This window comes from Corvus kubaryi, unplaced genomic scaffold (genome assembly GCF_017639235.1).
Source record: "Corvus kubaryi isolate FWS band 111438036 unplaced genomic scaffold, C.kubaryi_AGA036_p1.0 37341, whole genome shotgun sequence".
Taxonomy (NCBI): domain Eukaryota; kingdom Metazoa; phylum Chordata; class Aves; order Passeriformes; family Corvidae; genus Corvus; species Corvus kubaryi.
The window spans coordinates 2,330,075-2,401,687 of record NW_024581112.1 but is presented as its reverse complement, the minus strand read 5'-3'; the positions used below and the strand labels follow the sequence as shown (position 1 = coordinate 2,401,687).

The 71,613-nt window shown below is 41.4% G+C and overlaps 3 protein-coding genes across 3 annotated transcripts in view; all 3 read right to left on the bottom strand.

The window, feature by feature from the left end:
• Positions 1–12,701, bottom strand: part of MYH15 (myosin heavy chain 15) — a 56,336-nt gene extending 43,635 nt beyond the window's left edge. The window contains exons 1-11 of the mRNA XM_042031583.1: positions 12,683–12,701; positions 9,677–9,825; positions 8,518–8,621; positions 7,846–7,989; positions 5,999–6,155; positions 4,563–4,590; positions 3,602–3,695; positions 2,280–2,297; positions 1,581–1,673; positions 205–268; positions 14–112 (exon numbers count right to left, since the gene is read on the bottom strand). Of these exons, the coding sequence (XP_041887517.1) occupies positions 14–112; positions 205–268; positions 1,581–1,673; positions 2,280–2,297; positions 3,602–3,695; positions 4,563–4,590; positions 5,999–6,155; positions 7,846–7,989; positions 8,518–8,621; positions 9,677–9,770 (895 nt within the window). The 5' untranslated portion in view covers positions 9,771–9,825; positions 12,683–12,701. The remainder of the gene's footprint in view (positions 1–13; positions 113–204; positions 269–1,580; positions 1,674–2,279; positions 2,298–3,601; positions 3,696–4,562; positions 4,591–5,998; positions 6,156–7,845; positions 7,990–8,517; positions 8,622–9,676; positions 9,826–12,682) is intronic.
• A 19,349-nt stretch (positions 12,702–32,050) lies between these two features.
• On the bottom strand, positions 32,051–56,901 carry CIP2A (cellular inhibitor of PP2A). Its single transcript, XM_042031581.1, has 21 exons — positions 56,706–56,901; positions 55,555–55,702; positions 54,182–54,294; positions 52,620–52,714; positions 51,887–51,983; positions 50,786–50,908; positions 50,495–50,637; positions 49,711–49,786; positions 48,399–48,626; positions 47,750–47,909; positions 46,754–46,895; positions 45,882–45,981; positions 44,881–44,999; positions 42,183–42,375; positions 39,905–39,979; positions 39,711–39,821; positions 38,815–39,011; positions 36,792–36,905; positions 34,871–34,953; positions 34,233–34,372; positions 32,051–33,186 (listed from the first exon to the last, which is right to left on the bottom strand). The coding sequence occupies exons 1-21, from the start codon at positions 56,805–56,807 to the stop codon at positions 33,016–33,018; spliced, it is 2,730 nt and encodes a 909-aa protein (XP_041887515.1). The 5' UTR covers positions 56,808–56,901; the 3' UTR covers positions 32,051–33,015.
• On the bottom strand, positions 55,617–69,152 carry SH2D1B (SH2 domain containing 1B). The gene is made up of 5 exons (XM_042031582.1): positions 68,813–69,152; positions 65,436–65,499; positions 62,986–63,154; positions 57,638–59,725; positions 55,617–55,702 (listed from the first exon to the last, which is right to left on the bottom strand). The coding sequence occupies exons 1-4, from the start codon at positions 68,950–68,952 to the stop codon at positions 59,685–59,687; spliced, it is 414 nt and encodes a 137-aa protein (XP_041887516.1). The 5' UTR covers positions 68,953–69,152; the 3' UTR covers positions 55,617–55,702; positions 57,638–59,684.
• Positions 69,153–71,613: the final 2,461 nt, after the last annotated feature.

Genomic DNA, 71,613 nt, shown 5'->3' with positions numbered 1-71,613 from the left:
ACACAATGCTTACCTAGTAACTCCGGTTTCTTTCCTGACAGGATTTGGTAGAAGATGTGATAGTCTCTTTCACCAGGTTGCTGGAAAATCACTCGGGATTTCTCCAATAAATCTACTCACACAAAGGAAAATTCAGTGAGAAAGGCTCTTGTGGCTTTCAGATGAGCAATTGTATTTTTTAAAAGGAGGGAGTTTGCTGCTTACAAATCTCAATATCAGCAGATGACAGCTTGCCTGTAGTTCCAAAATGGATTCGGATAAATTTGCCCTAATTGACACAGAAGAATATTCTAATTAGTGCATATAGTATACACAGAGGGAAACAAAGGATGATGCTTGAAGGAAATCATTTGGCCCAAAGAATTAGTTTATGCCAACTCCTTGGCTTTGCACAGGCATATTTTCAATGAAAAATATCGAACAATGATATTACTGTCTTCCAAGCCTAAATCTGTATACAGAGCTATGTAATCTGCTTGTGGAGAAAGGATAACAGTGTACTTATCTGCCAGGCTAAGGCATGGCAAAGCACATGGCTTCCAGTTGCATGAAGAAGGTTTACTGTAATGCAGTACTCAGAGCAATAAGCCTGGGCTTAAGACACACAGACTCCTTTTTTTGGCTTCTCCTCATTTGCAGTCCTAACTTACATGCAACTACTTATGTCAAAAGAGTGCTGTGATTTTACACAGCTTTGCCCATTAAATTTACATATCCATCCCTGCCAATTCATAAAAATTTTGTAGTTTTTATTTAGTTTCTTATATTCAAACACATGAACTTTTAAAAACAATTAATTTCCATTCTAGCTGACAAGCTCCTTATACAATTGTGTAGCTTTACAGATGCTTACAACCTTTGATCCTCTCCACCCCTTCCAATCTAATTTTTAACAGGATTTGTTAGGGAAGCATGGGCTCCAAACTCAGGCTTGTCATCCTCATGCCATTCCTTTCGGACCTCTGAGACAATGTCAACCAAATGTGGCAGAGGAAGAGCTCCCAAGAGGATTGCTCTCCTGCAAACCTAATGGAGAGGAGGAGAGCCCCAAGGTGAAGGCAGCACAGCAGGGACAGCTTACTGAGCCAAAAGGGCAAATGTAATGGCCCAAGGGTAGGAGTACTGCTGCAGGGCGGGTCTGCATAGGGGAGAATGTGGGAGGGAACAGGGACCGCGGTGGATTTCTGACTCTCAGTGGCTAAGTACAGCTACTATAGAAAGGGGGAAAGACAGGCTAGTGGAAAAAAGGGTAGGAAAACAATGCAGAGGCAGTTCTGGGGAAGACCTACCATTGCTGTTCAAAGGGCTTCCTAAAACTGGGCTTCTGTTCATTTTAAATAATTTAAACAGTTCAAATAATTATTCCTCAAGAAATAATTATTGATCTTGCTTTGTTTCTCTTTATTTTTTTATCATTTCAGTAGGGGTTTTTTTGTTAGATCCTACTATGTTATTCTTTCACTCCATGGAAATCCAATCATTTTAGTGGGCAAAATGCAGTTTATGAAGGGATTATGACACGGGTGTTATTAACTGGCCAGTTTTGAATAAGACATCACTAGATTATGCTGCAGACTTACAAAACGTGAGGAATTGTCGTTTCGCAGGGTTTTGGCATTTCCAAAAGCTTCTAGGGCTGGGTTTGCTTGAATGATTTGATCCTCCAAGGTTCCCTAGAAATCAAGGTTGAAATACTATTGAGAAACCTACAGGCCACAGATATCTTTCAGCTCTAACTCAGCCATGCATTCACTCACAGAATGGAGCCTCTGTAACAGAGTGATTTATTTAGCTTCAACCCAGGGGCGGCACAGTGTGAATGGCAGAACAGCGAGACCATCAGTCAATTATGAGCGCTTAAAAGGCCTCGAACATTCGGCTGCTCCCTACTGTTTGGCTTTGTAGATTTATATCTTGTGCCATCTGCATGAGAAAGAAATCACCGAGTGTACTGGGGAGCATGTGGGGACATCCGAGGAAGGAGCAGTGTGTGTAGGAGAAGGGCTACTGAAGACAGTGACAAGCACTAGAATGCACTTGATTTAAAAGCACTTGGAGCTTGTAACATTTGGGATTTTTGGAGATGAGAAAAGCTTTAACTGCTGCTCGCATAGAGTTCAGTTTGGGAAGTGCATGACTTTTCCTTCCGGGGCTCCGGGGGTCATTCATCATTCACCCGGGAACCACACCAAGTGAAATGCTGAGGCTCATGACCCATCTGTCAGAGCCCAACGCCAATTTTACGAGGAAAAAATAAAACAACAAAGCTCATAACTTACCCCAGTTTTGGTAGCTGGCTGTTGACAAAATAGGAACACAATGGAGAGAAAAAAGAGAGAGAATGTGAATACTAACACAAAGAACAATACAAACGATAACAATAAGCAAGGTTAGCTGCCTCATGGGCACCAACACACCAGAAGTGCTTTTTGAAGCCTTCAAAAAGCACGTGTGGCTGTTACTTTTTATTCTCCACACATCACAATGATGCAAAACAAGGTATTGCACCGGGAAGATGTTTCATGTAGTTTATCAGCTCAGGTTGCATTTCATTTTCATTGTCATCACCATTTTTTTCCCACCCAAATAATCCAAAAGTTCAAGTACAGCACAATCTTATTGCCTAGAACTTGTCTGTTTGCATTTACACTCTTTTATTCTTGCCACCTGGCAGCAATCTTTTTTCTCTGTTCAGTTAGTTGGTGTTTTGGTTCCTCATGGGACATTTCCAGAGCAAAACCAGGTAGATTTCTGCAGCAGAAGTTAAAACAACAAGCTAGGGGTAGGAGCACCATTATTGCATGAGCACACCAGGTTTTAGACACCATGATGAACACCAGCCTCATTGCATGCAGGAAGCTGGCTCTGGACAACTCAAGCATTTGTTAAGAAAGTTTTGGAGGCCTCAAGAGAATGTATATTAGATTTTGATGACGTGAGTTCTGTGCACAGACTTGAAGCACAGCTGAAATTCTGGCCTTAAAAATACAGTTCATAGGAATCAGTTAATTCACCACAAAAGAGCACTGAACCCTTCAAGTGCAATGAAGCTCGTAGCAAATAAGCTCATAGCAACACAAGATAAAAAGCAGCATGAATACAGTATTCACTGTAACCTTAGAGAGCACTTATAAGCAGAACAGCACTTATCCAAACAGAAATGCAGAAAAGCTGATTGAAAAAAAATCTTTTGTCAAAACAATCACTTTTTTGTGGACAGAAAAGCTTTCAATGAAACAGACATTTTGATGAGAAGTTATAATCCTCGTCCCTTTGAAGACTATTTTCCATTTGAAAAAATAATTTCTTATTCTTTCCAGTCTCCCCATCTTCTGACCAGCTTTAACACAATCAGAAGGATATTTATCACACACAAAAACTGAAACTCCTGGGGAAAAAAAAAATAAAAGTGGCAGCAACAAGCATCTGTCCAGAACCAGAAGTGGAGTTTCTGCTGCATCTGGAGCATGGCAAGTTCGTGTTTGCGTTGCCTTTCTCCCTTCAGAACAGCATGCTCTCAGCACTGCAGACTCGTGAGGTTAGTTGTACACAAGAGAGGAACCTCAGGAGTCTGAAATGAGTCAGCCACCAGCAGACTTACGTTCTTTTTCCCAGGTTCACCCAGGGCTGCCACTGTGGCAAAGTACTGGATGACTCGTTTTGTGTTGACAGTCTTGCCAGCACCAGATTCTCCGCTAGAGGAAGGGGGAAGAGAACATAGACATTGCTCAAACAGCTGCATCTCATCCTTTTAACCCCTGTCCTCCCCTCAAGGCTGTTCTCAGACTCACTGACTCCGGTATTTGCAGCCTGTTGCCCAGCCTTTTCTGTGGAAATCACATCAAATTGACTGAGTGAAGAGGTGCAGTTCTATGACAGCAGTAACTCGTTCTCCACACAACTGAGCTCAGAAGTCCCATACAAACCCACACCACACTGAGCTTCTTTCAGGGGCATGAAGTTTTATTACAAACCTCCAGCCTGACTATCTGGCATATACCTGTATACAGTTAATGACCTAGAAGAAGTAGAGAAAAGCTGCAGTAATTTGCAGCATTACTCAAGAGCACATGTAACTCAGTAGAGCCACCCAAGTCTCCATCTTTGTTCCATCTTTGCCAGTAAACGTCACACCTACTCCTTTCTACCTTGGTCATCTCCCTCTCTTTAGATGCATCTACACAACGCTCTGAAATATAACTTTCAGCAAGAGTAACCACACGAAACAGAAGGAGTCCTCTGTGTCCAAAGAGGACAGCCACAGAAATGCTAATACTGCAAGGAGCTGTTTTAATTGCCTGCTGAGTTGTTTTCATGCCTACATGGAATGTTCACCAGATGGGGATCAGAAATGGGTCAGGCTCCATCAAACCTTTAGCTACTCCTTTCTCATGGAGGTCAAGTTACCCATCAGATGGCCAAATTGACAGTTATTCAGCTTGAATCAAGTTCCAGGCAATTGAGCTGAGATTTTAAGAGTCAACTTGTATTTTATCAGGGTTTTTTCTTCAAAGTTTTTCACAGCAACAGAGTCTCAAATCAGTCAAAAAAGCAGCACTTACGTGATCAGCATAGACTGGTTCTCCCGATCTGTGAAAGGGGGGAAAAAAAGAGGCAAAATTAGTAGGGTGTACAAATCACTTATTATAACTGCAAAGGAGTGACAGAATCAGTCATGCAAGGACAGGAGAGAATCACATGAAGCAAAGGCAGAAAGACAGAAACTAGTATCATTCCGAATGATTTCCAGAAGTGCAAGTTCCAGCCCTGCTCTGAATCCTTCTCTTGTGTTTTGCTCAAATTGGTATTAAATACCTGTCAGTTGTACACGTTCATCTGTGTCTGGGAAACTATAATAAAGAAAGTAATTTCCTGTTCTCGAAATATTTATTCTCTTACTCCTGAGTGTGTCTTTGCTCACATCTGACCTTTCTGTTCCTGCAATACTAGACCAACCCAAGTAATTTTGCTCTTTTTTCACAAGCTGTTCCTTAAAATGCGTATGTACCCCTCCTCAGCTGGCCATGCTGCTGGAATAAAGAAGCCTATTGTCCACGCCTAATTGCCTGATCAGGAACAACCATTTATTAGAACACTCTGCAGCCCTAATATATTATTAATCAAGTTCAGCAAAAGCTAAATCATGGCAGCTTCCCAAGTCACTGAGCCTAAATTCCTCTTTCCTTTTTATAATTCCAGTCATCATGGCAGGCTACATATTGAGCAGCCTTATCTGATGAAAGAGCATTTCTTTGCAGCCACACACACATTCTCTCTGCCCGGTGCTTTTTGCCCCGTCACAGCTGAGGCACTTTCCATTTTACTAAAACCAAGGGACAGCGGGATGCGTTCTGGTCAAGTCTCTTTTGGATTTATCCTGCCTCGCAAGACCTAATGTGAGCACATCGCTGCTGCCCTCTGCTGATAAACTCGGTTTTTTCCCAGTAACTCGAGGATCAGGGTGACGAAATTTCCCAGGGAAATGTGGAGTTCTCTGCCACAGGATTGGTGCCGGGACGCACGGCAGTCGCTGCGACACTGCCACAGGTCAGGTTCACGCCAGCCGTGTGCTCACAGCAGCCCGCAGAGCTTGCCCTCGCTGGCGTTTGAATGCACGCCTCTTACCAGCGTCATGGTACCGACCATGAACTGTCTGCAGGCTTATTTCTGAATTTGGGAAAGCGCTAACAGACCCTGGGGACATGGCCCCGTTTCTGTTGAGAACTGATGGATTCACTCAGATCAGACAGCTAAATCTGTGCACCTTACAGACAGCTACCACAAGTACCACAGGAACAGGCAGGGCAGTTTAAAAACAAAATGAGTATACACATACACATACATATACATATATAAAATCATCACAGACTGCCCTGTTGCTTGCGGACTATTTTCCTGTTTGTTACATGCTGCAAAAGCTCTCATACACCTCCCTGCGGCACAGTGACACCAGCCCAATGAGGCGACAGGCGGTGCGAAGGCAGGCAGTGGCACTTACTGCGCAGCATGTCGTGGTACGCGTTGTCAGCAATGGAGAAGATGTGGGGAGGAGCCTCCGAGCGCCGCTTGCCTTTGTACGCAGCAACAACCTCCGATTTGTAGACTGGCAACCACTTGTAGGGATTTATGGTCACACAGAATAAACCGGAATATGTCTAGAGAGTGACACAAAACCAGAGTGAAAAAATTCACTCAAGCTATAAGGCAAGAAGTCTCGGTTAACCAAGCAGGATGTGGAATCGCCAGCTGCTGATTTGGGTTTGAATTCTGACTTGAATTTTAGACTTTCTGAATTTCAGAAGCTACTGGTCTGCTAAGTGACTTCCTAATTCATACCAAAACTACAGATATTGAACAGTTTTCAAAAGGAAAAAAAATGGTTTTGAGGTCTCAACCAGAAATGGAAACATCCCCTTCAGTAAAACAAAGGAGCAGCAAATAGTGTTGTGTCTGACTTTGTGCCTTCCTATTCCATGAGAGTTGTTTCCTCTTGAAAACAGACATTGCAATGGAAAGTTACAGCTTCCCTGTTTGAACTCTATTTTTAGAAAGAGAAACAACCTCCCATTATTAATTTAATGCAAGAACCTTGAGACAATTTCTGGTGGGCGTTCAAAGAGAAAACCACTTCACAGTGTTGTACCCCAAAGCTGTGGAACCTTCTTCAGCTTTTGGAGATGCCAGGTTGGTAAAAATCTCTTTATAGGTGCTTTTTGGATGATATACATCAGTTCACTGGGGCCTGGTCACTCTGAGGAAGAATCAGCTTTGAGTTGTAACCCCAGGCAATTGGTGTCAGCTGGTAATTTTTCATGTATTTAGCCCAGCTTGCAGCAAAATCTTCAAAGAAACCCAGTTATCATATGGGCACAATCACTAAATTCACATAGATTAATGAGCTCAATTAAAATTTAAAAGTTTCAGGTAAAATCCAGGTCCCTTCCCCTAAAAATAGCATTAGGTCATGCTCCCAAACAGCCTTGGCATGAATCTTCAGTCCTGTTTTCTACAAAGAATAAACCCCTACCAGTAAACAGATTAAGGCAAGATCCCAGTTTCATTTTCTACCTATACTGATCTGCAAACAAAGCTATGCTTTAGGCTCTACATGTCCATACAGGGGTTATTAGAGAAACACAGAAAATGTTTGACAGTCAGAATTTAAATGGGTAATGTTGGATTTGCTCTTCTGATGAACACCAAAAACCAGAGCAGGGATTGCTTGGAAAATCAATGGATTCCTTTGACTGATTTCAAACACAATTGAATGTAGCTAACTGAGAACAAAATTCGGGCCCTATAAAATTAAATGCTACTAATGCATGTTCTGGTGTTGACAGAAACCCATGATGTCATGGGGAAGATACAAAACAAGGGAAAAGGCCAGAGTGCAACAAGACAGATGTTAGCACTGAAAATGAAGGGAATATAACTACCGAACTAAGGGTCCTACTTTAAAGAACTTGTGTGTGTAAAGAACTCTGAGCTTGAGGCATTGTTTCTTAACAAAGAAATCCCTATGGCTGGTGTTGACATGGATTAGTGTTAGAAGATGAAAAATAAACTGGGTCTCCCCAACAACGTGACTGAAGAAAAATGTCCCGCACCATCCCTTTCCTAGGCAAGCAAGCAAAACCAAGGAGCCAGGCACCATCTTATTCACTCAGTTTTGTCTGTCTGTATTCAGCCAGCTCCAAGCAGCATCTTTCTTGAGGTGAAGAGCAAGACCCTCACTTTTGTGACTTATCAGAGTTGTAAAACGAACATGAAGAACACAACACGCTCAAACACGATGTCAGCACTTGAAATGCAGGTTGCTAAATGTACCCCTGCCGTGGCCCTTACATAGATCATCCAGTTGCTGTAGCGCTTCCTCAGGTTGTACAGCACGGACGCCTCGTTCAGGTGGGTCAGCATAGACATGTCCTCGATCATGTCGAATTTGGGAGGGTTCATTGTCTGCACGTCATCTTCTTTTATAGTCATGGTCTGCAAAGACAAGCAAATACAGCAACACTGGAAGACACTGGGATTTTCTGTTGCTTCATACACCTTATAGGAGAAAACATGCTTTTCCCCCAGCAGAGGGAAGTTCTCCAGGTCAGTCCCTGCCTATGTGCGCGATACCGTGTGTTTGCACAGGTATCAGAAGAACGGGGGAAGCCTGAGATGACAAAAGTAAGAAGCACGATGTTATGGCTGCAAAAGAAGTAATGAAATTTGGCTAGAGCCTGGGTTTTTAGCTCTGGGGACCAAATCAGAACTGGCTTGTTGCAAACCTCCAGTCACAGCTTGCCTCTGGCTGTGCGGTGGCTGATGCTCGCCCACCCATTGCTGCATTGCTGGTTTTCCCTTGGTGGTTTTTCGTGTGTTATCCTATCCTGAGCTGGCATCAGTAACTGAGGCTTTCCATTCACACCATTTCATGAAACAGGCAACTGAGCTGAAACCAGGGCAATTCTGTAGCTTGCAGCTCTGGCCTTGTTAGTCACAGATCAGACAAAACCAGTTTTGTACCCTTCCATCCGTTGTTTGCACGGTCACTTTGCCTTCGCTGGTTTCCGTAATTTCAGCTTCAACGTAAGCTTTCTTTTCATCAGGAACCCAGCATTTCTTCTTCCCTGTGAAATTAAGAAGACTTATATCAAACAGCAGCACCATGCCTAGCTAAGTGAGATTGCTGGATTACTTTTTCTGCAGAAGCGACACAAAACCTCTGGGATTGCAGCAGATTGGCAATGCTGGGAAGCTGCCTGATGAAGCAGAAGGCATAGGGCTCCCAAATGTTGTCTTCCTTTGAAACTACTGCTCAGCTTCCTCTAGATCCTTCCAGCAAAAGGTGTCAAAATATTTCACAAATGCTAGCTAAGCCTCAGCCTCCATGGGAAATCCATAATCATTATCACCAGTGTGCAGATGGAGGAACTGAGATCCAAGACCAAATTGAGGCGTTTGCTGAAAAGTCACACAGAGAATTTCAAACTGCTCAAGGAATCCAGCCCACATTATTTGACTGCCAGCTATCAGACTTAACCTTATTCCTTCACATTCTTCTGAGATTTATGTTAAAGAACAGCATTATTAATAACTCACACTGAGTTATGTATGTGCCTTTTTAGAGTTTGGAGCAGCTGCACGAGACTTTGGGCCTTTAGTTACAGCAACTGTTGCGAAGAGTGAAAGGCCGCAGTTATTGATGTATTCACACTTACTACTAAACCTCAGGGCTCATAGAAACCCATTTAAAGAAAATTAAATTATGAGAAACTAAAAGCTAGCATCACATTACCATACAGGCTGCAAAGCAAGTAAGACATTTAGTCAGGCCACAGAATCTCTCATTACAGAAACATCAATGTCTGTTGTTTTTCTCTAAAACTGACAGAGATGATCCCCCTTTTAGCAGAGCAGTACCAATACACCTTGCTTCTAAATCTAGATAAACACTTACTTGCCACAGATTATTTTTATTTTTTACTATCTGGGAGTTTTTAATAGCTTTGCAGAATAAAGGAACCCAAACTTGGTTGAACCAGCTACCTCCAACAGCAGCAGCACAGCAGTGACAACGGAGGCTTTGCATCCTGCTTTGCTCTGCATTTCTTTGACTACATCTGTGTGTGACCCTTATCCCTCTGAACCAGCTCCTGGCAGCACAAAGGGGGGCACAACTCACCATCGAAGGCAACAGTCTGAGCCATCATCAGCTCCTTCTCGCTCTTTCGGAGGTAGGGAGCAGCCTCCCCAAACTCTGTCATATCGACCATCATCTTGGCAAGAGTTCAAGGTGGCACAGCTCACAGAGGAAAAAGAAAGGCACCCAGTCTACCAAAGAAAGAGGGGCAAAAAACCAAAACAATTATCTATTTTGTGAACAATATCAGACAACTCAGCATAAAATGCACCTGCCATGGCAGGTGGCTGATCAAAGGGATGATTAATGTTGCACACAAATGCCTAACACAGATTTGGGACTATGCTGCACCTTTAGTTAAACCCTTCCTTGGCTCAGTTTATTAAAAGTCAGCCAGGTCTTGAAAGGTTCTACACCTCAACATTGGTCGCAGTTATCTCCACAGGAGGATTTTGTCTCTTCTTTTTGGCACAAATGGTGCCTAAGAGCAGGAGAGACCACTTGCAGCTGTGATTTTAAAAACCACTTAGCAGGAGCCTCTTCTGGCCCCTTTCAAAATCGTCTGGGGCAAAGGTATACTCTCCCACAGGTCTCCCTGGGGCTGTGCCACTCAGCCAGTTCAAGCACCATCTCAGGCAGGCATTTTCTGGGAAACAAGGAGCAAGACTTCACTGCTGCAAAGCTGCAGGGATGTATGCTCACACTCTCACTGCAGAAAGTCAGCACTAGAGCTGGAAACAGCTCTGCTCCCTGCAGTACACTTCTCTGATTCAGGAATTGGCATGTCAATAAAAACAGGACTGACATGGCTCTGGGAGGTCCTGTGCTGGTACAGCTTCCCAGGTTGCTGCTCCATCCAAATTCACCAGGCTAGGCATCCCCCTGCAGCAGGGCATGGCCAAGGGCAGGTGTATCTGCAGAATTGGTGCAAGGCCTTCATATGTTTTCAGATGGCTTTGAGTTTATTAGTCCAGCTTAATACCTGCACTTGTTTTTGCAAATGACAAGGGCACAGTGTTTAGGAGTCTTTTTTCATGAAAGAGAGGGCAGGGGACGTGGGTCTCAGTGAGATTAATTTGCTGCATTTGTGCTGCCAAGTAATTAATTTGTTTTGTACTCTCTAAAATGATCAAACAGATACGTCGGGGTTTTTTTGTTTTGTTTAGTTTTGGTGGTTTTTTACAGACATAAATACTTACACACACATATAAACTACTCAGGGTGCTGTCCGGAGGATGTCTAAAAAAAGTTCCATGCTACAAGGTACACGTACATGATTTTAGAATTTCAGGTATTTTTTTCTTTAAAGTCAGGACACCATTTGATTACTATTTAAAGCTGTGTAAGTGACCCTTAACTTCTTCCCGTGTTGTATTTACTGTGCAATATCCAGAGCAGCTGAATAAATTTTCAAGACCCCTATCAAGACAGACACTGTAGTCTTTCAAAATTTAATTCAATTTCTTTCTAACAAGATCCTGGTAGAGATAAAAACTCCTCATCAGCTAAGGCAGCTTTTTTTTCAACATGTTCCTCCTAGGGAACGTAAAGCCCTAAGACAGCAGAGTTGCCAAAGTGTTACATCCAGCCCTGTCCCACTGCTGCAGTAAAAGCTTGGTACCTTCTGTCTTGTTGCTGTAGAGAAAAAATTCTCTTTCTCAGAACTAGCCTTAATTTTTTCTAGATTTTTAAGTAATTTTTTACACCTTAATCTTTTTAAAGATTAAGCACCTACATAAGCACAAGTATCGCCAATTATTTTAACATCATCTGAACTGACCAAAATTCCCAGCTGGACATACAATTCAATGGAGGAGCCCCTCTCTCTCTAAGTGTGTCTCAGCTCTAGTGGAGCAATGAAATTACATCAGTTCATAATTTAAACAGAACAGCATTAGAGCACGTAAGTGTCATTTCACATTAAACGTGCAAATGCCAGAGGGGCCACTCCAGTGTTAATCTCTAGGACTCAGGGCAGGTTCTCACAAGTCCTAGAATACACTAAAGTACCCTGAATCACTTTTGTGACACCTGGCTCCATTTGCAGACCTCCTAGGGACAGTTCCTCAGCTATCACCTTCTTATCTCTTCCTTTTTCCCCCCCATATTCAGGGTGGACCACTATGGCAAGTATGTTATGGAGCAAAGCAGCATTCTGGCAGCTGGGAGAGAACCCCTATTCCTTCAGCAGCCTGGGTGTTTGGAGTTAGGGCAGAGGCTGGAGCCCAGGCAGACCACGCCTTGGGGGTGCAGAGAACTCAGTGAGGCAAATCCATCGGCAGATAAAAGAAGTGGAAAATTTTGTTTTGTTTATTTTTAAAATGCAGAATAGTCAGGAAAGACAAGGCTAAAGCTAAAGGTGTTCCCATTCAACCAGTTGTAGCTAACAACAAAAAGAGCCAGCCCTTGTGTATCAGCTGTGGGAGTTCCTTGAAAACGCCTGCTCCCTGTAGAAAGCCGATATTGTTACACAAAGTGAAGTGGCATGCCCAGGACCACCAACAGTTTGATGGTGCACTCAGACTTGGAAAGAAGGGACCTTGTCTGTCTTTGCTGGGGCTGTTGGAAGTGACTGTAGCACTGAGGGCAGGCAGGAATGTTGCAGTAGCACTGCCTGGCCTGGAAAGGCAGCCCAGTGATGCTCCAAGGGTTGTAACTCAGGCTGGATTAAAGAATGCCTCAGACCAATATGCTACTTAAAATTGTAAATTGCATAAGCCATCATCTCTTGCAGATGATAGAGAAGACAGAAAAGATGACTTGCAGGCACTGGCTAATCATTTCATCAGATGCATAATTACAAGGGACCTGACACTTCCCTAAGTAGTTATTCCAGCTGGTAAAATGAACGCACTGATGTTAGAGAAGAAATATTTACTTGCCATTCAAGCATTCAAGCAGCATCCTACAGTGACTACCACAGGCTAGATGTTTACTGATACTACTACTAAAACTTTAAGCCACATGAAAGCCTCAATCATATCAAACCCACGGTACAGTGTTAGAGCACAGCACCCACGCTTAAAAGTGAGAGAGGTTGGTACTCACCCTGGAGAGCACACAGAAAGTGTCACGACTCTGCCTGGTGCAAACTTTATATGCCCCTATCTCAAGGTCACTGCTGATAACTGTTTAAAGGCATCAGCAGTTTTCCCTCATGCCTATATTTGTCCGCTGGATCCCAGCTGAGGAGACAATGCCCAAGGAGGGGACACATGTGGCCGTGCCCTGACGAAGGGGGGCAGGAATGTCAGTGGGGAGTGGCGCACTTGGTCCCGGCCACCCCTCACCACACCATTCTTGCTCCATGACTTCATGGAAGAAGCCTTTCCTGCTTCTGTGTTTTCACTAGGGCAAGTATTGCTTTTCCAAGTGCTTCAGAACTTAATTACCATAGGCTTGCAGGGGTTGTGTGTGTGTAAATTAAGACTATTCAGACATAACTCTTCTGGAATATGAAATTCAAAGCTTTTTGCACCAGGGATGAGTGATTTTTAAGGGAATTTAGTTATGTGAGCCAAATTCCCTTCAAGCAACAAGGCTGGGATGTGGATTCTCACATCCCAGCCAAGAGCTTTAAATCCCTTTTTGGGCCCCAGGAGTCTTAAAGCCAAGACTATAGGCTCAGGTTTGGGATACACAGGTGTTCCCCAGTTCATGAACAAGGCAAGACAGGGAAGAAATCTAAGGATGTATTGATTCTGCCCAGAAAGTGAATCACAGATAAAGAACAAAGTAGGCATCAATTTTAGTGAGTCCTTTGCTTCAGGAAACTAATTTATGAGTCCCAATTTAGGCAATGTCTGGCCTTCTTATTGTAAACTCATTTTTCCTGTGAAACAAGCACCATGAGTAACTCAGGTCTCATTTCATTGCAACCCATAAATAACAAAACAATTGACACTGCCAGATTGATTTGCTTTTACCAGCATAGGTAGATACATAAGTTTCCTTTGGTTCCAGCATAAACTGAATATAAAAGCAGAAAGGAAAATAAATACTGTAGATAATGCTTGTTGGCCACAAGGGAAGACAATATACTAGTTCTTTACAAAACTCAATTCCAAGGAAGCAAGGAGGGAGCTTATCCACAACTTCATTGAATTCCTAGATACCCACAGGAACAAGTGGCTTGGTTTGTGACCAGGCAAGAAGGAAAATGTCTGCATACTGAATCTGCTATTTTTAAAGCTGTTATGCTGAAGACTGGACAGGGACAGGTTGTACAGACAAAGTTGGCTTGTAAGAAACAGGAATTTCTGGAAGTGATAGGCTCAAAGACAGGAGACTGATGTGGCAGCTCTGAGGATCTGAGTGCTTCAGTAACTTGGTATTTTTAGCATTTGGGGAATGCAGCCAAGAGGCAGAGAATCACTACTGCTGTGCTAGAGGCATGCTCACCTCCAGACAGACTGGAGAGGAGGGTGCTCTGGTAGAGCTAGGGATGAAGCTTGCCATCCTGGTCTGGATTCCTCTGTGAATTGAGCTGAACACGAGCAGCTTGTGTCACGTTCTAGGGTTGGACTGGCTGTCTCACTCACACCAGAATCTGCCCAGCCTGCTGCTTTAGAGGTGTTTGGTGCCTTGCAGCACAGATGTGTGTCAATGTCAGATCTAAATCACCATCTTTTTGCTTTATATCTGGCAAAAAAAAAGAAAAGAGAGTTGGTGATTTTGGCTGCTTAGGTGAACAGTGTGTGCTTGTGTAAACTCAAGCAGACGCTCCTGATCACATAGTTTAAAACAAGGTAAATCACAAGCATCACCAAGATTTTTGGAAATTGTTAATCTGCTGTGAAGGCTGAGAATATGATTATTTCAAGTCATGAGGATATAACACGCTGATACTCTCTCCCTCTTGCTCCTCTCTCACATTGCCAGGAGCTTTACTTCTAAACACAATATTCCCATTTACCACCGACAGTGCTTAGAAGAAGCCATCTTCTTACAAATATGCTGTTATCACTTACATCTTTTCTGTTCTGCAAATATTCAGCTTTCATCAGTCCTGCATGAACACTACAATCTTGCTCCCACGCATCCCTTTTCTTTTTTTGGGGTTGCAAACAACTGTTTCCATAGCTGATTCTAAAGCAATTTCAATGCTTGTGTCACTTAGAAAGGGACACAGCTAACTCTGGTTGAAACATGATCATCTGATTTTCCTTGGTAGCCTGATGTGAATGGATACTGCACGTTATTCCTGCGTTTCTGGAGTTTATTTGCTTTCTCTTAATATGAAACAGAAATTGCAGCACATTTTCCCTAGATTAAATTTGTAACAGGGACAACCAAAGACATTTGTCTCTTGCAGGGGCTACTTTTAGAAAGGTTAATGCTGGTCACTGTTTCTAGGGCAACAAGGGTCTTTGATAAGGAGCTCTTGTGACTAACTTATTTTTAATAACATTACATATTGGAAAGGAATGCAATAACATTTATCAGCTCTAGACAGAAGATAATGTCAATATTGTGGTCTAATATAGAAAAGTTGACATCTTGGATCTGTAAAAGCCCAGTTATGAACCCTCTCTATTTTCTTGGACAAAAAGATCACCCAGACAGCTGGGTTTTGACAAAAGCTGGCCTTTAGACTACTCTTAATAAAATGGGTACTGTAATAACCTGGCACTCCTGAAAAGCAAGATCAATGAGAGAGAAGGACACCAGTTCAAGACATAGATACTTGGAGAAAACATCTTTGGAGTCAGGATCCTCTGGGCTGCTCCATAAAAAAGCAGAAAGACTACTGCTCCACAAGATGCATCTAAAGACACTTAGAACCTATTATTTACCTCGGGGGCTTTTTTAGGCCACTGGTGCCTGCTGCTGTTGCAGTGTCTGTTTAAAAAACAAATGGGAGAGAACCAAAACGACTCAGTTGGATGAGAAAGTTCATCCATCTGGGAATAGTTTCAGCAGAAGAAAGGTGCTAACATAGTACCCTGGAGCAAAACCAGGCCCATTCTGTACAAGTGATGTATTTTGTCTTGTGAAGAATTATGGTTTAATTCTTCAAGCTGTTGATGGCCCAAAGAGAAATTGGAGGGGGAGAGAAACATAGATTTAAAAATAGTTGCACTCGGCTACATCTCTTAAGGATGAGAAAATTGGCACTGAACAGTGCATTGAAAGTGTGTTTATGACAGCTAGATTCCCATTATTAGGCCAGAGATTTTCAGGTCTCTGCCAGCCTTTGTGCTCCCCCTGCTGCAGTGCCTATGCTCGGCCGTGGACACACGTATCTGCAGCCTGAAGAGGTATTGGGAGCATCTCTTTACCTTCCTTTCATAATTTTACATTTACTTTCCCTCAATTAATTTTTTGCTGACAGCTACTGTGTGGTGTGACAGTAGAACGGAAATTTAAATCTCTCTATGGAAAGCATCTGCTTTCATACAAATATGCTTGCTGAAATAATTCCTAAGCCACCAAAAATGTTTTAAGTGCCTTTTAAGCCGCTGTAATCTGTGATTTATTGCTATCAGCATGCAGACCCCTGACACCTCTTCCCGTTTTGAACAGCCTGAGGTCAGCGGGGACTGCAGAGCATTAACCCTCTAAGCCACACGAGTGCAGCCGCCGATCTTCCCAGCTTGGCAGCGCCCATCCCTCAGCCTGTCATCCCATGCCAAGCACAGAGCTCCGGGATGCAGCGGCACGCTCCCTTCCTAGCCCGGCCTGGGACAGTAAACATTTCAGAGCTGTCACTGCTGCCTCTCCCCTGCTGACATTCAATCATTACGGTATCTTAAGAACGTTTAAATAGGTCAGGTTTTTAATGGGAGAGCTTGGCTTCTGGGAGTGAGACTGACAGCCTTTTGAGAGCAGATTAACAGCACTGATAACTCAATCTCAGACTGACTCACAGCCATAAGAAAAATAAGAAGATGAAAAGGGAGCCTAGTTGAATAAATGGTTTCAGCTCTTCAGCTCTGGAGATGTACCAGGGGAGGGAAAGAAGGCTTTTGTCATGTGCCTTGTCACTCTTCTTTCTCCAAATTTGACCACATCCCCCACTCCACCAATTCCCTCTGTGGAAAGTTTTGCATCTCCAATGATCTTGAGCATCCCGCCCTGCCCATCAGGTCAGAGATTAATGGCATGTTTTCAGAATTGCTGTGCATCCTTTTCCCAGCTATCACATAGCCTAATTGCCATTAGCGAATTTTGGGGGATTTTTTTCCCCCACCCTAAACTACTCTGCATTATCCATAACCACTGGGGGAAGGCAGGGCGTTAAAAGCACTAATGATGCATGTAGGCAGTTCAGGTTAACCTTTTGAGTATTCATTAAGGAAGCATTTGTTTGCACAGCTCGTCATTGGAATTGCCGTAGTCCCGCCACCAATTCCATTAAGCCCTTCTGAAGCTAATAGCAGAAGTATTTTAGTCTTGGTCAATGCAAAAGAAAAAAAGAAACCTAAGCGTCTCTCTAGGGTTTGTATTACGCAATCTGACTTCAAAGACAGGGCACTTCATTAGCCTACTTCAGCCTCTGACACTGATGCACTCTGCTCAAGCAGCCTGAAAACCATATTTCCATTTCAATAGGCAGCACTGTCCTAAAATACTCCTAGGTCTTCAGACACAACATATTCTAGCTTCTGGTGCCAAGCTCCTGCAAGACAACTTGCCTTTTTTTGCCTTTTTTATATTTCAGCTTCAAGGATTCAGAGCCTGCCCTTCAGGTACGGGTAGAGGTGGGTACAGCCCCTTCTGATCGCCTGGCTTTTTGGAAGCTTATTTTTCAGAGGAGCCGAGGGGGAAGGAAGTAAAATATTCATGCACTTTTAGACACAGGAGGTTTTGTGATTTTTAAATTTTTCATGACTTTCAGTCAAGGATTTTTTGCTATATTGTGTTTACCTTATGCCAACTGCAAACTACACTAAAACATTCAGAGACAGTTTAATTGGAGAAACAATTGTCATGGGGATACTTTATTAACATTGCAAGTGCTGATGGAATAAAACCAATATGATTGGCATTATGCTAAATAGCAGGGAAACACTGCAGGAAGGAGACACTGTGAGTTTTTCAGCACTTACATTCTGTAAGCAACAAAAAACATTATTTCTTTCCAAACACAGATACACTAGGCTGGTCACCTCTGCTGAAAATTCAGTCAGCAAAGCTTCTTGAAATATTAAGGCCAGTTTTTAAAGAAAATCTATTTCCGGGAGTATTACTTTCTGCCTGAAAAAACTCAAGTCTGTGCTTCTCACATGGCCTAATGACTTGATGCTTTTTGTCAGTTGAATTTAAACACCTCCAAAAGTGGACATGACATCCTTCTCTCCAACAGCAATATTCTGGAGTGACTGGCTGGTGTGTGCATATAAGTGTATATATAGGAGAGACACACACATATATTTATACCTCTCTGTGTGTATCTAAACATATATATATATATATATACTTATAAATGTGAAAAGAAGTTTATTTTCTATCCTCTCCTCTCCCCTCCCAGCTGTGATGCTTCACACCTACAGCTCAATTCCAGATAAAACAGATTTTCCCGTGGAGCCCTGCAGAGCTGCCCGTGCGAGTGCTGCTGTACCACAGCCGAGCCGTGGCAGACTCCACCCCTGCTGTGCTCCTCCGATGCTGGAGCCGAAATCCTGCCCCCAGCAAATTCCCCGAAGCGTTTCGGGCTCGGCCTCTCTTCTGCACAGGGCGTTCCTGTTCTGTGGGACGAGCACATCATGTCTAACCCCAGCGTGATGTCTGGAGAGGTGGGAAAGCGGTGAGCTGCAGCAAAGCCCCGCTGCTCCAGCACTGCCTGGGGAGGGCAGAGCCGGGAGTGATGAGATGACAGGAGTTACAGGAGAGAGGGCTGGCGAGAAAAGGCTGTGCTGGACAACCCAGAGGAACCTGTGGATCCCACTGGAGAAAGGTTGCACTACCTGCCTAGACCAAAGCACATGGAGAGACCACCACCGAGACCAGCCAGGCTTTGCCTTTGAGGAGGACAACCAAATTTATCCCAACAGTGAGCAGCAGCTGAGATTTCCAGTGAGGCTACAGGCACAACTCTCTTCAGTCACACTGGGTCCCCAGCAGCAGCTAGTCCAGTTGTAACAGAATTGACTTGAATTGATTAAAAATATCTTTCTCTTTTTCTTTTTTCTTTTTCTTTTTTAACTGAAATATACATTTTGTCTTTACAGGAAAAAAAATAATGAAGGAGGTGGAACAAAAAGATCAGATCATATACTTGAGGCTTCTTGCACAAAGGCAAAGTATCTGCTACATATGTAGTTTTAGGCACTTCAGTCTCACACAATGGTCTAGAAAAGAAAAGGGAAAGAAAATATTAACATCTCCAGTATGATGATGCAAATCTAGGTTGCTGTAAAAACACTGAGCAGGACGGAGCACACGCCCTGCCTCAGTGAGTGCCTCTGAAGCTGCACTTTAAGTACCAGTAGCTCAGCAGCATGAAAACACCAAAGAGCTCATTTGACAAGACCACCATCCCAGCTGAGTGACTCATTTTCACCAAAACTCACTCAACAGAAAACCTTGGATTTGGATCTATGCAGCCTTTCCCACCGTAACTTCTCACCAGCAGGTCCATCTATTTAAATCTCTTCACCAACAGAGCATTTCGGAGCAGCCTTGGCTGAAGGTCTATTTACCACCCTGTGGGTGCACACGGTTTATTCATCTCACCTTTTCAGATGCCATTCTGCAGGTCTGGTGGCTGTGCCTTGCTGCCGCTAGAGGAGAGAATGAGATCCTAATAATAACTCCTGTAGGGCAACAAAATAACATTTTTGTTTATAGCTATAGAAAAATGTATATAATGCTTTAAAAATCAACCTGATATTTTTCTGAGGGTCCAAATTTACAGCAGGAGGCTAACTACAAAATTTAACTCAGAACTTTGAGAAAAATATGGGCGATTTTTGGGTATGAAAATATGCTATATAAAAACAAAAGGAAAAAAGGAAAAGAAAAAGAAGCTGTATTTTTTAAGTTGAATTATTCTGCCTCTTGCCTGTCAAGCTATACTGGCCCTGGTAGAATCTCTGGTTCTTCTTGTACTGCAGTTGATGAACAGGGATTTTCCAGAGCAGAAAAATCTCCCCTGCTGTCATCACCCAAACGTGCACCATCATCACAGAGAAGGAACTGCAGATCTAAAGTCCAGGTGATTTCCATTGTACTGCCAGCATGGCCTGGATACATATTTTTATCCATTACTGACACACCTTCATATTTCAAGATATGCAAGGTATCCATGATCAGAAAGAAAATCAAATTAAATAAAGAGTGTGATGCCAGAATTACTGACACCTTTCTAGGAAAGGGAAACGGAGGCAAAGGTATGGGCTACATCCATATAAATAAGGAGGCATTTAATTCCCACTGCTTTCTCTGTGTGGTGTTACAAGCTGATTGTCTTCAAAGAAGAAGGACTAAGCAGTGTTTCCATGATCATGCTGTTGCACCAGGAGAAGCAGCCAGGAAATAGGGCTGTGAGAATTTGACAGTGCCCTTGGAGCAAGTTCCACCCTTTTCCATGGGCAGACAGGCTTCTCACCACACGGGTCATCTTTTTCACACTTACTTAGTTTTAAAAGTAGGAGTTTTACCTGAGTAAAAACTAATGGCAAGGTATTTCTTACCCAACCAGTTTATTCTGAATCGAGAATGAGAGGAGCAGATTTTAGGTGCTGCACGGGTAAGGAGTAATGCACTAATCGGCACTGTTGTTCACAAGAGGGTAGATAGATACATTCAAAGGCAATAGCAATGCCCATTATACTTCCAGTTACATTGAAGGAAGATTTAGCTCGCTCTTCACTGGACACACAGACCTGAGTTTTAACTATTTGCAACAATTGGAAAACTATCCTAAATATACCTGAACTGCTTACAGTTTTCTGTTGCCTCACAGGATATCTGTGCCTTGTCAGGTAAAAAGCATGCACAGTAAAGTATGAGACCAATTAGCAGAATTTATTTCAATGAGAGAACAAATCAGAAAGCAGATGTATAGATCCATTCCCCAGAAATAATAAACCAAATGGCATTTAAGACCAAGTCCAACAGTAGGCACCAATTCTATCCCATACTCATGCAATGCAGGCAGGTCGTACTGAATTTTTCATAGCATATGCAAAAAGTTCAAAGTTCAAACCCAAATACTTCCTTAACCAGAAAGGACACAGTCTTTCAGACTACAGATTCAAGATGTGTTTTAATGAGCGTTAAAAAAAAGTGTGAAGCTTACAGGAGGAGGTTCCAAAAGGAGAAATGAAACAGAAACTTCCACACTCTCCCTATTCCTGATACCACAGCCTGCTTGTTAGCAGTAACAACGTGTGACATGTCACACGGGGCTCTGCTGAGATGAGCTCCACACCCCTGACCCTGAATCACTGATAAAGTCATGGCATGGAAAAAAGGGCAGCCTGAGTGCCTTCACAGGAGCCAAGCTCTGGGACTCAGCAACGCCTGCCATAACCCTGCTATCTCCTTTAAGTGTCTCCTACCACCGTTATCAGAACCAGAAGTGAAGAGGTATTAGCGCTGGAAAGGTATTTTTGCAGTGTGCTCCCTCACTGGATGGGGCTCCTGTCTGTGTCCCACTGTCCAGCCCAGCAGCAATGAACCGAGCACGGGGAGCGTGTGTGTGCGAGGGCACGAGCAAGGGGGCCCAGCCACGACAGCTGCTCAGAGTGGGGGCATTCAAAGAGAATCCAGATCAGGCATTCAGCCATACCTGAACAAATTCAGAGCATTTGGGTTTCCTTAGCATCACCTGCTTTCTGTCCCTACCCTCAACTAAGGACAAGCTGGTCTAGGAGGTGACCCATGATCTCCCTTCACACCTTTCTCTTCTTGGACCCAGAAGAGAAAGAGTACATGGTGGAAAGAGAACACCAGCAGGCCTCATTGCTTGTGGCTCCACATTTACAAACCAAGACTACCAGATATGGGCAAGAAAGAATAACTAGCAGACATTTAGCAGAGATTTGTTTCAATCTTATTCCTCCTTTATTCATTAATGTCTTCAAAGATACCCCCTTCCTCCCCAGAATAAACCCCTCATTGAAACAGCAGTGTGGACACTGCACCTTGGTTGCTACTGCAACCTAACAAAAGGTATTAAGCACTGACATCATTCCCAAGATTCAGCACTTGTCACATTCAACAGTTTCTTTGGAGATCTCAAATATAAAAAAAAAGGAATCCAGTACTTGCTAAGAGAGTATCTTCCTAGCTGTAAAGGATTAGAGTCCCTAAATAAAAGAAAAGCTGAAAATTCTGTGTGAACTGATGATAAGAACAGATCATTAATATTAAAAATGCAAATACAGAGAGGATATATACCATCCTCCTACACCAACAGTATTTTTGATCAGCCAGCCTAAGTAAATCCAGCCCAGCCTTTATGTACTCAGCTTGAAGTAAAATATTAAGGACAGAATTACATTTAGGAATATGACAATGATGTTGCCAATAGCCTCCAACCAAGCATCACTAATCCAGGAAATTAAGAGATGAGATAAAAAGAAGCCCAACTGAACTGAAATAAGAAACATGCAGCTACAGTCTTCAAAAAGTCTTCATGTTGCGGCACAGTGAGGACAGATTATGACTAAGGCATCTGTTTGTATTCCTATGAGCCTTTTTAGAGCTGATTCCACCTTTCTGGATTCATTGAATGAGTAATCACTAGCATTCATTCATTTTATCAGGCTTTTTTTTTTCCCCCTCCCGTTCAGGAAGTTCCTATTTCAAAATGTCTGTGTGGAGACTGAAGGAGAGGCACCAGCTGGGGCTCCTGTGCAAGATTTCTGTCCTTCTGGAGGAGCAGAGTGCTATTTTAAGGGCAGAGCTACTGGAGAAGCATAAGACAACCAGCAGTCACCAACCCCTAAAGAGGCTTGCACCTGGTTTGCATGACTGAAACCTCACACAAAGCAGCTCATTCCACACAGGTTTAGCTTTTAATATGGGTTAGGGCTTTTTTTTTTTCTCTAAAGGGAGAACACATACAAAGAAATGCTGAAGGGATCCTACCAGCACCAAATGTCCTGTGTGGTTCTCCCTCATTCCCAGCAGCAGGCAAGGTTTCAGTGATATGGGGGGCATTTCAAGCAGAAACATGCAAACCATTCAACTATTCAACCATTTAACCTTTAAAGCTAAGTGACACAACTAATCCACCAGTGAAACTCTGTGTGTTCTCTGTCTCCCCCATAGGAGTCACGTTCTAGCCACTGTAAAAGTCTGATGGTAAGCTGCATTATTTCCAATTTCATGGTGAAACTAGTTAAAATTTTTTAGGCTATACTCTAGATGTAACATTAAATACAGCCACTGCTAATAACTTAGCTTAATTATTAGCTGATTTATTCATATACATGCAGGCAGAAGATTTTAATTATTTTTAATTATATGGAAAGCTCCAAGTGTCTGTTTTATTCCATTAAGATAATTCAAAACTCTGTAAAACCTGCAAGCGCTTAATTCTTTAAATGACAGTTTTTAATTAATTTGAACTCAGGCTAATTAACATATTTGTAGACTGCAACAACCTAATTCATTTTTAAAAGGCAAGCTTTTACATCTGCAGCAGATATGCTGTATTTTCCATTTGGATTAAAGATCCAGCCCCTGTTTGAAGTGCAAACCCCTCTTCAGGTTTTAACAGCGGAATTACAAGTGACAGCAGGTAATAGAAGTGCTCGATCAGCTTGGGCTGTATGCTACAAACCACCTCCTGAGCATACCCAAGTCCACTGCTCCCACTTGCATGAAAATCTGGTCACTGGAGACAGGAACAAGAGCTTTAGCGAGTCTTTGGTGGTAACAGCTTTGGCTTAACCCCTCACCTATCAAATGCTTACCTGTTTGTGCAGCACTGGGTAAAGGAGGAAACCAATGGCCACCAAGAGCCACCCTGCAACAAAATTTGCTAGGTACCCCACGGAACCTCTGGCTTCAGGGGGGAACTTCAAAAAGGGAAGAAAAAGGACTTTAAATTTGTAAGCAACAAAAAAAAGGCTGTGGTTGTGCTACAGATGTCTCACCACCCCCAGCTACTTTTATCTTCACTGATGATTTCTAATGTCATTTGACAAAGGGAAAGTGGCTCCATGACAGCCCAACAACTCAGTAGCTGGCGACATGCTGGACTATGAAGCCAACACAGGAGTTGTTTTTGTCATATTCTGTACCCCAGAGCTCAGGCTTGCTAGCACCTCCATAATTTCCAAGCCAGCACCACTAGATGCCATTCCCACCCCAGTGGAACAACCTCCCCAGGGACAGAGTAGAGACCCCATTGCTGGAGGGTTGTAGGATGTGATCGGACAAGGTGCTTTACAATCCCACCTAGGCTCCCTTTCCCATGAAGGGTGAAGCAGATGATCTTTCTAGGTCCCTTCCTACCTGGGCTGTTCTATGATCACTAGGGGCACAGAAAAGAAGAAACGTTTCTGTAGAGCAAACCAAACGCTTAAGGAGGACAAAGGACCTGACCCCATGGTGCACAGATTTTGCTGCTTTTGGTCTGCACTGCTTTAAAGGCGTGAAAGTCACCAAGTCCTTGACTGGCATGAGCCAAGTTGGATTTTCATCACGATACCTTCACACAGCTGCTGGCAAAGAGCTTCCTTCATATACAAATATAGCTAATGTATACAGTGATTGTTGGCTTGATTCCTTCATTTCGAGTGAGCAATGCATATAGCCATAGTAACCAGCTCCTGCCACTGAGTTCTCCTCTTCTGAAGGCAAGCCAGTTATGCACAGCTCTGTGAAGAGGAGCTCACATTTCTCCTGGCTGGAAGAGCAGGAGAGCAAGATCAGGCTCTGCAGTTCTGTCACATGCTGCAGACATGAAAAGGAGTGACCTTGGCTATTGTTCTGCAAGTGGTTTTCCACCATGTCACATGCATCTGTTACCCACTTATCGACCCACTTGAGTCTGTATAAACCAGCCAATATTCTCTTTCCTAGGCAGGGTTATTAAAAATGCAACATCAATGTGCAGTAATATTGCCAAACAAATTTCTTAGTCAAGGTATTAATAGTTTTAAGTTGTTGGAAAAACATTTTCAATGAGTTCATGGAGTTTCACAGCAAAATAGGCTTGTAGCTAGCATCCACATTAGCATTTTTCCTGCCTAAAGGATATTGAATCTGAGGACATTTAGCTTTTAATGCTTTAAAGATATGAGCATGCCAGAGCCTTTAACACAAGATAACAAAATCCAATTTCACTTGTCTCGATCAGCCTTTGTAAGTGTTGCTACTCAAGTGCTGAACTCAAGTCCCAGATCTGATCTAAGCTTTATCCCTTTCTAAATGGGTAAAAATAAACACATCATTTCTTGCCCTTTATGGACACAAAAACATTGCAAAGAAGGAAGAACATGTGTACTCTGAAGAACTGAGCCAAGCAGCAAAGATTACTTCAAAAGGGCATGCAGCAAGCACTAGTTTAATTGTTGAACTCTTTATAGTAAATAGGGGTGTTTATACATAAAATAAAACATTCATATGGCAGCTTAGACTACAGACCTGTAAAAAAAAATCCCACCTCCTTCCCCAGAAAGCCCTAAAGAGGTTACAGAGACCTTTGCATAAGGAATAATATGTAGAGACCAAGAAAAAGCCCAAAGCTATTGTGATATTTTTAATTGCTACGCAGTACCTTACTGAATGAAAGGGAGGCAGGGCATATGCATGAACTGTGGAAAGCAACTATTTTAGACAGCAGTGAAACAGGTCTGACCTAAATGCCTGAGTCCAGAACTTACCAGAGCCCAGCTGGAATCAGTAGCTCACTGAATCCCTGAGCTGTGAGGCATGAGTGTAGCTATCCAACAAAAAATTACCAGTTTCTATCAGTGCTATGAATGGTCATTGTTTAATATTTCAGTCCAGCAGAGTTCTCATCCAAGCACACGTCCTTGTTAGATTTTCCTGGGACTGATGATGTTTAATGAGTCTGGGAGAAATCCAGGAAAATGTTACCACTGAACAACAGACAGAGACTAATGCCAGACTTCAGCTACCTGATCTAAATTTGTTATCACACTCCAATGAATGGAAAATACCTCCCAAAGATTAGGACCATTCCTTCTATCTCTCCTCTAATTACTTTCTACCTTAAGTTCTGAGAAATGGGAGACCTTTGGGGAGGCGATGGTGTAGGGGACACTCTGGTTTGTGTAGGACAAGCCCCGTGCTTCTTAAGTTGTGGGGCAAAATCCCCACTCTTACATCCTTCTATCCACAGCTCTAGTGTATTAGTTTTTTGAATTACACACATACGCAGAGTGGGAAAATTCTTACAGATTTAGACACTAATACTTTACACATTTTCCCTCTGAGACTTATTTACATAAAACATCAGCTTTATCTCAACAGGATAATAAGGAAAGATAGAGGAGACTTAACAAGTATTACCCTCCAACAAACAGCAAAGTTATCACCTGGAGAACTGCAGCTCAGGACTTGCACTTGCTTGGGCTTGGCCAAAAGGCTTTTCACCCTCTAGCAATAGTCACTTGCAATCCCCCCTTGTGAGCAGAGTTGGTTCGCTAATAAAATCCTGTCTGTAGCTTAGGTCTAGCTTCTATCCTTTCTTCTCACCAACTTATGAATAAACATGACAGCATCATCAGGCCTTGAGTAGTTAGATATATAATAAACAAGGTTTGGGAGCAGGAGGGAAAGAGGGAAGAAAAAATGTCATTTGAGTACTCCAGGCTTCAAAAATAGAACACAAATTGGAGGCTGTGTGACCTCGCTCCAGCACCTGCGTGCGTAAGCGCTCTGCTTCCAGTGCTGTGATTAGATGCTATTTTTCCCCTGGGGGCTCTGCCTCATTCTGCATATGAGATAGGTCTGCGTGGGGAGGAAGGCAGAGTCAGGTGGCGGTGGAGACACTGCTGTCTGCCTGTCCCTTTCCACTCTGCTGCAGAAGCAGCCTTCTGTATGAGTCAGAAGTAGGAAAAGAAAGACGATTTTAAGATTCAAGTAATTGCTTGCTGCATTAGTATGCCAGGAGGCTTCACTACAAAGTACCTGTGTGATGGCAAGCAAGCCATTTACACCAACTTTTAGACAGACAACTACCATAACTGGTTGTGCTTCCTATGTAGCTAGAGGTTGAAACCCCTGATTTGCATGGAAATGCTAAGTGGAAGCATGTAAAAGTACTGTTTGCCAGGGCTGCGGCCAAAGCCACCAGGAACAGCCTCTGGAGCTATAGAAAGCACACTTGTGCATGCAGGTGTGAAGTGCTACAGACTGACAAACGGAGGTTTTCAACTTTTCACATAAGGAGCCCCAAATCAGCAGTTTACCTCAATGCATCTTGGCTCCCCTGCTGGTACCATGAAGGTGATTGTATGTGGATACTGCAACAGTAAGCACCCACAGAACTGAGGGAGTGAGAAAGGCTACACATTATATTTTCTATCTTAGGGTTTAATAGCTACAGACAGGCAGATCTTCTCACATACAGAACCACACGTTCTGTTGGAAGGGACCCTCAAGGATCACTGAGTCCAACTCCTGGGCCTGCACAGGACATCCCAGGAGTCACACCAAGTGCCCGGGAGCATTGTCCAAACGCTTCTTGAGCTCTGTCAGGCCTGTTTACCTCTCTGGGGGAGAAGTCATCTGGGAGGGTAGTGTGCATCAGCCAGCCTATAGACTGTGCAACCTAAGCACACCTTGCCTAAAAATGCAGAGCACTTCAGCCAGGCACTAACCAGAGAGGATGCTGTTTCCCAGCGTATTCATACACACTCCTCCCCAACAGAAACAACGTCTGCCCTGGATAGTGAAAGGCATGAAGGCATTTACTTGGTCTGTCCAGAAAACAGGTAAAGCAACAGCACAATGCCTCAAAGCATATTCTGAGGAGTTTTTTTGGTGTTGAAGCAAACCACTCAACTGATATTGAACTCAGTAACTCTGAGATTTCCCACTGCCTTAGAAAGCCACAACAAAGCACTTACATTGTTTCACCTCATCCTGAATGTAAGCAAGAAAATTAACAGCTTCTTTCAAAACTAAATTCACTTCCAATTACTAGATACATGACAAAAATAAACCAAAGGTATTTTCCCAAGCTTTAGCCTCAAAGGATAAAAAGAGGAACAATTAAGGCACTCACCATGATACATGAGCAAGCAGAGATGGCCCCCACACTCCAACCAAGATTAAACGAAATATATTGTAACTGATCACCACTGGATTTTTTTTTCCCGCTTTAATATCAGGCTTATCAGTAGCCTCTGGCTTTTTAAATTACAATTGCCTTACATATCCTTATAGGACATCCTGGCTGTGCTGTAAAACACAACTGAAATTCAGTATTTGAGTATCAGTATAAGCAAATAATACTCAGATTATTCTGAAGTAAAACTGAGTTAAAACAAGAGCTGCTTTCTTACAAAATTACTTTTTAATAACTTAATGCAGTGTAAAAAACCTAAACCAGATCGTTATCTCAGTTACTCTGAAGACAAATTTAACCAGTAGAGTATTTGTTCTCTTGTGTAAAGGCTTAGCTTACATATGGGTAAATCAAGGGCTGGCCATCCCTGCTGTGAGAGGGATCTCAGCTTACGAGGTGCTTGTTCTCCATGCAGAGATAACCTTTTCAAACATGTACAAGATCCTTTGGAATTTAATCAGTGCCTATTCAGTGACTCTGTAACATGAGCCAACCACTTTCAAAGAAATCTGCAGTCAACTATGGTACTACAGTAGCTCAGCCAAGGAAAACTGGGATTTTTTCACTCCTGTCTCAGGATCTGGTGACACAATCTCCCCTTTCCTAGAGTACAAGCAATGCTGGAAATGTCTCAGAAAAGCAAACAAACAGAACTGGGCTGTCTCTCTACGCTTGCCGTGTTGCAACGAGGAATGTGCAAGCCACCTTTATCACGTTTCTCAAACACTGATCATTTCTGATGCAGAGCTTCAGAAGGACAAGATGGTTTAACGCCCTGCAAGCAACCAGTGCTTTCAAAGTCCATCTAAGCAGCAAGAGTACAATGCCCACTCCCAAGTAACATGTTGTCCTTGGCTTGTCACTTCTTTCTTTAAGAAGAAAGCCTGGAGCCTTATATCACACGTGCACAGTATGCTGTGTTCAGGACTGGGATTGGGTACTGGCTGAAAAGATACCTCAGATCACACCCAAATATGCTTCAAGATCCGCTGTACCTTCTTCCTTCCTACCTCCACACGCCAAATAAAGTGTTTCATTACCTGCTTTCCTCAAGGTCATGCAAAGGCTCAGCTATTACCCCAACTTTGGACTCAAGCTTTACAATTAGGCACAGTTGATACAAAAATGTTGAATACTTCCTATTGCCAGTAAGACTTCTCGCCTAGACTGTGGTCCCTTTTGTCCACGCAGTCCATTTTCCAAGCTAGGCCAAAGCCTACACTGCCACACTTAAGTTCTGTGGGAGGTGAACCCACAGACCTTTCCTCACAGCCAGGTGCCTTACCCCCAACACCATCTTTTTTGTTTGTTTCCCCAGTCAGCACTGAAAATACATAGGGCTAACTAAAAGGAGAAAGTTGTACCCCAAGAGTTCAGTTACATTCATTTCCCTTTTTAGGTGTTTCTTCACAAACCTTTTGTTCAGAAGGGAAGATACTGGCAGAAGAATGCAGCATGCAGGGATGCTCTTACACATTTCTCCTGGAAAGATGGGACAGTGGGGCAAACACGACAGAAGTTTTAATAGTGAAACACTAGGAGTTTGCATATTTCCATTTCCAAAGACATCCTCAGCAACCAAACAAATCAAATCTATTGTTAGCAAAGTGCAAAGTGGCTGCAATGTTTGTTCAACATCCAACGCAGCCCAAAAATAATGGGTCGGGAAGACAGACTATACACTGGTAGCAACAAATCTCATAAGGGGTCCCGTGACTCCTGAGTTCCATTTTTTTCGACAAGAGCTAATGGCCATAAAAAAACCCCAACCCAAACCAAACTCCACCTTCTGCACTCAAGATTGCACTTAAAGCTCAGTTAAAAAGTCAAATGGGCAAAGTCATGCAGGCATAAGAGGAAACACAGAGAGGTTCAACTGTAATGCTGAGCATGAAACACATACATGGACCCAGCTGGCTCTTCTTACTAATTGCCCTTTAGAGGAATCATTCATAGCAAGAAAAAATCTTCCAGCTAACCACCAGCTCCTCAGCCAAGATCATCAGGCAAACTCAGGTCAAAGAGCAACGTGTCAAAAGGGACACGAGGTTGTTCCTTAGGAAAAATTTAACATATTGCAATCACAAGAACCCAGGCACAGCAGATTCAAACAGAAGCTGGCCATAAAAATGAGGTTCACATCACCTGGTTATGTCTGTTGTGAAATGGATGCCTCTTGGATACAACCCAGAACTGAACAACCAGAGCAGAACAACCCAGACCGCCATGCAGGAGGGGGAGAAGCACCTGGCCCTTGTTGTCAGGCATGGTCTGGGACTCCCAGGCTATTTACATCAACAGCTATACAGCTTCCAGTGTGGCATTACTCAGCCTAACTATTTACCCTTCATTTCTATGTATTCCTAGGAAAGGATCCAATTTAGATTGGACCGGGGTAGAGAGAAAAGGATGTGTCACTGGGGACATAAAGCTAGCAGACTGTTCCCAATTTCATCATTCTGCAGAAGGGAAATTGGTGAGGGAGAGGGAAAGGAAGCATGCTGCAGTGAACAAATCTGAAGATTTCAAAAGCAACCAGATGGGAATGCATGGAGGAGTTTATTTATATATAAACCAACTTTGCAAGGTTGAAAGCATTTTTTGTGAAAAAAGTACTTGCCTAAAAATACTTCATCCTTGGCTGCTAACAATAAACTCTAAGAAAAAGGAGCACAGAACCTCTTCTTACATCTTCACAAGAATGCTGAACCAAACCTATAAAGCTGGGTGTCACAATTTCAGTGGCGTCTGTCCCATTTTTGGCCTGCACTTATTCCAGAAAAGTGCACTGCTAGATAATTCTTGGAGAACTAGACATGTCCCTGTGAATCAGGAGAACTGTAAGCATGAAATAGACATAAATCCTGACCAGCAACTAACACTTTTGGCACTGCTGAATCCGTAGCATAAGTGGTTTCTAGATTTCTTTATTCAGAATTTTATGTTTTGTTTACACCATCACTAAATAAATCCTACTGGTCTCTGTGAGCATTAAGTATTTGCTGAGAAATCTATCCAAGATCATAGCAGCTGTGCATTAAATTGCTTGTTTTAAACAGGTCTATTTACTAGCCCTCACATTTAGGATCACTTTCTACTTACTACAGCAGGGCCATGCTTTCAGCTTGTAAAGCTCAGAATTCCTACTGTTTGTGCAGGATATTAATTTCATCCTGAAGTTAAGAAAATTCCAGCTGAAATTTCACAAGGTTGGGAGGAAAAGGCTTTTTTGTCTACATTAAGTTGCACGTGCAAGCACAAACACCACAGCACAGATATTTTGACCACACTACTACTACTACTACTACAAAGCTCTGCCTTGTTTATAGCAGAGATAAGTGTGGGGGCGAGTGGGGCAATGAAAGTTGGGAATTGGTTCAGGCAAAGCTTTCCATTCCATCTTTCACATAGGTGAGGATGATCAATTGCACTTAATTAAAAAGTGAGAGTACCATTCCACAGCCTGTTTTATCTCAGAGGTGGGAAAGACTCCACTAATAGATCCAAAACAGCACACAAGGAAAGCTTCCTAATTTCAATAAAAGACAGAGATTTCACCAGGGAAAAGCAGGGTAGGCACTGTCAGCTGGAATGAGGGGTGAAAGAGAGATGGAGAAGAAGGGGAAAGTGAAAGACTAAAATAAAACCACTAGCAGGAAAATAGAAAAAGATCAATGGATGCAGAACTGAGACTAAAGAGGAGTGCTAAGATGAAGACAACACACAGCAGGTGAGGAATTGAAGACCATCAACTCCAAACCATTTATTGTGTCATTATATACAGTAAGTACACCAAAAGTGAACTACGCAGCACAGAAAAGACATAGTACAGAAAAATAAATACACAATAAAGGGTATTTTTAGGCATGAATGAAATAACAAACAAAGCCATATAGAACCACATGCTGAATGGAAAACTTTCTCCAGATAATGTAGAATAAAAGGCAGCTACTTTCAGATAAGAAGTACTGGAGTGCCTGCTATTGAGATGTGAGGGTGCTCGGAACTAAGCACAAAAGTCTCCACTTGCAGAACAGCCAACTGACAACCTGACATGACACAGATAATTAAAAATTGACTCTATTGCAGAGCTCTTTGTCGTGCTGGTGCCAGCTACTCCCTGCACTAAATGAGAGAGCCTCTGGGGAAAGGAAAAAAACGTCCAATAGCACAGAGGATACAGCACACATGAATATGAAAACAGCACAGGGAACTTTATTACAGAACTATTTTGATTACAGAACTGATAACGTCAAGATGCCTAAAAGCAAAACCCCTTGCACAGGTATTTCTCTGTATGAATTAAGTACAAAAATCTCCAGGTTTTCCTACAATAAAGAGAAGATATATGTTTTAAACAAAATTTTAAACAGACATCAATTTATTTGCTAGTTCCATTTGCCACTATGCATTACCATTTGGAAAAAACACTGCCATGAAAGAAGACGGAAATGCTGTCAAAATGCCTTGATGTGCCCATGCATTTACTTGCTATGCAACCCAGAGTTCAGCTACACTTGGCTTAGAATAGCATATTGAAACAGTGCATTTTTCAGGGGGGAAAAAAAAAAATCAATATTTATATAGCCTGGATTCTGTCACATAAATGCTAATGATTAATTTACCATTTTCTGCACATGTGTACCTTATTGCTGCCTTACTCTGGTGAGCAGCTTGATGTTTTTCCCTCCCATTCCACCATTTGACAAAGTCAAACTGGCATTTATCAATTGAGTTATTAACATGCTTGGCATTTCCTACTAGAATTTGTTTACTCGAGCACTTTCTGGTAGAAAAGGAGAAAAAAAACCCCAAACAACAAAACCTCTCCCAACATTTACTTACCCCTTCTCCATGACCAAGAGATTTAAAGGGAAACATGTCTGCAAATTTACTTTGACACTGAAAATTTTTAACCCATTACACTGAAACAAAAATAGATGGTTAATGATGCTTTCTTCCCCAATTGAGTTTGCAAAACAACAAAACCCCTTTATTCAGCAGGTCTGATAACATTTTTTTTTGTTGCTGACCTTTCTAAACAATAACTGCATTATGCAAAAAGGCAACCAAACTGCATGCGTTGTGTACAAAGCTGGCAGTCCTCCCAATAATTTAGCTCACTTAACAGAATACAGAAAGCACAGGAAACAGAGCCCTACAAACTGAGGTTCACTGTTTCTGCACTTAGCTTGCCACCACTTAGTTTGTGAATTATTGCAATCATGCTGGCGTGTTTGTCCAATTCTTCCTTCTGCAGATTTACGAGCGCTTCTTTTTCTTCCAAGCATGCTTCCAACTGGGATTTTTGAACTTCCAGAGAAGATGCCTGCAGAAACAAACAAAATGTTATAGTTTCCTCCATTACCAACTGAAAAACACACAATACAGTGAAAGCTGAGTGGCCTGGTGGTGAACTTAAGCAAGTAATTAAAAAGCAGTTTTAAAATGACAAGCTTATTTCAGAAATCTCAGCTGTACATTTGGTGCAGATGAGTGACTACAGCTACTGCCACACTGCAAAATGTTGGATACCATGGGAAAGCACCAACCCCCCGTTATCATTGTGCTACCGTCTACCTTTCATTTCAAGCACCACACCAGTAAATATTTAGTGAGAACAAAAAAAATATTTGCTATATACTGGATAATATTGCCTGAAGAGATTAAGCTTTTGCTTCCAGGAAACGGAAATACAGTAAATGTGTTTGCCAGACTGCACACTTTGCATTTGCTTATCAGTTTGCATGTAAAATGAGTCTCTGCCTTGTGATTTTAGAGGGAGCCTTACCTGCAGCCAAGGACATGTAGGCTGCACTGAAGTTTGGGGGATTTAGTTGGGGGTTTTTTGTTGTTTTTTTTTTTTTGTTAATATTATCTGTTAACTTGGTATAGCTAAAGTGGTCTCTCTTTTGAAAAAATACACTTTTTCTTGGAGATAAAAATGGGGTTTTTTGTTAGAATTTCAATGATCAAAAAAACCCCAGGTGCATTTTGGTGCATACACATGTACCTTAATTCAATGTGAGAAAGGGAGGGAAAGCAAGCTGACTTACATTTTCAGTAGTCAAAACTACTGAAGAGGAATGTGTTACACTCTGTTATTTAACATTATGCCACAGGTTTGGGGGAGGTTTTTCCCTTCCCAACATTACATACTCACACACATGCCTCACAGAACCTCATTAGAACTTGATCCTGACTTAAAACTCAAGAGGTACACAATAAAGTTGAGAGAATTTGTTCTCGTTCACTACTACATTGACTACTCTAGGATCTTCAGGTACTTAACCACCAAAATACTGATTCACCAACGCTATCAAACAGATACCTAAAACTCCAGTCTCAGGAATGCAGGTGCAAATAATTCCTTACCTTGATACTCAGTTCTTCCCTTGCTTGCTCTGTTTCACTTAATTCCTTTCTAAGAGTATCGATAGTTTTTTCCATATCTGTTTTTTCTTTCTGTTGAGTTTTTATTTTTTCTTCCAGAACATTTATATTCTGTTGCAAGGCTTAAGAAAATGAACACATTAAAAGACTGGATGCCAAACTTAGAAAACAGATACTGCATTGGCCTGGGAAACAAGGTGCTTTTTTAATTAACTTTTTGTTTTTAGACTCAACATGGCTGCTAATTGAATTACAGAGTAGTGCCATCTAATGTTAAATTTTAGTGGTTGCTTCCAGGCATTTGCAGAGAGAGTTTAATTAAGCTCTTCTAATTTGCAGTTCCTACAGAAAATTGTTCTAATGGACATGTTGTAAGAAGATCCTGAAAGGACACACTATGCAGAGATTCAGTGAAGTCTGGGAAATCAACTTCATGCAGCCTTTCTAAAAAATTCAAATTTGTATTTGTTTCATTCAGCTATTAAATTATGTATCTGTGGCCAACTTTTAAGATTTAAAAGTTGCCCAGTAAGATATAGCAGCTTATCTAGAGGCCATAATAACATGTAGTTAATGCAGCTGGTTCTCTAGCTTCAGTGACCTTAAGGTAGGTGACTTACTCGCTATTGTGCCATCTCTCTCCTGTAGCTGTTGCTGTAATTCATTTCTGTGCTCTTCACTTTCTACTAACTGTGCAGCAGTCCTGAAAGTGCAGAGAAATAAATTTTAACGATTAAATTAAAGATATGCCACCATTTCCCTGTCCTAAGAAGCTAGAATGATTTTTGTGTCGTTTCCACTTGCAGTCAAGAACTTCATCAAACCTATGATTGGGCAGTGTGTGAGCAGAGAGAGATCTTATTTCCTTCCTGCCACCATGAAATAGTCACTGCCCTTCTCTGATCATGGTAGGAACTACTGAAAAGGCTGATACCTGGAACACAAAACCCAGAAATTGGTGCCTTTGATCACAGCCACAAATGATTCAAAAAACTGTGGCAGAACTGAAATTGTCATTCAACGCAAGTAAAAATTCCCTGCCATTATTGATTAAAGATGCTGGGGTTTTAGGTCTTACTATGCTCCTAAAGAGACCATGCAATTAGTAAAATCTGTTTCAGGTATTATCCACGCAAGGACACCTGTACATAAAAAACGTAATTCTGAACATCTCCCAGATTGTCACACAACACTCAAGAGTGACCATACCATAAGACAGCGCCATAGCTCGTGTGCAGGCCTGCCTCACTTCTCACCAGTTCGGGTAATGCTCAGTTTCCACACCCATTTAACACTGAGGTACTGTCATCTACCAGCAGTACAGCTGTAACATGAACACTTTACATTCCCTGAAGCTAACACAGTTTTCCATTACCAGCTAGACTAATTTCTAAGCCATATTCTACTTGCCACTTGCCTTGCCTACATGGCATCTGCTGTCACTTTTGTTTACTTGTTTATCCACCTCCTATCTACCAGTTTCTAAGCTGCAGCCTCTAGCAATAGGGAGTGACGTATATTTCCCATGGTCTCCATTTCTGTGGCAGTTCAAGAGTATCTATATAAAAAACTGCTCCTCCAGCCTGGCTTTAACAAGGGTCAGCTTTCATCAGAATATCTCCCCAATTACCCTGAGCTGCATATTGCACCATTCAATGTAAGTGGCCAAATTTATTCAGTAGCAAACTAATGTATCAGTATGAAAATTTTCCATTTGAATCAGAACTCAAGGCAATGATTTGGACTGCTCTGATTACTGACAAGGCAAGAGCCTGGAAGGATGAAGTGAACTTTGCAAGTAAAACCAAGAATAGCACTTTATTTCTCAACTGAATACAAGGCCTGCCTATGAACATATTTTAGAGACATCTTCTGAAAAGTTATGTATTAAATAAAATCTGTCAAAGAAGAGTCCTATATTCCCTTAGTTACATTGGTGAAAGGTGTATCAGACCTCTATTTTAAGCCATCAAAAAGGAAAAATTACAATTACTCCTCAGGAAGACATAGATAATGTTAGTTTTATAGTTGGAAAAGATGTTTTATACCACAGGCAGAATACCACCCATCCACGACTTCTAATACAACTTTCAAATGTGTTCATTTAATAGGGTTGGTTGTTTTGGGTTTTTTTTTCCAATCTGACAACATTAACAGAAAACCTGCAGGCTAAAAGGGAATACATGGAAATCTCTGAGTGATAAAAGCATTTAAGAATTCAACAACAATCAAAATTACACCTCCACGCTCTCCCAAATGCACCCAAGAATTGGGTCATCATCTTTCTCTTCCAGCTGTTGCTGAAGTCTATGGATATTTCCTCACCAACTCCAACCAATTACGGAGCAAACAAAATAAATCACCAAAGTCAGTACTACAGATTCTCATCCAACATAAATGTACAAATCAACCCTGAAGCATCTTTGGCTTCCTCTAACTTCACTTCTCAGATATTACTTAAAGTACGGTTGAAAAACTGAGACTAAAGTGCTATTTAGTTTTACTGTTTAACTTGCTTTAAAAAGACTAAACTGAACTTACCTGTCATTCTGCTGCTTGAGTGATTCATTTAGTTTCTTCATTGCTTCCACTTGTTTATTTAGTGAATTGCATGTAATCTGTAGATCTTTAAATTGTCTTTCAGTTGTTTCATACCTACAAATGAAGTGTAATTGCTTTTGAAGAGCTTTTACTTTAATAGTTTGTCAAATAAAAATATTTGACATGATCTGTGCAACCATCCCACTCAAGGAACAAGCAAGGTGTTTTCTGAAGGAGGGGTGTACAATTGAGGGTTTTTTGGTGACAGATGGTTTTTAGTGTGTTAGATTTTTTGGGTTTGTTTTTTTTTAAATGAACACTCAAAATCAGAATCATTTAGGTTGGAAAAGACCCTTTAAATGATTGAGCCAAAACATTAATCCAGCACTGCCAAGTCCACCACTAAACCATGTCCCAAAATGCCCCATCTGCACATCTTTTAGATACTCCAGGGATGGTGACTCAGCCACTTCCCTGCGCAGCCTGTTCCAATGCTTGACTTGGAAGAAGAAAAGAGACAGACAAACAAACCAGCTAAGCTTCAGAGGATCCCTTACAAATCCTGAATTATTAATGATCAGGAAGAAACCTTCCTCCAGTAAAAAACTTTTAGGGATTGACAAAACTATAAATACCTTTAGAAATTTGCCAAGAGCAAATCTGTAACAGTTTGTGTATGTCAGTCATCTTTTAAGGGACCCTTTAAGTCAGTCTATGACCTCCAGTTGTCTTGTGATACTAAAAACTGAACATACTGAAGACAATGCAGTGTGCAGTTAACACAGGCTTATAAGGCAGATCTCATGCTCCAAGCTAACATTTTCCTACCTTCCTACCAAAAGGCCCTCCCCCCCATGGCCCTGAGGCTTCTCTTCCCTGATGTCAGTTAACTGATTATTTTTAAGAAACAGCATATTTGACGATTGTTTTAAAAAAGTAAATTTTTGTTTTAGAAACACATTGTAAGGATTAGAAAGTTTTGTTCCTAGTTCAGAGAATTTAAAACTGTTAGACACTAGATTGAGGCTGATTTATTTCACATGAATTAGTCAAATGCATGTTCACAAAGTGTATGGCTGCATATAATTCAAGCAAAAATGGAGGCACTTCCACAATGACCTACTAGACACTTATTCAAGAAATTGCGTAATGGAAAAAAGTTTTATATATTTTCCTCCCTTAATGACTCCTTTATTAGCAGCAATATGCCTTCAAAATTGTCTAATATAATGCCTGCTCCCCTTACTAAGCAAGAAATTTGCTCTCAATTTTATCAGTTTCCTTGCCTTGCTGACACCTAGTGACCAGACCAGTTCATGTGAGTTGAGAAGTCAAAGCTCTTTTAAGCCTTTACTCTTCCAAAGCACATTCTAACTGCAAATATTTTCTATCTTCATGTACTTTGTGTGTCTCACATATTCTTTTTAGCTTAAGATGCCAAAGAAATAATGCTTATAAATAATTCAGGACACACAATGTGCCTCCTTCCTCCCTACCTGACTTTTACCTAATTTAAGTGAAGTTTGGTACAGACGTGACCAACGATGCCGAGTCCCACATTACGCAAACATACTGGTGTTGGCTGTTTCTCCAGAACCCTTGCAGCATGTCATCAAGACAGCACGCAAAATCAAAGACAGACACTGAGAGCATGGTATAATGCTAACAGAAACTAAACATTGTGAGTTCTGTGTCTTAGAGAACAATGGTCCCTTTTATACAAAGCTCGTGCTATTCCCTGAACTGGACCTTCAGCACCTATAATTCAGTTCTCATTCCACTGAAAGCTGAATGTTAATGTATTAGTAAATTTAACTACGTCAAATGCAATGGAAATTTAAGTTCTTGAATTACTTTAGTTAAACTTATTGACAAGCACACAGAAGAAAGAAAAAATAATGAACTTTTCACTTAAAAACATGACACAGCATGTAATGTTGCTCTTCTAATGTGCCTAGCCCAATAAAGGACATCATAAATCTTTGCATATGAAATACTTGTTCAGAGATCTTACTCATCTTACCTCTGAAGAAGATCAAGAGAGGATTTTTTCAGTATTTCATGTTCTTCAGCAACTGCCTGCAATTTCCTGTTGTGCTGAAAGAGCTGTTCAATATCAGTCTGTGCTTTTTCAGATTCTACATGTTGAGCTTTCAGCAAATCATTAAGCTCTTCATTTCTTCGTTCTGCATCCTTCAGCATTGCAGCAAGAGTTCTTGCCTTTGAACGGAAACACACCCCCCAAATAAAAAGAAAAAAAAAGCCACATATATTAAAGGGAATTCTGTTTCTCAAGTTGTATTAGGCATGCTTGAGGACATAGATCTAACACCAAAATGCCATCATCTACATTAGAAGAATAAATTCTCTCACCTAATATTAACTACAAATTAATTGCTTCACTAAATTCCTTTAGCTCCACTTATAGACAATGTGAGGGAAGAGGGAAGAACAAAGTAAAAGACAATACATTTTAGCTATGGATTTAGTAATTTGTAGCCCAATCTTTAATACAACCTTTAAAGAATAGAAATTATTCTCACTTTTCAACATGCAGCTCAAATACAGACCCCACAAAGACACAAAGAGGAAACAGTTCTTCATATACTAGCAAATTCTATAGAGAATTCTAGCAAGTGGGTTTATTAATTTTCAATATTGCTGAATTAACACTAATGGTTAACAAACGATAATGAGCAGAGTAGGTTGGTTTTGTTGACTTCTGTAAGGGAAAGGACATTAAAGAAAACTGTGCAAAAGAACAATCCAGAGGAAAACAGGATGTTCATGCTGAAAATTAAGACTGCCCTAACTTGCAAGCACAGCTTACAGATAAGCAGTATAGTTTCCACATCTGATCACAGTTAAAGGTACCCAGACAATCATTGCTCAGTCCCACCTCCAGGCTCTGCTACTTACCTCAGACTCAGCCTGGGCTCTCTGACACCGGTACTGAGCCATCAGCCTCTCAGCCTGAGCCAGAGCTACTGCCTTTACTTCCAGAAGATCCTGCAGCCTCGTTTCTTTAGACTGCATATAGGAAGGATATTTCTCATTAACATTTTCTGAAAGTACTAACTGCAACATCCCCATGTGCTTTAGGTTGTACTCACTGCTAACGCTGACAGCTTCTGCTCGTAGACATCCATTATGTCAGACATCCTCACATCAGCCAAAGGCTCCTTCATCTGTGGAAAAGTTTTGCAATTACTGGTACAGGAAATTTGTATTTACTTACACAGGTAATGTGAGCCTAAAGAGCTCAAAAGTTTTGTGAACTCCACCTGCCACCAGCTTTTTGAATTCTCATTTTTGTATCTGAGGCTGTCTACTCAAAGGTACCCACCCGACTCTTGTGGAAAGTTTGTGAGCAATTGAACTGGTTAGGCTTAGTGGGAGTCATCTGCAGAAGACTATCAGTCCAGCACTATAAAAAGGTAAAATCACCATTCTGAAATAATTCCCCTTGGTCTGATCTTTGATGGAGAATTAGCAGTCCCCTCATAGGACACCTAAAGTAATCTGCCTTAACATTAACAGCACAAAATGCATATGGTTAAAACTCCTTGTTCACACTCCATTGCCTTCTCAACATATAAATTAACAGAAAAGGCCCAGGAAAGCTTTTCTAGGATACTAGAAAGGATACTATTGAGGACAGAACCTACTGTGTCAACCCAGACTTACTAGAGGAAATGCACCATGCATGGCACAAAAAGTCCTAAGTGTTAATTAAAGTATGTGCCTGAGTCAAGTGAGAATGCTACTTAGTGATTTCAGGATGTTTCTCTTAGGCAGTGCTGCTATAACACCAGTTCTGAGCAGCTGTTCATAGATACTGATGCACAACCAAATGCAAACTATGCCAGCTGTTCAGACATTTATCACCTACGGAAAAGCCACCATCTCTGCACCATCTTGAACCACTATGAAGAATGAAAATTAACAGGAGTTTTTTGAAAATTAACAGGAGACCCTGTGTAGCTCCAGTTCTCAACTCATTTTTCTGTCCCTAAAGTATGAAACAAGTAGTTTATTTTCCTACTTGCAAGCTTAAAATATCTAAAAGGTCATGGCAGTGACTACTCCAAGAAGAGCTCTAAGAATGAAGTTCCCTTCATTCTCTCTGAACAGTAATACTATGAAAAGTGTTTTCTCAATTATGTTTTTACAAGCATTTGAGCTTTACAAAATATACACACAGAACTGAAGTACTGCATATTTTAAGTGAATGCGTATATTGATTTTGAATTACTAATTAGAAGGTCTAAGAAAAGAATCACTCAACAATTCATCAACAACTTTCTCCCCGAAAAAAAAAATCAAAGCAGGTTTACAGTCTGTCACATTACTGGAAGCTGCTGTACTAGTGCTGTGTAGGCACCTGTGGCTGCTTTGATTCACATTAATATAAACACAGCAATGTACCCACAGACTGTCACATGCAGTCCTGAAAAGGATGATCAATGGGAGCATCCAGTGGCAGAGTAAAAAGTAAGCCAAGGAAGACTCACCTGACCTTCTTCACTGTTATTCTGGCAGCTGACTGGAACTGGTAGCTCTCTGAGTTTCACTTTTATGTTACAACAAAGAGATGAGAGTTGCAAAGCTAAGGCTGGAGGCAATGCTACTAATACAGATATCAAGCTGTTATCAAGAAACTTTCTATTCCTTTTCCCAATTTGCATGCTGTTCTTTTAAGCCAAAAGAGCATAGAATCAACAATCCATCACTCAGTCTAAAGCAGCTACAAAGCAGCTAATTTGCTTTGAATAGAAAAGGGAAAGAGGAGATATATTCAGTATCTGCCAGGATGGCCCACAAAGCACATGGTATGCAGTGCCTGGCTGAGTGTCTCCTTCATGATGCAAGTTGCTGCAGAGGGAAGTAAAAACTGTCTTCTGAAATAATAACAGCACCTTTCCACAAAACCTGAGCTGCAAATGTTAGAGTCAGCTACTTCCATCAAAATGAAAATATAAGTATGTGTGTTTAGGCACTCAAGAGATGCACCATGCTTTTCTAAAGCGGCACAGCATCTCTATTTCATCACATGCTATTTCTTAGGAAGCAGAGGGAGGAGGTTCCTTGTATGTGTCCCAGCAAGTCTAGGCAGTCAGACCAGACCTGGCTCCTCCCTCCGCATCTGACAGCTAAGATGACTGCGGGCAAACCCACTGGAGAGGGACCTCAGTAAGGAGCCCTGCCTTCTGGTAGCACCTCTGAGTTCTGCTCAGCAGCTCAGTAAAAGGAGCACATTCCAAATAGACAGGAATCTAAACCAAATTTAACTGTTACACACATAGTAGTCTGACACTTGGATTTTAATTTCCATCCCTCCCAGTGAAAAGAGTGTCAAATATTTCACAAGGGTATATAAATTCTACTAACCTCTAGTCCAGAATGAAGCTTTTGTATTAATTCCTCAATATTTGAAGCTTTGGATTCATTACTTGAAGGACAGGATGAAGAACACCTCACTGAAGTACTGTTGGTCACAGGTGACTGCATTTGGATTCTCTTTGCTGTGTGCTGCCTTTCTTGTTCTCTGTAGGCATTATTTGCTGCAATGCTTTCACCCAGCCTGAATAAACATGAGGCTATTAATGACACAACCTGCTACAAATACCATTGCAAGGATTGAAGAGGAGAACAATTCATAACAAAATCACATTTGCATTACAACAGAATACGAAGATGTGTATTGGACACGTGCCCAAACTGGCCAGAAATACAGAAAAAGGGGGGAAAAAAAGTATCATGGCTAAACTTTAGAGACAAATACAGAATCCCATCAGAAAGGACATGGTGCTCAGCTCTTTTTGAGCAGAACAGATCATGTCTCTTATGAACCTGTGAAACAGGTTATTTCGCCTGTTATTATTCAACTTAAGTAGGCCACTGTTTGTCTCAAAGAAGATTGAGAAAGTATTTAGTAAGAATTTTTATTTGGCATAAAAATAAGAAGATAGAATCAAGCTAAAGCAGAGTCCTACCCATAAACCTCAGTGTGCTGCAAGTTTCCTTGCCTGCAATTCTATTTTACAATACTGTATTGTGTACAGCACATTTAGTTTTCTAAATTTTAACCAAAATTAAGTATGCAGATAAAACTGCAATCTGTTTAAATTTGTATAGGGAAGAGAACTCAAAAGCTTAGAAAAAAGTAATTACAGCACCTATATTTCAGTGCCTGTATGTAATTTGTGGTTGGTATTTTCAAGGCAGGTACGAATAACATGTTTCAAATAAGAATGATAAATCAAAAGAGCTGATTTTAGAGGCACCAGTTATAAATTCCTTCCTCTTGATAAATTCCTTAATTACTAAGCTATCCCAACCACTTCACTGAAGTGCTGTCTCAATTGCTTCTTAAGTGAGCAAAAGCCTATTTTTAACTTGCATCTACAGACATGTCATTTGGCTATTCCATTGTACAATTCCAGACATATTTGATTGTACAGATCTTTCATTCTTTCAGCCAGACTATTCATTATTGGCCATTATAAAAATGTTTCTTATATCCACAAACCCATATAATAATAGACTAATTAAGGTTGAAAGGGATCCATCTACAGACCACCTAACTCAACACTCCTGCTCTTAGCAGGTTGCCCAGGACTATGCCTGGTAATTTTGACTCTCTCAAAGGATGAAGACTCCACAACTTCTCTGGGCAAAATTTTCCAGTTTGACCTCCCCTTATAGTAAAAGGGTTTCTTTTCTGATATTTCAAGAAATCTAAAAGGTTTTTTCTTATATTTCAGTTTGTGCCTACATCCATCCTGTCAGTGGGTACCATTGAGAAGCCTGGCTCCGTCTCCTTTGTTCCTTTTTATCAGACATTTCAACACACTGATAAGAACCCTGCAAGTCTTCTCAAAAGTAAGCTCAGTTCTTGCAGTTTCACCTTGTACAACGCATGCTCATCCCTCAAACCCTACACTAGATTCACTTTGGCATGTCCATATCTCTCTTGCACTGGAGAGCCAGGCCTGGACACAACACTACAGGTGTGGTCTCACCACAGCTGAGCAGCGGGGAATGATCACCTCCTTTGCCCTGTCATCAGTACTCTTCCAAGTGCAGTCCAGGGTGCTACTGATCATCTTTGCCATTCTTGAAGACAGAAGTTACATTTGTTTTCTTCTAGTCTTCAGGAACCTCTCCCAATCACCATGACTTTTCAAAGACATTCTGGAGTGGCCTTGGAATGACATCAGGCAATCCCTAAGCACTCAAGGGCACATCCTGTCAGGTCTTATGGAATTCCGTACATCCAGTTAGTTTAAACGTTCCATAACTTGACCCAGTGCCACCCAGAGTAAGTCTTGCTTCCTCCAGGCCTTCCCGTTGCTCTCAGGGACATCGCTTTGCCTTTGGGAATCCTTACCAGTGAAGACCAAGCAGGGCATTCAGTATGTCAACTTTTTCCATGTCCTTTGCCAACAGGTCCCCTGCCCCACTGAGCAGAAAGGAACACATTTTTATAGTCTGGCTTTTGCTGCTGATGTAATGGTCTTTCTTGTTGCCCTTGACGTCTGTCAGGTTCAACTCCAGGTTCTGATACAATTTAAAGTCTTTTTTTTTTTTTGTATTTTATTACATCTACACAAATAAGGACTCTATCAAACAGAGTTTCTCAATACTTCTTCCCTAGTTTAAACCACCTTAAGTACTACCTGAACTGCCATCTGCCTGTGTCTTATCCTAACCTGTTCTTTCCTGGAAGCAACTGCAAAAGTGTGACCAAAGCTTCAGGAACCGAAGACTGAAACGTCTGACAGAGTTCAGTAGAGAGCAATCTGACAGTCAGAATATTAGATGCACCCTAAGTTCCAAGACAAATGAGCACTTAGGGACAGGAGTCAATCGCTCCTGTTCTTTCTAGGATCTGACATAAAATGAACACCATCAGGATGGGGATGGCTTCCTCTGGCCTCCAGGATCACTACTGTCTCATAAGTGCACAGAAAGCAGAAACAAGACAATTTTCTAAAGTTTCTGAAAATAGTACTCCAAAAAACATGAATATCACTAAGCCTGTAAAAACGTCAAATCTAACCAGAGTACCACAAAAATAACTTACACTATGGCAGGAAAATCTGGTAAGGGAGCAGCCTCAAACAGTATTCTAAGTCCCACTTGGACTTGCTCTCCATGGTTTGATGTTAAAGCAAATGTCAAAGGTGTAATCAAGCGTTGATCCTAATAAAGAAATTGGTTTGGTCAAAACAAGATAGAGCAGACAACAAAAACAACAAACCCCACCAAACACAAGCTAAAAAACCATTACAATATCAAGGCCCATAAGCACAGAAATGTTTTATTTAAAACTTAAGTTACCTTCTTAAAGTTTGCCCTTTTAAGTTCCTGAGACTGAAGTCAGCAAGTGATTTTAAAAATGGTCTATACTTCTGAGTATTCGAAATCATGTTTTACATTAAAGTCAACACAACAGATAAAGAAACTAGTTAATTCCTGCAAGTTTTCAAGTGTTTGATACTCAACGTAAAAGGTCACTAGCTGAAGTTATAAAGATTAATCGTGGACTGTAAAACTCATTGTTACCCATTAAATCACACAATTCCCATTCTTGAATGAAAAATCCCCAAAACAGCAAGAAGTGTTTGACTGTCTGGATTGCTTTTCCATCTATAAAGTAAATTATTAACGTATCATCTGACCAATAGGTACCAGAAACTTTGGCCATGCAAAGTTCCAAATTACATGTACGTATTTAATAGTAACCAACCCCACAAATAATTATATTGTTGTGGTAATTATTTTCTAGTTTGCTACCTTTAAACTGCAGTCATAATGCAGTCTTAAAAGGATAATTCTTACCAGGCAGCTGAAGTATGATTTCATATGCATTACCAAAACAAGTGACTGGAGTAAAAGCAAACTACTCTTATTTTAGAAGAATTAATAATGAAACAACCTTTAGGAATTGTGCATAAGGGACTGTATTTTCCAAGAAGCTTTACCCACTTCAGAGACAAGCATGCAAAACATTTAGACCTAAACTACTGTACTGCAGTGACACTATTTCACAGATACATTTCATAAAACGTTTTAAAATTATACCTGTAACATTTTGTAGAAGCTGACCTTCATACCAGGTACATCCTGCTGCAATCTGCTCATAAGATCAAGCATTTTCAAAATAATATCAGCAGCAAGTTTACTTTTAAACATCCAAGTAGAAAAGCAAATTGGGTGGGGAAAAAAAAAAAGGTGAGATATGTCAAATCAGCACTGACAAATTCAGTCAATTAAAAAAAAATAATAAATACCTTCACAAAGAAATTAAATAGGTCTAGCAAGGCAACAATGCCAAAACCAAAGAGATCATATTGAGTTCCTTGGACATGTATCTGAGCTTCTCCAGCATGCCAAGGATGGCAACAATGAAGACCAAAAACACCACTTCCAGGCTAGAAGTGAGGAGGGTCTAATTATAGGTCTAATTATATTTCACTGGGTTTTGGCCAAGTAACTCTTAGCTATATTGGCATTCAAGTTAATGACACTGATCTGAAGGAATGTGAATTTAATTTTCAGTGCAACAATTTCCCCCCATACTGATGTGTGATATTTTGGAACTCTGATTGCATAAAATCAAAATGAGAAATCATGTGCCATGAGCAGTTCTGGTAAGCTTCAACTTGGATCAGCTTCAACTACTGCATGAGGTTTAAGGTCATTGTTCCACATAAGTGGATCGCCAGCTTATGCCAAAAACATTATCTGAATGCACAAGCTGGGTTTTACTGATTGAACTGACCAGCAAGATTACTTTTTATTCCACAAAAATGCTAATTTTGAATTTAATACCAATATTGATTTATATGCATTTAAATGGTACTTTCAACTACCATACTCTTTCCATTGCAACAATATCACAACTCTCACACCAGTCATGCTTGATTAGATATTAGATAAATATGTGTGCTCACCACATTTTAGAGTCCACCAATTTTGTCCCAAAACCAGTATCAATCCCGCTATAAGGAAACTGGTGTTCTATCAGACACGTGCATTGGCTGGCAGTCAGCACCTTTGAGACACGCATTTTCAGTATGTCATCTCTGCAGAGCAGTAGGCAGAGTTAAGAAAAAATTCAATATACCTATGCCTATGGACTGGCACCAAAAGGCAACATTTTGTCATAATAAAGGACACAAAAGCTAAGGCATCAAAGCACAAGAGACTCTAAGAATGCTTTTAATACCCAACAACATAAACCACTTAAATCATGCCTAACTCACAAGCCAAGTAAGCTCCGCTTTTCAGTTAATACACACACTTATTGGAAACAGACAGCTAAGGGAAACCTCAATAAAATGGGTGGCATAAAGAAACACAGTGAACAAAAGGCAGGGACCAGGCAGTCCCTAACACAAGAACTAGTTACCTAGAAGTGAGCTGGGAGAGACTTCTCCACAGAACTTAGATGCAGGACTACTCTCTGCAGCCACATTCTCCTTACTGAACTTACTACAGACACTAAGGACTCAATGAGGAGTGTAAAACTGTATCATTCCACATAATTTTTCTGTGTTTCTCTGATCTAAATTTGTATCATATTTGGCTGGGAGCTGCACTTGACTTAGCCAGGCAACAGTACTACATGGATCAAGAAGATGGCCGCCCAAATTCCCCACAAAATTTCAACAGAAAACACTCGTCTTTGTTTTCCATCTGCAAAGTGCTTCTGTTCTGTTGAATAGCCACAACATTTTATCCTGCACCACCGCATTACAAAGTAATTTCACAGCAATTAGAAAGCTACTTTAGATCTTGCAAGCTGACACTCCTAAGTAAAATTAGGGCACTTATTGTCATTAGAAGCTATTAAAGTGACCCAAGGTGGACATGTCTTCTAACATCTTAGAGCAGATTATGGTGGAGGAATAATAAATCAGCTGCCAATAGGCACATAAAAAGGATATTTGTCAGGACATTAATAGCCTTGACCATTCTTTCACACTTTTTCTTCACTAATAGCTCATCCACAATCTGTTCTGGCATCTGAAGATGATCAAGAAGAACAGGCAGCAAAAGATCCATAAAGTGTTCAGCTGATTCACTGTTCCTATTGTTAATAACATCCTGTAATAAAGACATTTTATTTTATGTCAATATTTAAAAGTACAACACAAGGAAGCCAAGCTTACTCTACCCCTTCCTGCACTCTACCCCTGCCTGTGTTTCTGCTTTCCCAGCCCCTTCCTATTTCAGGTTTAAGACGGCTAATCAGTATCATATTGGAAGAGGAAGTTAACAGAGAACAGAAACAGCAGGAACTTACTCACTTCAGTAAGTTCTAGAAAGGAATTCTGATAGTTTTCTAGCTACCTCATGACTTCATAAACTGCCATGTCTCCCACTTACAACACAGACATTATTTCTAAAATACTGCATGTCTTTAAAAGAACAGTTGTTTTATGAAGTATGTTTATTTCAACATAGCTATTTTACAATGAACTTTATTGCAGGTACTTTTTTTTATGTGCTATTTTTCAAGTCAAATTATAATAGTTCTTTAAAAATCATTTAAAAATAAGAGCTGCTAAGAAGCTCAGTTATCAGTCTTGGTACCTCAAAAATCTCTTTGAATAGTTGCAATGCTAGACCTGAACAGTCTTCAGAGGCTTCCAATGGTTGGTTTGACAAGTGCACCAATGCCACAGATGGTTCAAAACTCTTTGAGCGAGTCACAAGCCTGGTGTTTCCAGAGACTGGCAAACCAGCTGGCTGCAGTATCGCCTGCCGCAGGGTGTGACGCAGTTCTAGCACAGAGCAGAAGGCAAGCAGCAGCTCTAAGATCTGTGTGAAATGAAGAAGAGTTCAAATGCTTTTAAATCAAGAACTTAACCAGAAACTGCAACTGCCGTAACACGAGTCTAAAGAGATACGCAAGTTCTATGCAACTCCTTTTAAAGTTTTATGAGGAATAATTTTCTTTCTTTAAAGCCAGGTTAGCAGCAGAAACAGTTCACTGGACTGGTGAAGGCTTGTGACAGTATTCAGTGTATTGCTTTCTTTTTTTCAGACATGACTGCTAGCTAGTGATACAATAAAAAGTACAAACATGTATACACTCAGCATGAAGAAAGCTATTGAAGAGAAAACATTCTGAGACAGGAATGGATGCACGTGTCTCTGAGCATGCACAAAGAGAAAACCACCCTGAAAAGTTCTTTGTCAACATGCCTCTCTAAATAAACCCAAAGAACAACAAAAATCACACAGAGAGAAATAGTAACATCTATTATTAACTAGGATGTGTAACATATTCATAAAAAAAAGCTCCAGATCTGTTTCACAGATATATTTAGGACCAACATTTTCACATTTCATATTTTAGCCTTTAGTGACAGATAGTCAATGTTTCATTTACATAAGGTGGTAGTGAGACAAAGTTGAATGTAACAGTTCACTGCTTAAACAGAAGTGGCATCTATTTGTCCAACAAAGGTGAGAGCATTTACTCCTAAACCTCTGAAATTAGCATCAGGGTTCCCTGATCACCAGTTGAAGTCTGAGTAGTATTCATTCAAACTAAGGTTTAGAGAGCAAAGTGGGATACACTGCATTCCTGGTACATCCCAGAATTTCTTATTAGCCAAAGCATAAAAGGTGTTTATGTTAGCTTTTTACCTTTACATCTGTTGCCTGAAAGCAGACACACAATCTGGCAAAACCCCCAACATTACAAATTTAACCTGACAGCCTTTTGAAGAACTAGAAAATATAAACTTGGGGGATTCTCTGGGTGATTTAAGAGTCCTGAAGTCAGTGTATTTCATTACCAACCTTGTATACAAGGAATCTATTCATAACAGCAGAAGAGGAACTAGATTAGGATTTGTAGCCTCTTAGCCTCTTTTATCTAAAAAAGTATAAATACCTTAGATGATGAATCAGGATCCCTTCCATGAAGAAGATCCAATACTTGACCAAGGCAAGAGGTAAAGTGCTTATATCTACAGCATGCATAGAGAAGAAAAAAAATTAAAAATAAAATTGAAATTTCACCACATTTAGACATTCACATCAAGTGATGAATGAAAGTGTGCTATTCTCCTTCTCACCCCCAAACACTTCAAGTACAGTGATAGTTTTGATAATTTAATTTCTACTTGAAACAGCATAAACATTAAAAATATTCTAAGAATGAAAGCAAATTCCTTAAAATAAGCCATGATTTTTCAGCTATTCTTACTGCTTGATTGAAAATCAGCAACTAAATTCTGCTAGCTGAACTTGCAGAACTACTAGTCAAGCTGTCAACAGAACCACTCTAACACTCCTCCCCCAGTAAAATTATCACTTCTTACAGCTTCAACCATACTATTCCACCTCAACCTTATACAGCACTGTAAAAGGCAGGATAGCTACTCATCATGTTGTCTGACTCAACACAGTCCAGACAAAAAATTATGGAACAGGGTATTCAAAATTCCTTCAGTGACAATGAAAAAAACAGGTTTTGATTTACACTTCTGTGTCAAACTAGTAACCCAGCAACACCTTAGGTTCAGATATAGCAGTTATAATTATAATCAACTAGCAACATTCAAAAAGCATATTGGAATTTTTTTTCCCAATGCTTGGTTTAGAATTCAAATAGCATACAGCAAAGAAACTGAACTAGAGCTCAGGAAAAATACTTTTAGGGAATGAAGCCATACCTGGTAAGAAAATCTGCAATTTTGGGGTTCTTCATAAGATCCATGAGTAGATCAACAGAATATTTTCTTGTTAGAGTATCTCCATTTACAACAATATTGAATATTAACTGAAATGTCTGATGGATATTTCGAGCGTGAAAGAGCTGAAAGGAAGAAGAAAGTTACGCATAGGCACATACTTTGCTGGGTCTCTTGCTTATTAAAACTAGCTGGAATTAGAATTTTATTTGGCCAGTGTGACAATTGGTTTTATCTACAACTTAAGAATAAAACAACTTCAGACTCACTTACTTTTTCTCCTACTTCTTCATTTAAGGTAAGGCTTGATAATACCGTAAGTGCAAACACAACCATAGTCAAACTGCTATGGGCCAAGAAACTTATTAAGGTACGATAGAAACTCTTCACATTGCTCTACAGCAAAAAGGAGAAACACAGGTGTTACAAACCCACCGAATTTACAGGTTTTACATATTCATAAATAAGCCATACAAATGGTGAATAATACAAAAACACGTTAGTATGGTAACAGTTCTCTAGGAAAGCTATTTTACTGTTCTACTGCACAATACTGGCGTTGATGTTAATGTTCTCTGTTGAGCCTGTATCCTACCATACTGATGTACTCATTAAAAGCCCCAAGGATGAGAAAAAAACCCCCCAAACAACAGAGAACCAACCAAGGATGAAATTCCACTATTATTTTAAAGAAAGATGAGAAAGTCGTTTTGCTAAAGTCTGTAAGAGAAAATAATCACTGAAAATTGACTCCCATCCCTTCTCTGCTCAGTGACCAGATTGGACAATGGTTTCTCCTTTTTTTTTTTTTTTGCCCCTTGCCTCTCTTCCAAGGTAACAGTGCAACATATGCTGCTATGTAGATGAATTTCTATTTCTGAATTAAAAAATAAAATGTTTGCACTGATTTATGAAGACACAGGAAGAACCAAGTAGTTCAGATATACATATGTATTTGAGGATTCAAGGGTCCTGACATGAAGATCAGTGCTATTTTATTGATTTATCTTCTGAAAGGCAAATCTCTTTCTTGCTTACCAAAAATCCAACTACAGTCTTTGTTTTAATGACATTTAGTTTTTCTAAGGAAGAATGCTCAAATTTTAAATTCACCTTTCGGCTGCAGAGAACAGCTGCAAAAACCAAATGCACAACGCAAGCCAGGGCAACAACACAGCAAGAGAATATCCAACTTCTTGTTCTAATGGTTATTTTCTCCAACATGGGAGAAACAACTGCCCATTTGGCAGAACAAGTAGGTCAGGGTTATCATCACTGAAAGAAAGTGTTTAAGAAATACTAAGATAATTCCCTAGAGTCAATTAACTCTTATCCTTAAGCCAGAGAATCATGACATAAAAGCAAAACTCTTACCAAAGATTTTATCTGATTTTGAATAGACAAGTTGTGACGACAGAGGTTTGCCAGGAGTCCTAAACACGGTATTGTTAACTCATCTTCAGTGGACTGACTTAAAAGAAAAGCCCAAAAGATGTTTTCATTGAAGCATCCTGAATTTAATTACAAGAAATTGTAGGGTGGGGGCTGGGAGAGCTAGGTGGTTGGGGGACTTTTTATTTTGTTTTGTGTCTTGGCAGGAGCTTGTCTTTTAATGAGACACCATTTTACCATGCAAAGCAAAATTCAGATTGTAATCCATGCAGTGTAGGCAGCTTTTAACTGAGTACATCTGAAAAAAACCCCAGTGATCAGAGCTCACCGCTGTCAGAGGTTGTTTATTACGTACACTTCTAATACTCATTAGACTTCTTACAAGGGCACTAGAATCAAATTTTTATTAATCTAACAAGTCTGCTCCTAGTGACAAGCATGAATTTCCTCCTGGCTTTTCTCTTTGTTAGCTCCCTGCTCCCAGAGGTGTGGAGGTGGGCTAAGAGGCCAGTTAATATTCCATCATCCAAAGTCCCACAATCACTGCATTTGACAATCTGTAACAAGTACATGGTTTTCAAAGGAAAGTTTCTGTTAACTTCAGAGCACAGCTCACTCTGGGGACCAGGTGAGTACAGCACTCTAATGGCCTACAGCAAGTTTAGAAACTTAGCTCCCTGTTTCCCATAAGAAAAGACACTGAGCACACACTTACACACGATGCATTAGAAACAAAATTAATCCGTCGATGTTGGCACCAGCACAAAAGACAGGAACGTTGTAGGTTAGTCTCTGCAGCAAATGAATACCCTAAGGAAACAGAAGACTGTTCACATGCCTGTCCTACAGCATCTTGAGAGGAATGTTACAAAAGATGAAACTGAAAGGACAAATATCAAGACACCAGAACTGAATTATTTTTCAGGCTCTAACATTAACATAACAATTACACAAACTGCTGCAAGCAAACTGTAATGTCCTTCCATACTGATGCACCTATTAAAAGCCCAAAAAGATTAAGATTTTATTTTACAGAAGAGTTACCTTTTCAGCCCATCCAATTCTCCACTTTTGCCTCACCAGCAAGTTCTCCATTCTGTCAGTGATAAACAGGCTTTGTCCTATTGAAAGTTCTAGAAGTGTCATCAAAATCCAAAAAGCATTTTGCAACCTCTTGCAGAAAGGATGCTTACAGAAAAACAGGTTTGCTCTAAAGACTGCCAACAGATCTAAGGGTAGTAAAGTCCTTCATACAGCACTCTTCTGGGACATAACTGAAGTCAATACACTCAAACATGACAAAAATCACAGCAAAGGTTAGCAGCTAAAACAAAACCTCACCATTTAGATATCTAAGAGCTTCAAGATCTTAACATTGGATCTATCTGGTGATGACAAAATCTCTCCCATTGACTGGCCAGTCACTTGGAACCCTAGATCTTGTGGTACTCCTAGTGCTTTGAGAAATATGCAAACCACAAGAAAAGGGATCTTTACTGGATGCCTGATTTACTTTCCACAGAACAAAGGGCACAGGACTACTACTAAATTAATTTTCTGCTTTTCAGGAAAAGACAAGTGACAATAGGCAACCAGGAAGTACTTGCTGAAAGCTTAGGAGAAAACCTGTGCATATTTGAAAAAAGTGAAGAAAACTTTAAGGACAGGTTAAAATTGGTGAGGTCAAACTGACAGACGTCAGACATTCACTGTAAGCTTTGATCAGTACAGTGCCTGGCATTCACTGGCAGATGGCAATGACCAGAAAAGAGGAGGCCACACATGCCCTGCAAACCTCCCATGAAAACAGGCAGCCACAGCTTTCCCTTCACTCCTTCACAGTTACCTGTCAAAGTACCGATTAGACAAAATGATCTCCAGGCCTGTGTTATGAAACAGGCTTGCGTCAGAAGAAATAACCAAATACCTCAACTGGAAAACAATCTTCTGAGCTCCCAAGCAGTGACTTACTGAAATAACTTTTTAAAAGTAGCTTTTTTTTTTAGTTGGTTGTTATTTTTGCTTTGTAGGAGTTTTTGGAGTTTTTTGATTAGAGTAGGTGAGAAGTACAATAAGATTAAAGAGAGTACAAAGAACTCTATAAATTATTAAATTCCTGTCATACCCACCTCATACAGCAAATAAAATACACAGCTAAGATCAAATTTCCCTCAACACACTATTTCCAATAGAGCTCTTGAAGGGTTATTACATGCATACAGTATAATTTTTATTATGCAACAGTAGCCAAATATTATTAAGCCTAAGTTCCTTTACCTGTAATAAGACTGGATCACTCAGATTAGTAGAACTTCGATGAACCACTCCTGCCAGCACACTGGTCAGATTGTAGGTGCCCTGGAGAGCTTCTCTAGTCTCAGTGTCTGAAGCTGGAATTTAAGAATTGTTAGCAAGAGCATCTAATAGCAAAAGAAACTGTTGTATTAGCTACCAATTGAAGCAGAAGCCAAAGTCTCTGATCAGCTCTTCATATGTTTTAAAGGTAACTACAAATAAATGACAGCTCCTACACACTTACCTCTCTACCACACTTCTGGACATACAGTTAATTGTAACACTAATCCACTTCCTCAAGATGCTTGGACACTGAAAGGATAGTGTACCTCCTACCTACCAAGTTTCAGTTCTGAGATCTTGAAACCTGCCCTTCAAGGCTTAGATCTTAAACTCAATGAGCTCAGATTCTTGCTTTGTGCTATGGTGGATAAGTAGACTAAAACTGATAACCTGATAAGGTTACCTAGCATTAGTTAAATAAATAAATAAAATCCAGTTCTGCTTAGGCAATCCTCAAAGAGGTGTGGCAAAACAGTTAAAAAAAGAGATAAATTGGAAGAGGACTTAATCCTTAAAATTTTCCAGACTGAACCCCAGCAACAAATAAAATTTTACAGTAACTGTTCCAAAAACATAAGAGGAAGCTCAGAGAGGCTTAAACTCCATGAATCAGAGAGCATAAACAAGGGCGCATCATAAAGGACTCAAATCTTGAATAACTACTCATATATGATGAGAAACTAAGCAGTGAAGGAATAACTTTTCCCTGTATATGTAGGTTGTGCTCTGAGCATTGAGCTTCTGGGACAATAAAGTCCCACTTCCATGAAGTAGAGAGGAAAAAAAACCCAAAAAAGGCTTCTCGAGACACAAGCAAAAGGCAGTAGAACCTCTCTTGCAGTGGGAAACTTGATGCACACAGGCCCAGGGCATTGGAGAGCCCACACTGCCAGCAAACACTCCAGTGGGAGAGGTAAACTGAGGTGATGACAGTAGTTGATGTGACTTCTCCCTATCTTTGCACCCTCAGCCAGGTTTCTCACTTGATTAAAAAGGTAGTCTTTTCCAGCTCCAAATATTAAGGACAAGAGACTAATTCCTCACCCTACCCAGTAGATAAATGAATTCTGACAAGCGTGTCATCGTCATTTCACAGGGATGACTTCAAATATCCTTTTCACTGCAATTCAACATCTTAACAGGTGGCACAAGCACTCCACTAAATGAAAAATACTTCATCTTTCACACCTTATGCTTCTTCCAAGAAATTCATCAGCTGTGCCACAGAATTAGCACCTGTCCTATCTTCCCTTGCCCGGACAAAAAATAAAAAGTTCAGATGCAAACCTTACCTAGCTGTGATAGCAAAGTAATCACAGACAAGGCCAGAGATGGGTCGATATTAGTGTCCTCCAGGAGCTCTACAAGGCAACTGAGACATTCACTTGGTAGAATCTGGTTTGAAGCAAAAAAACGGGTAAGCTTCAGTCCAGAGATAACCTGGAGATGAGAGGAGAAAAACAACCTTGCTTACTCAACTGCAACAATGTAATTGACACAGAAATCAAAGCACAAGGATTGTATTAAATAGATTTTATCCTTCTTGACAAACCAAGAATGTAACTCTAATGGGACATTCGTATTCACACCTGCTGGGGGAAAAAAAAAAAAAAAGTAATGCAAAAAAATCTGCTTTCCATTCCTTAATGCTTGGAAAGTACCAGGTTTATTTATTCTGAAAGAACAACCCAACAGATTGCTCAACACAAACATGTAGCACTCAGCCTGCCTTACAAAAGCGCAGACAGGGACCCAAAGGCAGCAGGAGGATCAGCAGCAGTCAGTGCTGTTTTCGGAGCACTCTGTCACTGGGATGCAAAAATGGAACCTGAGGTCGGGGAACCCTATATAAGAAGAGGCCAAAAATTATACACCTTCACATCAATACAGGTAGACACGATTTATAGTTTGCATAATGGAGACACATAATGTTTGGTTTGTGTATTCCCTCTGTGTCTCTTTACAAGGGATATAGAGACGAAAGCAAAGCTAGATACCAACTGTCATATAAACGTTCTAGCAATTAAAAGAAATCTGTATTTGAGAACGTTAACTTGCAGATTAATTCGGTCAAAGGCCACCACAAAAGTTGTACACAGTGCTGTAGCTGGAGATCAAGCAAATGCACTGGCCCACCTCCTTAGCAGAAAACGCGTTTGAAAACGTGTCGCACGGAACTGGAAAACTCCAGATACAACACCAGTTCGTCATTCAAACTCTATTTTTTAAGCGTGAAAAGAAACTCATGCGTGCCAGAACTTTGGGGATATACAAAAAAAAAAGCCCCTTGTAACACATACTATTTGCTTGCCCTGGGTGCATATATGCTTACAACGCGCCTTTGTAAACGCACAAACACACCATAAAACATTATAATAAAGAACACCACAGCCACCCACACGCCCCTCTCCCACCGCAGCACCGGGACGGGCGCCGCTCTCACCTCCAGGCTGCGCTGCAGGAGCGCGGCGTTCTGCGCTGTCTTGGCGGCGCGGTACTCCGTGGCCGCGAGGAGCAGGGCCTTCATGCAGCCCGGAGCATCCATGGCGGCCCAGCCCCTCAGGCGCTCCACACTCAGCCCTCGTTCGCATTTCCCGCCGCCGCCATCTTGACGCAGCAACCACTGAGCGCGAGCGGCCGCCGGCGCCGCGCGGCACCACGGGAGACGCTGCTGCCGCCATCTTGCTTAAGGGAGACAGAGGCGGGCAGCGGCCTCGGCGTGGGGGCGGTGGCGAGAGCCGGGGGAGGAGCGAGGCACCCGGGGAATGCAGGCGCTTGGATCGGTGACACCGGCTTTAGGGCTCATGTGCCGTCGGGGCGATCCAGAGAGATGCTTTTCCTAAGCGGAGCTGTATTTGGTTGGGTCAGCTGAGTCTTCTAGCCGCCCAGCTTCTAGAGGGCCACCTCCGGGTTGGAGCTGCTGTCAGTTCCCACCTGGCGCCCACAGCCCTGCCTCGCCTTCTTGATGCCTTTCTAGTCCCCATTATCCTTTTCGCTCCTTCTGGGGAGGACTTAACGCCGGCCAGCGGCCAGCCTCCCCGCCTGCCTGTGGTTCCCTGACCTCTCCGGCAGGAAAGGGAAGCCTTGGCGGCGTCTGGCGATGGGGGGGATCGAACCCGCGACGCGGCCGCTCGTCTGTCCACACAGCGACCCCTGCAGGCCGCTGCGGGCACAGCGCCCGCTCCCGCTGCCTGAGCTGCAACAGGAGTCCTTTCCTCGTGCCCCTTCAGTTGGAGCGCCCCGAGACACCGGGATCATGCCCTTCTTGGACCATGTTTTTCCTTACACCATGTGCTCGAACCTTTAAATGTCCAAGAGGTTCCGCCCCCTCACTGCTCAACCCCCCGACATGGACGCGCACGCACTCACCCCCACCTTTCTGATGTCGGCAAGTAGATGCTGCTGCGTGAAGCTTTTGAAAATGTCTTCTCAACTCGTGCACGGATTGTTTTCTGCCATATTAGGCCTGCAAATATGTGTAGGAACGTCTACATTTGCCTCATTTTCCTATACTGTTAATAGGACAAATATTGCTGTAAAGCACAGGCGAGTAATATGAATGTAATGTAAATGTCATTGTGTCTCTTTTTCCTCTTGTAAGTCCTTGATCCTTCTCGTGTCTCCTCCTTCACATGACTGCCGCAAGGGAACGCTGGAGAAGTGACTGGGGCGTGGGCTTGGAGTCACCCTCAGTCCTGGATGCCACACCAGGAGCTGCAGCCACCATGACTGTTGTAAATCCGAGTCCAAAACACGCTGTCCAGTGCCAGCTGAAAGGCACCACAGCCCAGCCCTTGTCCCCTGCTCAGCCATCACAGTCACTCGGTAGGCACCGTGAGGCACAGGCAGGGATTCCTTGTCACTCGGCCTTTTCCCAAGGCTGAACATCAGTGTGACTGAGTGAGCACCTGGAAGACTGCTGAGACTGTCATTTCAGAAAAACTACAGTGTTGTGCTCTGTTAAGGACCATGCTGCTGTAGGTGGGGTGTCTCAGCAGAGCAGTTCCTCAGTCTGGTACCTGTGATAATCTGCTATCAGACAGGCTGCTCGATTCTGCAGATAAAGAATTTACTGACACATCAGTTCTGTGCTTCTACAGAGCAAGGGCTGGGATGTTTATGTCTCATAGTACCATTTTTCATGGACAACTCCTTTCTTTTCAATTAATGAAGTTTTGGATACACATTTTAGTATTTCTTGTCATTGCTCGGGTTATTAATAGCCTCATTTTTTGGGTCTCCTTCATGCTACAAATATTAGTTGAACCTGGAGCCAAAAACTCTACAGCACTCTTAAATTCATAATGAACTCCAAAGCACTGAAAGGTCTAAAATTCCTTTGACAAATAATGGTGTGAGAGAAACATAATAGAAAAAAAATCTAACTAGTATTACCCATTAAAATACATAAATAATTCGTGAAGGGTCTTAAACACACAACCAATACAAATCTCTTCTTCAGTCTCAAATGGTGAGGGAGTCTGTAGTAGTGTCCGGAAGACTCAGGACATATATTCCAGTTCTGGCTGTGTGAAGATTGCAGGCTACCTTCAGAACTAAAGTATTAATTAAATATTTAAAACTAGGAGTAATATTAAAGCAAATTCTTACATTACAAAAGACATACACATAATAAAGAACTAAAGGCAGTAGCAGATGAAATGGAGTAAGCATTCCCATATGTACAGAGCCTATTAAAAACAGAATGTGTTCATGCTGACATGCATGTAGAACTTGCACTCCTCTTGTAAGGTGCCAGAACCATTTCTCAGCATTAAAAGTATTTCAAACCATTTTCCTCTGGTTGATTACTTTTTTATGGCATGGATTTAACACAGCTTTTTTGTTTCAATTTGCATTATTCAAACTACAGACTACTAGTATTCCTTGACATTGCTGAAATACTATCCACTCCTCCAGCAATGAGGTAACTTGAATCATGTGCAAAATAACAGAGTTTGGAGGTTTTAAAGCATCTTATGATGCCAATAATTTGTCATATATTTTTATCAACACGTATCAATTCTGCCATTAATCACTGCTTTATGCCCATTCATTTGATGTATTTATATTGCTGCTTTCTAACAGAATGTTCTCTCTAGGAGTCAACATCTTGGACAATTTGCTGGCTAAAAACCACCAAAGACACATACATGGACACAAGATACCTTTCCCCATACGTACATGTGTATGTTATGTGTCTGTAACAAAAAGTAATTCTTTCATTGCTGAGCAAAAATGCACAATAGCTTGTACTGGATCTACTGGTAGAAAATACAGCTACTCTGACAGTCTGCAAAAGGAGGAGGCTAATTCCACATCCAGAGCAGAGGACACCCAGCTGGAAGCTCTCCCTGGCTGAGGCACTGCACTGAGGCACATCTTGGAACGGCCGCTTCCCAAACTGTCAGGTGCAGATCCTTCAGGGTAAGACAGTGACATAACCATCGCTGTCATCAGCTTCTGTAAAGTAATCAGTACAAACAAAAAAAGATGTCATTGCAAGGGGCTCTTCTGAAAGGCCATGGGAAGCAGCACGGCCTGTGGCAGGGCAGTATCAGTAATTCAATTTGGTTTTTCAATGTTCTCTCTGCTATTGCAGGGCCAACGTTTAGGCCCCCTGTCCTATCAGCTGGATTCTCCAGGAACACACCTGGAGGCAAAGCCTGCATTGCCTTTTCTGAGCCAGCAAGCACTTTTGTAAACAGTTATATCCACAAGACCCCCTCCTTCCTGAGAAACAGTCAAATGTCGGAAATCATCCATTCTTGGTAGATCAGATCAATAGCCAAGATACCTGTGACTCACATAACACATCCCTTCTTCTGTAAATAAATACCCAAGAGAAAAGTTCTCATCCCAACTAAAGGAGGAGAGCCTGAAAAACCCCGTTCTCTCTTACACTTTGTCAGATTGGTTACAGTTTTTGAGAAGCCAAGGAAAAGGCAGTAAATTCAATGCTGTGGAGTCAAAGCTCCACTATGGAGCTGCTCTTCAAGCAGCTGGCCTTAGAAAAGCTGTTCCTAGGCTAGAAAACAAAGCTCCAGTATCTCCAACCCCCAGGATTGTGACCCCAGTCCCTTGAGGTGTTCCACTGGTCGTGCTGGAGCACTCAGTCCCATATGTGCAGCAAAGCCAGCTGCTGGTGGCACATGAGGGATGGGACAGGGAAATAGGGTGCTTGCTTTAGGGAGCACTGCTGTGCTTTGGGCAGTGCCAGAGAGAGCCATCATGATATTAACATAAGCCCCCTCTGTGGGCATGTAATAATGCGGTCTGAGAGGGAAGTTTGGAATGCTGTATAAGTGAAATTTAAATCAAAATTTAATAGAAAAAAATTCCGAAGTATTTTGATTATTTCTAAAAAGCCTCCATTTTTATGGAAGACCACACGTATTTTGACATTGAAATGAAAGGGTTTGTCTTCTTCCCTGTGAGTCCAGATGAGGATGTTGTGTATCTTCTAGAAAAATTCCTATTGCAGGACCAAAAATAAAATACTTATTACACCTGATTCGTCCTAAAAACATATCCATGTTACTGCAGTATTTTCCATCTCCCTGTAACAGCAATGATAAGATACCAGAAAAACATTTTTAGAGCAAATGTGGCATATTTGCCTTGTGATACAGGTGACAAGGTAATGTTGAAGACATGGGAAATGTATTTCTGCGGCTTCCCCTCAGCAAGGTTGCTGAGGCTCTGGCCCCAAAACTGCAACTTAGTGCACGCAGTGCTGAGGGAGCTCGGCCAGAGCGGTTGCACTGCTCTTGTGTGTGAAACCCCAGCGACTGCAGCACAGAGGGGCTGCCTGTCAGAGAGAGAAATAGTTCATGCCTCAAACACTGATATAAAGTTTTGTTCATTGTAACAACAACTGTATAAAGAAGCTACAACTAAGGAAGCCTCCCTGAAGATGCCTGACTGGAACTTTGGACTGTAAGTCAAACTATTAAGATTAGATAAAGGGAAAACCCGTTCTTCAATCACTTGAAACAAACAAGTAGACAAGGAAAAGAATGTGAGCCAAACCCAGCAGTCCTGCTAAGAATCATCTCTGGCTCGTTTCGGGGTGGGGGAGGCCATAGCCCACGGACCCATTTGCTGGGAGCAGGTTTGCACAGATTTCCCCCCCAGCCAGGTGGGAGGAGGAAGTTTCGGTGTGTCATAACCTCTGCTCAAGGGCAGTGAACCCATCCTCCCTTACAAAACTGGCTATGGACCCCCCACCCCAGGAAGGCTACATCCATGGGACATTCACGTGAGAGGCAACTAAGGGGGTGCCTTTATCCATCAAAGGCCCCCCGAAGTGCCCCCCAGAGTCATTCCTGAGGCCTTGCACCGAAGGACTGCACGTGATTCAACAAAGCCAGAGGCTGTTGTAAAAGCCAGTGGCAAACACTCCCCTGCCCAGGGAGGTCCCTGGGTTTTCCTACCTAGCCTGAGCTATACTAACCCATCAGATTCTATGCTTTTCTGGGGGACCTTCACCACCAAGAAGACCAGCTGGAGAGGATTATTGGAGCATCACTGGGATCCGTGGAGGGGCGATATTTTCTGTCCCCTCCACCTCTTTCTCAGATTTCTTTCTCTTCTTTTTACTCTCCATTTTCTCTCTCTCCGTCTCATATTTACTATCAGATGAAACCCATACTGTTGTCCCTGGCATAAGGTCTCATTTACACCTTAATTTGGGCAGAGGCATTTCTAAGAACTTTAATAACCGGATCATAACACCACTGTGCTGAGCTGCCGTTGGACGTGAGATGCAAATCACAGGGCAGGGTGGAGACTCCAAGGTTTTATTTCCTTTATGATACCTGTACTTAATGAAAGGATTTCCCTTGCTCACGCTGTGGCTCTTGGCACACTCTGCCAGAGGTCATGGAACACTTTCAGGGTTATTTGGCAGCCCATGACCTGATGGATGCAGCAGCTGAGTGTTGTACAGCAGAAACTTGAAGAATGACATCCAGAGGCATGTGAGGGATGCCAGCAAGTTACCAACAGGATCTGCAGTCATCCTTCTCAAAACAAGGATGTAAGGATGACATGGGGCTAAACAACACAGTCTAAAGCTTTATGAGAACATCTGTCTTTATTGTATCCATTTGCATAATTCTGTCATGTAGAAACATCACACCCTTGTCCTACACCTGGGACTCGTGAGCATAAATTAGCAGAAGAAGAGCAATGAAAGGCTGAACTCTGGTTCCAAAGCTGTGATCCTGAGCACAAGCCTATATGCCTGTTATCAATTAGTCATATTTGAATACAATTCACAAGCTGGCTTGCTTACTCGCCCATCTTAGGATTAACTGAATAAAGTTTTGATATAAAAATATCTTAGAACCTGGGCAATGAATGTAAAGGACACCCTCAATCTCCAGTGAAGTGCAAGGGCCTGGTACCTTGGCAGACGCACATTGGGTAAAACTGGTTCTCAGTCTTCTCCAGCCTCAAGGTGTCAACACCCATGACCGAGAGAGCTGTAGGCAGCTTTTTTCATCACTGTCTATCTCTAGCGATCTTAATTTGTTCATTTGTAATGGGTGAGGGTAAGTAACCTGTGAGTTAAGAATAACCATTTCAGTGGACGTAAGAGAGATGGGAGGATGTAAAACTTACGTCCATGCCAAGAGGACATTTAGCAAGTATTCACCACAAACCTGTCAATGCCGTCATCTTGAAAAAACCCACAAAGGCGGAGCTAAATTTCTTACCATCATAAATGTTGTCCATTCCTGACTTGATCCTCTGGCTTCTTCTCAAAGCCTTTGGTTTCTTCACTGGGTAGCGGAGATTTGTTATCAGTCCTTGATTTGGCTTTTCGAAAGCGTATATTAAGTCCTTTAATGTTTTGAACGTCCTCTCTGGAACACCTTCACAAGTCTGTAAGGAAAGGATAACAAAATGTTTTTGCAAGTGCCCTTCACATGGAGTCCCCTAAATGAAAAGAATGATAGGTTCTTTATTATTTACCAAGGAGCTGTTTTGTAAACAGATTTGGTGACAGAATATTGCACTGCCCTTAAAACATAAGGGACACCTGTTTGGAGGCATGGCTATGGCACTAAAAGTAACCTCCATCACCATATTTTTTTTTCAAAAAGAGCATCAATTTAAATTATTGGTGTAGATGCGTGCTGCAGCAACCCACTACAGCAGAGTGTTGAAGAGCAACAGCATTACACACTGCGCTCTGGTCTGAGAGCATAAGTTTAGGGATAACATATTTAGTTCTTACTTAAAATGTTGTCTTTAAATAAGTAGGTGACAAACAGAACCCAAAAATTTTACAAAATATCAGCATTGGCAAGCAAAGGACATGTGCAAAAAACTGCTTTTTAAGTGTGGGTTCATACAACAGGACTGAACTTCTGCAGCTCAGCCCTGCAGGGATCTGTGCATGGACTTTACAGTGCTGTGACTTCAGGGCAGTGACAGACAGTGAGCAGCCTACCAGTAGTCATTAAAAGAGAACAGGCCTTTGGTTTCACTTCATCTGCTAGCTAGCAAAGAAACATGTATTTATTTTCGTTAGTTTTCTGCATCCTTCATCTTCCATTCAGCCCTGCATGGACTGGGTGCCAATGCCTCTGTGTACTGGGTCTGGCTGGGATGAGTTAACGTTCTTCATAGCAGCCTACATAGTGCTGCGCTTTGAATTTGTGACTAAAACAGTGCTGATAAGGCTGTCGCTGAACAGTGCTCATGTAGCCTCGAGGTTGTCTTTTTCTTGGACTTGGTTCCCCTGGGGAGCAGGCTGGGGTTGTGCAGGATGCTGGCTATCCCATCGCACCCCATTGGACACTGTACTCAGCAATAAAAGCTCAGGGAAAGGGAGGACGTTTGTGGTTATGTGTGTGCTGAGGCTTCGCTTTCCAGGACGTGGCTAAACATCTGCCTCCCAATGGGAAGGAGTTGCTAAACTCCTTTGCTTTGCTTGTGTGCACAACTTTGCTTTACCTGTTCACCTATTAAACTGTATTTTATCTGGTCAAGGAGTTCCCTCACTTTTGTTCTTTTTGTTGTCTTCCCCCACCCTGTCCTGCTAAGGAGAGAGGGAGTGAGCATCTGTGGGGGTGCTTAGCTGGTTGGGGCCAGCCTACTGCATTCTAGAAAGCTCATGGCTTTCTCTTGGCCTTTAAAAAAACCCAAACCACCTCTCCTCCACCATCAGTGTATTATTTCAATCAATTATTTTAGCAAACCAAAATAATCTGAATTAATTTCTTTAATAACTGAACTCTTCTTTCACATTTTTGGCAAAACTTTGTAAGGAAAAACGGGTTTGAAAAACCTCAAAGTGTCTGAGTTATTACCTGCTGACAGGAATGACAGCATAACCCCAGCAGAGTGACTAAGGTCCAAACCAGAATTTTTTTTATCAACAAACCATTCTTCTTCATGGGAAATTGTGTCTTTTGTACTCAGGAAAAACCACTAGTAACCAATAAATTATCAGCATATGAGAGCTTGGAGTGTCCTTTATGGAGTGATTTCGTCATTCCACTTAATGGTGCTTAATATTGCAGTCCTCTTGGCTGTCCTACTACAAGCAGGGGAGTGAGTTTATAGGTGTCCTTTCACATTGCCTGGGGATTTGATTGATGCGTTAGTCTCTCCTGCACTTGTTTTTCTTGAATTAGCAGCATTATTTGGCATCATCAGTTCAGGTGCCTCACAATCATACAGAATTATACATTCTTTAAATCAAAAATATCATTGCAATATCCCAGATCCCTATGAGATGCTGCATGCAATGGCAGCACTTTCAAGTAGAAAAAGCTAATTAGGAACAAGAGAAAGTAACAAAAGTAGTAGTTTTTTCATCAGTGCTATAAAAAAGAAATGGTCAAATCAGAAAGCAGCTGGTTAATAAATAACAGAGCCACTTAGATTATAAGGAAATTCTACAAACACAAGAGCTAATTTTGAGCTTATAGATAATAAAAATTGAGTAGAGAGCAAACTTGGAAATATTTTCTATGGTATTGTGTTTATGGATTAAAAAAAAAAATCTATGATCTGTCAAATTATCATTGACTAAAATGACCATAGATTAAAATGATCATTGATCATAGATGAATCTAAGAACTCTTATTCTATGATTTTTAAAAAATCTATGATCGTTAATGCAGTCTTTAGAGATGTAATGAGAGTTACTCACCTGTATTCTAAAATATCCTTGGCGTTCCCTGAAGATTCGAAAAGTGTAGATGAGGTCCTCAAAGCTGTGAAAAATGTTGTATACATAATACATCACATTAACAAAGTGGACATATGGGCAAACACTATTAAAGTCATGAGAAGTTGTGCAGTAAAATTGAATGAGGCAAAGACAGAAAAGCAAAACAGAAGAGAGCCTAGAGATTACAAAATGAGTGAAGGTTTAATATCTTGAAATACAAGATTACTCTAACCACGGGTTTCAAAGAACTTATGAACTAAACCTAACACAGGCCTTTTATTTGGTTTGTGGAATCACAAACCAAATATTGCCAATTTTTTATCACAAACCAATTATGCCAATATTATTTGGCATAATTTGATTCCACAGACATCACCTCCTGTCATCTCTCTCTTATCTTCCTCATGCGTGATACCTCCCTGAACTTCATTTTGCATTTCTATCACAAGAAGGCAGTTGAATTCTTGGAGAGGTGTTGGCAGAAAATAGCCTCCAGTCACCAGCACCCAGAAAATGACTACATGGCTACTAAGAATAATGTTCCTCCTTTGCATTTCCCAGGGTTTTAGTTATTGTTATTTTTGATAATATGAAAGTGTTTGAACACTGAGGCTACTGATGTATTTGGATATATTTTGTCAACAGAAATAAAAGGTTTATCAGGTACCACAGTAGCAGCAATTTGGGAGGTGGAGAAGGTGACCATGATCAAAAAAGGTAGCAGAGCTGCAAGAAAACGTGCATCACAAATAAGTGAGGAGGTTGGGGAGACAGGGGAGCAGCATCTGAAAGCAAGTTTTTTAACTGGTGTGCCTGTTCCTCAGGAGGACTTCAGCTGTACCTATGTGGCTATGTGAAGTGAACTGTCATGAGAGGGAGAATCTTGGGGCAAAAACCTGGCTCAGGGGCCTTGCACAGAAATGAAGGGTTACTCTGAAAATAAACTACTTTGTTCTGCAAAAAAAGTTACTGTGAATTGAGATCAGTATAAGGCTTCCAGTTATAACAGATTTATTTTAATTCAAAGAGTGGTATCACAGGGATGCATATTTTGGTTTTTGCCTTCTTGAGATACCTGTGGAATATTCCTTGCTGAAGAGTACTTTTTATCAATGTGAGTGCTCATTCTTTGCACAGAGACAGAAAAGTGATAAAAAGAAATTCCAGGAACTGATAATTTTTGATACTTGCTCTTTACTGATCAACTAGATTTTAAAATGTTATTGTCTGGATATTATTCAGCTACTATAATTTTTATTTAATGAACATGAAACTACCATTAAAATGGAAACGTCTGTTTCCACATTAACTATTAAATGCTTACCAAGAGCTAGTAATAGGGTACAAACAAGGTGCTTGGAAGAAAAGTGAGGTGAGAGGGAGAATGTTGAACAATAAGGAGAACAGTAGCAAGAACAGTAGGTCTGAAGTGAGGCACTGTGAGAGACCTGGGATAATTTTGGATGAAAGAGACAGTGTGCTGTGGAGGAAGGTGTATCAGCAGAGCCGTGCACCACGCCTGATTAGAGGAGAGATGCATTTGAACTGGTCCCACCATTCTGAGCCCCAGGTCCTCCATGGGAGTGCACTCCCCCGCAAATCCCAATAAAAAAAGGACAAAAAAGGTTGTTTGTTTGCTGTAGCAAGTGGATCAGTATCTCTGCCAACGCATCAGTTAATTTGAGAAGGGTTTGTCAGTTTGCACATCAACCATCTTAGGTGCTAAACAAGGTATTAAGACGTAATTCTAATTCAAAAGTTGCCTTGAAACATCACAAAGAGTTTCAGTGTTGATTGCCCCCAGTTTTAGGGCAGTTTTCCTCTGCCTAGTGAACCATTCCGTCTTTGAGGCAATTCTCAGCCACTACAACACCATCCCATGTGCTGTCTGAACACAAGCATTGCTCTGACCAGTGCAAGCCACCATCTGTGCACCACTGCTGCCACCCTTGCAGTTTAACTATGGCATTTGTTCATGTTGGAGTTACAGTCAAATCCACTAAACATTTCAGGTTTTATCAGCGTTTAACGCTACAAACCCACAGAGGCAAACTGGAAGTCACATGATTTTTCATATGCCTGAGCAGAATATTGTGGCAGACAGATGTGACAGGCCAAAGCATGTCTGCAAGGTATCAGAAGGCAAATCTGCTTTGCCCTTAAAACAAAAAAGAGACGATGGAAGGGAAAGCAACCGTGCTGGTGTAGCACAAAGCTTAACCCAGGTTCTAGCTAACATTGTCGTTCTTCCTCTGTGTCAGGTTCCCCATTTGTCCCTTCTGACAGGGTATGCATGCGCATTCCCTCCCATCTCCCTGCCCTCCCCTCACCCCCTGCATTGCCTCATTCCACATCATACTGAAAGCAGGTTCCTGTAGCTCCCTTGCCGAGGGCTCTGTTTCCCCCCCACTTGCTATTTCTCTTCTCCTTGTATCGTCATTTTGCAGACCTCCTTTCTTTTACCCACCAACCCGGTAGTACTCCATTTCTCTCTCTCTTTTTCTCCCTTCTCCATTGATTTGTTTCATAAGAAATGGATTTTTAGTGATTGATAAAAACATCTTCTCGTATTTTTTAATTAATTAGATGTGTTAAAAAGTTTTCTTGTCATACTCAAACGTATCCTCAACAAATGTCAAACCTCATAGGTTCAAACAAAGACCTGGATTCTAATTTTTAAACTTTGACTGCATTATGAACAGTTCAATTATATATGAAAAGTGTAAAAACGGAAATAAAAGTGCAATTCCCTACAGAAAAAGAAAATAATAAAATTTTAATTGTATTAATTAAAGCTAAGGTCTAGAAATAGCAGTTTTCTATGCCCATCCTGTCTGTGGATCTGTCATATGAATTCAAACAGAACTTTTTAATTTTCAGTCTCAGCCTATGTTCTTATATCAGGTAAAATTCCTTTGAAACACGAGGCTGAGCTTTCATCAGACAGAAATTCTATAAAGAAGGAAGTGTTTTGTAACACGCCATGAGACTTTTCAGTGTCTCAACAGTGCTAAAATGCTGTTTACTCATCATTATAGAGGCAGTTACTTTGAGTAGGGTTCTTAACATGTTTTGGCAGGCTGAGCTATTTTCTCTGGGCTCCCCTTATTGTCTGGAGAGAGAGACCAGCATCAACAGATTATAGTTCATTTATCATATGTTACACAAAATGGTTTTTTGCAAATGCCACCCTCTCACTATAAAGGAAACCTAAAGCAACCAACACTACTTGAATACATAGACACACTCCCTTGAAGGCTGTTAATATCAGGGAAGAACTATGAATGTTAGAAAAGATGATTATTGTCTTTGGATCCAACTGAAAACTCATAAAAAATCAGTATTAGGGTACTTACAAAACACAGAGACACAAGGCTCCTTCCACACTCTCACTCTCCCGTATTAAATAGCTGCCATTCTTTTTCTTCTTGCTCAGCAGCTCTTCACAGGTTCTCCTTGTTATCTTTCCATGAAAAAATGGGAATGAGAACTCCATGGATAAAAGAAAACAAGGTCTCTTGCCTTTCAAAGCAATTCTAGAGCAAATCAGAAGCCTGGCATGAAAAGAAGACTTATTCCAAAAGCAGCTTCCTGCAGACACCTGAAGTTGGAGGTGCCAAGGACATGCAGTCGTTCATCTGTGTTGTTTACTGAACTGTCCCCTGTGAGGTGGGTTAGCTCTGCAGCTTGACAGCTCATGAGCTCTGTGGAGGCCGGAAAGGCTTGTTCTGCACTGGTCACAGTCCACATCAAAAAGGAAGAGACTTTTGTCACGTTATACCAGCAGACATTTGGTTTGTGTATCACACCTCTAAGCTATGGAATAGCTAAGTTGACAGTGAGGTATAGTTATATTTGTAAGATAACTTTTATGTTTAAAGTGGCTCAAAGCCCTGCAAATAGAATCCTATGCTTCAGGAATAAGCTAGGACTATATAGGGGAGGATATAGTTATCTAAAAGCACTCTTGTCTTTTTTCAGGTGTTTTTGAGAAGAGAAAATGAGTGTTTGTGATGTTTTAATCAGCCTCAGTCATGAGGCCATAGAAAGTGCCAGAAAAAACTTGACACTTTGTTCTCTCTGTTCATGCAGAGGTTTAAACAAATTTCATCAAAATAAGCTGTAGAATGACACAAGGTGTTTACTAGGGGAATAGTGTGAGATGCAGGGACTGCTGTCATCTTGATCACAGAGAAAAACAACCTGTGAAAAAAACAAGGTGAATACTGACCGCACACTGTAGGCAAGAACAGCCACATTGCACATGCAGCTGTTACGTTCATGTTTTTTCTCTGACAACTTTGTACACACAAAAATCTTATGTTAACATTTGTGTGTCTAATTGCATGTCAATCATGCATGAGACTAAGACCATTTCCAGATGGCACCTTAGTTAGCTCAGGAATAAAGCACCTCTAGAAGGGTACTGTTTTGTCTCAAAGAACTTTAGAGACATAAGGAAAAAAGATACCCCTAGGAGAGAAACCTAGAAACAGCAAGTCCAAGGTGATGCTGTAGCTGAGGTCTGTCCTGCAGTGACCACAGTTTACTGATAAAACAAGCCCTGACTCCCAAGGGGATTAACTCGTTTATGTACTTAGCTCCTCCAATTTCAGCTGTCTGTAGACAGACTGCATTTGGAATAAATCTTCTTTTATTCTCCAATGGGATGGAGATAGTGATATTGGGGGGGAAATACCCTGGTCTTGTAAGCATCCTTAAGAACATGTGACTAAGATTCTCCTTGTTATCAAATGCACTTGTATTTTCCTACAGGTTAAAACTGTTTGTGGCTTTTTTTCTACATGTCATATAAATAAACAATTTCCATGAGGTATTGTGAGGTGAACGGCTTTTCCAGAAGCCCAGCTCTGCAAATGAAGAGCAGCAGCTGTTCAGCACTGTCCTGCTTCAGGCAGGTTCTCTCCTTGCATTGAAAGGATGGTAGATAGGAAACAACTGCAAATTTCTCTTTCAGGAAGGTAAGAAATAGATGTTCTTCACAATTTTCCCTAAAGACCTCATTACCTAGGTGCAGAAATATGAGACAGTAGTTTCAGGAGATTTGCAGATCTGAATTTAGAAGTTACTTAAAGTGAAACAGCAACCACAGCTACTGACAGCTTTGTAGAGTGTTTGTCTGATTAAAAAAACCTTGAAAAGGAGACAGTGCTTGAGGAGAAATGGGGGCTGGGGTCTCCTTCCAGCAGCAGTCACCACCCACTGGCCTGATCACCTTCCTCCTCAGTTGTCTCCACAACTCTCTGAGAGCATTCAGGAATTAGCATTCAGGAATTAACATTGTCCTTTTCCCTCACCTTACCTGTCAGTAGTATTCAAATGGATCCGAGAATAGGAGCTTGATTTAAAAGCAGAAATCATAGAAATATACCACAGAAAGGGGTCTGGGAAGGAGAAAGGACACAGACTGTAAATATGGTCTGGTCAGTCACTAGATGTGTGTGTGTGTGTGTGTGTGTGTGTGTGTGTGTGTGTTTGAGGGCTAATTCAGGGCAAAACCACACAGCTTCTGGCAAAACCACAACAGGCCTTGCAGATCCCAGCCTGGGATACCTATTGATGGATGCTGTGTAAACACCTGGAAGGTGTTGGAGATTTCCTTGTCAATCAACGCAGAGGTGCCCCATAAGCCTCACCAAAACTTGTACCACACAGCACTGAATCTTTACTGTGTATGTTGGGATCACATAACAATGTATTTCCATGGGCCTAATGTAGCTGTAAACTCTTAGCAAACATTTCCTAATACAAACATTTCTAGCTTCACAAATCTCACAAGTATTTTTGGCTTACACAAACCTGCATATCCAGGCTGCCTTCTCAGCCAAGTCTGAAGAGTGGTCAGAAATAGGAGCTGATGACATTAACGCTTATTAAATGTGTGACGAGAGACCTGGGGAGCTGGAATGGCAGTGATGCCCGAAGGCAGTGGGGCTTGGGTGGTTGAGGCAGTTGCACCAGGCCAAGCCTCTGGCAATCTTATACAATCTTAGGTACACCAAACCAAGCAATGGCTGTTGTGAATCTGCGCTTACATTTTACTCCACTCCAAAATAAGATTGCGTTGTTTTTTATTCCTCATCCACTCAAGGAGATTTCAAAGTTCCTAGGATAGCCTCCTGCAGTGACTAGACTT

Bases quoted from the DNA above. Each gene is read 5' to 3' on its own strand.
- CIP2A (XM_042031581.1), bottom strand. From the start codon at position 56,807: ATGGATGCTCCGGGCTGCATGAAGGCCCTGCTCCTCGCGGCCACGGAG. The intron at 52,715-54,181 runs GTAAAGGAACTT...CTGTTTCCTTAG, and splicing joins GTGATCCAGTCTTATTACAG to GGTATTCATTTGCTGCAGAG. The intron at 33,187-34,232 runs GTAAGGAATTAT...TTGTTTCTGCAG, and splicing joins GGGAAGAACTGAGTATCAAG to GCATCTTCTCTGGAAGTTCA.
- SH2D1B (XM_042031582.1), bottom strand. From the start codon at position 68,952: ATGGAGTTCTCATTCCCATTTTTTCATGGAAAGATAACAAGGAGAACC. The intron at 65,500-68,812 runs GTAAGTACCCTA...CATTTTTCACAG, and splicing joins GCCTTGTGTCTCTGTGTTTT to CTTTGAGGACCTCATCTACA. The intron at 59,726-62,985 runs GTAAGAAATTTA...ATTACTTTACAG, and splicing joins AATGGACAACATTTATGATG to AAGCTGATGACAGCGATGGT.